At 38.3% G+C, this 72,089-nt stretch overlaps 1 protein-coding gene across 3 annotated transcripts; it reads right to left on the bottom strand.

Annotated features, from left to right (window-relative positions):
• Positions 1-41,815: 41,815 nt before the first annotated feature.
• LOC145052637 (uncharacterized) lies at positions 41,816-60,472 on the bottom strand. Of its 3 annotated transcripts, none has more exons than XM_079000488.1 (11): positions 60,125-60,472; positions 58,234-59,170; positions 54,907-54,954; positions 46,888-47,898; positions 45,202-46,131; positions 44,948-45,091; positions 44,184-44,290; positions 42,941-43,307; positions 42,637-42,843; positions 42,430-42,539; positions 41,816-42,344 (listed from the first exon to the last, which is right to left on the bottom strand). In XM_079000488.1, exons 2-11 carry the CDS (start codon positions 59,155-59,157, stop codon positions 41,930-41,932), a joined length of 4,263 nt encoding a protein of 1,420 aa, XP_078856614.1. In that variant the 5' UTR covers positions 59,158-59,170; positions 60,125-60,472; the 3' UTR covers positions 41,816-41,929. The 3 variants fall into 3 exon arrangements, with proteins under 3 accessions (XP_078856614.1, XP_078856616.1, XP_078856615.1); XM_079000490.1 differs by having other exon boundaries at positions 41,816-42,338; XM_079000489.1 differs by having other exon boundaries at positions 44,951-45,091.
• Between the last annotated feature and the right edge of the window lie 11,617 nt (positions 60,473-72,089).

Below are 72,089 nucleotides of genomic sequence, written 5' to 3'. Positions count from 1 at the left end.
AATGGAATATTAAGGCTAAGACCCAACACAATATTTCACAATTTGGAAGAGGGATATTGCAATCCAATTGTAAAATATTTGAAGGTAGGTAAATGACGATTTACCAATTTCCACCATGAAAAAAGAAATTGATTATTAAGTTTTAAATGAATTGAAATTCCTAGATTCTTTTGAGATTCATTGAACTTTTCAATGGCATGTTTAAATCTCGATTATGCCCTTCAAGTGTGTGACTGGGATACCGAGGATCACAAACAAGGTGTGAATAACCATGCAAATGTGCTTGGTACACTCGATGTCATTTACCACCTAATGAATGTGCTAGTTAGCCACACATGCTCCATTGATCTATGACAAACATCAAGCTACCCTTTGCCACCCTTATTAGTCCAAGTTAGTGTGTCGATTAACCGCACACGCTCCACTAACGACTTGGAAAGGTGCAAAGTGCAATTTAATGGAATAACATTATATTCACATTTTTCCTAAAGTAAATTAAATTGAGAATTTATAAAACATTTAGTTACTTTATAATTATCATTATACTTTTAACGATAATTAATTTCCTAACCTACCCGTTCGACTAACGACCCTCCACCAATCAAGGAATCGGTGGGTGAAAGTGGACACCCATTAAACCACCATTTTATAGGCAGTAACCTTATACCCCCCCCCCCCCCTTATAGATTGGCTTCGTGAATGAGGCCTACTAACGGTAAGACTGACCTGTCTTATATATATATATATATATATATATATATATATATAACTTTACATATTATAATAGTATAAGGGTTGAATTTTAACTTTTAAAATTCTAGGGTTTGGAATTAAATGTTTCATAAGTGAGACTAATTCCAAAACTTGAGGGCAAGTTTTGAAATTCTTCAAAACTTTTGGTTTCCATAACTTAGGAGTTTAATGCATTTTATGGATGACACTTTTCATTTTCGATAACTTGAGGACAAGTTATGGAATTCTTTAAAAGCATTTAGATCAATTTTTTACTAATAAAAATTATCATATAATTTATCTTTGATCTATTTTAACTCATAAGGCAAGATAATATTAAACCAACAATTTGCAAATAAATTAGCTTATCATATAAACTAACACTAATCTTCAAATATTGACAATTATTTTATTTGGATGAGGATAATTATTTTCATAACATAAAAATCAAATTGTTTTATCAAGAAAACAATTTATAGTAATTATCCAAATCCAAATTAAGCCAAGAAATCCGAAGTCTCCCATCAGATGCATCACCACGTCGTGGTGATCATGTAAAATCGAAATTGATAGATTTTCCAACTTTGAAAATAATATAATGCAACAATATAAGAGAAAACTACATTAGGCTCTGATACCACAAAAAGGTTTTGAGCACTATAACAACCTTAAAGGGCATATACAACCCTAATGCTTTGGATCTAAGTTTTCTCTAGTTATACATGCAAAATTGCTTTCCAAAGCATGAAACCTAAACTAGCATACAAAATTTGATAATTGAATCATCAAACCGGTTAGATAGTTTACCTCTTCCTTGTAGCTTGTTGTCTTTGGCCTTTAAGAACGTAGCACCTCAAATGTGATGCCTCTAATAAGTCACAAACACCACCAACAATTGGAGGACTTGGGAGAGAGGTTTCTAGGCACTAAAATCGGCTATAGTATCTCTAAGATGACTAGTGTGTCCAATTTTAGGAATCCAAGAGTCATGGGTAAACCCTAATCCATACGCTTTGGTTATGATCCATATCTCATGTGAGCTAACTCTTCATGGACACTTACATAAACCTAGCCCATCATGGATCAATAGCCCAAACCATACATATATATATATATATATATATATATATATATATATATATATATATATATATATATATATATATATATATATATATATCACAAATTTTCATAATCAGTCTCCATAAATTTAATTAGTCTCCTTTGATCATTAAATTAATTCCAAATTAATTATTGATCAATACTAATTAAATAATATGATTTCATATTAATATATTATACTTATAATATATTAACAAATCACAAGTAACCTCTTTCTCAAATATCCATCCTATCAGATTGTTCTGATAAAGGCAACCCAAATGGACCACGCTACTCTCGGGTCAAGTACATACCAATTATAGTTATGGGATTAGACACCTAATCCAACAATTACCTATTCATTCTACCCATATCTACAGTTGAAAAACACTTTCATTTGTTCATCTTTACGAACTGTCACCAGATCTTGTTAAAACGGCCACTGACACCGAATCTCATTACACTGGCCACCGCCACATGATCTTGTTTCAATGGCCATAACATCTTGTTTCACTGGATCTGAAGTAGAAGCAATCAAATTTCATCGCATCTCTTATTCTGACCTTTTACAGCTACATAAATCAAGAATGAGATCTACACTTCGTTTCTTCCTTCACCCTTGTGATGGCGGTCCGATGTTGGTCTTCCAATAATGAAGCTCTGATGATGGTGATGGCCAACTGAAGATGACGATGTCGATGATCATCGGGTTAGTGAACCAACCATTAGTGGATTTTGATGAGGTATATATAAAAAATTTCACCTTCAATAGATAATTAGCGTCTGTATGTCTACTGTGTGTGTACGAGTGTAAGCGGAACTTTAATTTTGTTTGAATTTATTCATTAGTTTATTTGTATTTACACTTTATGCACCTCGATTGGGAAGATGGATTAATTTCTTACTGTTAACTTTATTCGTATATCCCAACAAATTAAAGTTCCCCTCTTAATCATGTTTGGAAATTCAAATTTGGATGCACATAGATAATGAAAACCAAACTTTAAAATATTATTGATTTAATTCCAATGTTTATAATTTTATAGCTTCTAATATGAAAATATTGATTGTTCAAGTAATAATTTACAACATATAAATATATAATTTATATTTGGAGTACAAGACTAGTCAAATTAGGAGGAGTGTGAAGATGTATAATGTGAAAACTTTTATGATAGCTCTTTTTTCTTATACTTTGTGAGTAGATTAAATACAAGGTAAAAATTATTTAATAAGAACGTGAAAACAAATTTTTTTTCCGCATAAATCATATGTGATTTAATAGATATAATTATATATGATTAAATAAATGAGACCAACTATTAAATAAGAAATGCAAAAATGAATCCTTTGTACATAAATCATATGTGATTAAATGTATATATGTAATTATATGTGATTAAATACATGAGATGGATTATTGAATAAAAAATGTGAAAACAAATATTGACCATATAATTCATATATGATTAAATACATATAATCACATGTGATTATATGTTTCTAATCACATATTATTTATGTGGTCAATATTTATTTTCATGTTGTCGATTCAATAATTGTTATTTCTCCACTTTAGTCTTATCTGATTAAATATATTTAATCATATATGATTATATATATGTAATAACATATGGTTTATGTGAAAAAAAATATTCTTTACATAAATCATATGTGATTAAATACATATAATCACATGTCATTATATACACAAGAACAGCCATTAAGTCAAGGACGCGAAAACAAATTTTGTTCACATAAATTATATATGATTAAATACATATAATCATATATGATTAAATATACGAGACCAATTATTGAAATGAAACCAAGAAAATAAATATTGTCCACATAAATTATATTGAGTAAATACATATAATCACATGTGATTATATGTATCCAATCACATAAGATTTATGTGGACAAGATTCATTATCCCTAACTCGATTCAATAATTGTTCTTTGTCAACTTTAATCATATGTGATTAAATACACCTAATCATATGTGATTATATATATCAAATTGTACATGATTTATATAGATGAAAAAGAATTTTTTATATATAAATCATATGTGATTAGATACAAATAATCACATGTGATTATATACAAGAGAACAAGCATTAAATCAAAACATGAAAACAAATCTTTATGAATATTAATCATATGTTATTAAATACATATAATCAAATATGATTAAATACATGAGAAAAATTATTGAACAGAAAACATGAAAATAAATCTTATATATAAATCATATACGATTATATGCATAAACTCACATGTGATTTTATGTATTTAGTCACATGTGAGTTATGTGATTAAATATATATAATCATGCATGATTTATCTGATTATATGCATTTAATCACATATGATGTTCGCGGTTGTAGGTAGTGGGTGGTGGTGGTGTGGTGGAGATGGGTGATGGTGGTCGGTGGTGGAGGCGGGTAGTGGTGGCATGTGGGGGAGGCAGGTGGTGGAGGTGGGTATTGGTGGTAGCGGATGGTGGTGGCAGGTGGTGGAGGCAGTGGTGATTGTGGGTGGTGGAGGTGGTGGTGATGGTGGGTGGTAGTGGTCGGTGATGATTGGTAGTAGGGGTGGTGGTGATGGTTGCGGGTGGTAGGTGGGGTGGTGGTGATGGTTGTGGGTGGTAGGTGGGGTGGTGGTGATGGGTTGTGGAAGGGTAGGGTTGGGTGGTGGTGGAAGTGGTGGGAGTGGTAGCGGCGGGAGGTAGTGGGTGGTGGTTTTGGTGGGGTGGTGGTGGTGATAGGTAGTGGAGATGAGTAGTGGTGCGTAGAGGTTGTGGTGGTGGGTAATAGTGATGGGTTATAGTGGTGAGTGGTGAGTGATGGGGTCGTGGGGTATAATTGGTTTTTGGTGGTTGTAAGTTGTGGTGGTGATAGGTGGTGGGTGGTGAAGGGTGGTGTTACACCCCCGGCAAAGGCGGAACATGCTGGGAGTGCGACAAATTCATGGATCACAAATAAACTTAATATATAGCCCAAGTACATCGATAAACAAAACAACATTTGTATTCCATCATTAAGTTTGAATACATGGTTCTTACAAATAATAATACTACATTAGTTGCCTTAAATAGATAAGCGAATAAAAAAACTAGATATATGGGTCATCCACAATCCACGACTAATCTTCTATCTGAAAGCATGTCTAATGATCTCCTAAGAATACATGTAAGTTTGAGGGTCTACACAAAGGTTAGTGAGAGTCATAGGTTTTCTGAAATGATAAAACTTTTAATATGATCTAAAAAGTATTGCCTTTATTTCAAGTAAAACCGTATTTGGAAATGTTTGATAAAGATAGAAATCTAAACTATGGTTTCTAGATAATGAAATCTAGTTAAATTATACAGTGACAAAGTATTACGGATAATGGTTAAACAGACATATGGATATACGGATAAAGTTATCTGCCAAGGTTGAACTTAACAACCACAGATATGGATAAATGGATAAATAACAAGTATATTTGAAATCCAGTTTGAAGGAGCTTTGGAGTTTGAAGGTGCCTAGCTTGGAAGGAAGGCCATAGATCCAGAATCTCACCACTTGTTGCAGTCTCCTTGAGTTATCAAGTTCAAACCTTGCTTTGTTGTTGATTAGATATTCTCTTATGGGGTTTTGTTATGATTTTTGGCTCATTGTTGGGATGTCTAAGGAGTTAAGTCATTTCATGGGTTTTCTTGTTATATCTGAGCATTTTGTGGCCTCCTTTGGCTAAAAGGTGCAAGCTTTCTAAGATTCTAGGTCCCATGCATACATTAAGTCCTTTATTAAGCCCTCCTTGACCTTTTAGGGCTTCTCCTTGTCATGCATGAACATAAAGTTGGCAAATTTACATGGTCTTCCATCTCTAAGGTGTCACATCCGCATTTTGGGCCCATGACTTTGAAGATTAAGTGCTTATTGGTTAAGCCCTCACTCTATTAAGCCTAGGGTTTCGGTTTTGGACCCATGTTGGTGGTTCTTAGGGGTAAAGTTGGAAACATCAGCCTTCTAGATATCATTTTAGTTGAGATCTAAGCTTTGGAGCTCGTAGATTCGATGAGGGCAGCTTAATGTATTAAGTTATTGGGGCTCGAGGAAACACGACATGTTTTCTAGGAAACACAATGTGTTGGATGGTATTTTCCCAATTGGATCGATAAAGGGAAACCACGACGTGTTTAAAGGGAAACACGACGTGTTGGGTCAACATGGGCTGTTAACCTTGACTTTTGACTTTTGTCTCTGACCAAGTTTGACCTATAGGGGTGTTGAGGTGTTTCGAGTTGTATCTAAGGATTCATTTTTGTTTAGGTTCGGGTAGAGCTGATATTAGCCGAGATATTTTTAGATATCGTTCAGATTTCAAGGTGAGTTTTCCTCACTCGGTTTAGCGGGTCGAAGGCACCAATGTCGGCCCATGTTTATTCTATGCTAGTATGCTAGCTATCTGCGTGACTCTTGCATGTGTTATGTGTTTATATGCTTACTGATCTAGGGCTCGATGACCATTTGTACGCATTGTATCTTTGTGATTATTTCATGTGTATGTGATTAATTGATATATTTTATATGTATGTTGGGCGAGGCCCAATCTATTACCGAGCGGGGCTCGATGTCGAGCGAGGCCCGATGCCAGACGGGGTCTGATGCTGGGCGGGGTTCGAAGACAGGGCGGGGCCCAATATACGTTTATTGTATGCATGATATGTGGTACTTTGAGGAACTCACTAAGCTTTATGCTTATAGTTTTTAGTTTGTGTTTCATGTACTTCTGGTTCCAAGGGGAAGAGTTCGGGTTGACTACATCGCACACACCATATGTCTTCTGTTTTTGTGACAACCCGAATATTTCATATATAATTTCTATAGTCAAGCACTTCATTTGAAAGTCAAGCTCATTTCCGCCATCTTTTAGCAAATTTAAAATTCGTTTTAGTTTCCCGAGCTTTTCACACTTAACGATCAAGCCTTAGAAAATAACCCCTAATGCCCTAACACCGAAAATCATGCCATAAACCTCATAAGATGGAGTTCTCGGGCGGTAAACTCCGGGGTAGTAAACTCACCCTATATAAGGGTGAGAGAACCTCATTTACACCCTTTCCACTCTCTCTCTCTACAATGTCGGCCCATGTTTATTCTATGCTAGTATGCTAGCTATCTGCGTGACTCTTGCATGTGTTGCGTGTTTATATGCTTACTGATCTAGGGCTCGATGACCATTTGTACGCATTGTATCTTTGTGATTATTTCATGTGTATGTGATTAATTGATATATTTTATATGTATGTTGGGCGGGGCCCAATCTATTACCGAGCGGGGCTTGATGTCGGGCGAGGCCCGATGCCAGACGGGGTCTGATGCTGGGCGGGGTTCGAAGACAGGGTGGGGCCCAATATACGTTTATTGTATGCATGATATGTGGTACTTTGAGGAATTCACTAAGCTTTGTGCTTATAGTTTTTAGTTTGTGTTTCATGTACTTCTGGTTCCAAGGGGAAGAGTTTGGGTTGACTACATCGCACACACCATATGTCTTCTGTTTTTGTGACAACCCGAATATTTCATATATAATTTCTACAGTCAAGCACTTCATTTGAAAGTCAAGCTCATTTCCGCCATCTTTTAGCAAATTTAAAATCCGTTTTAGTTTCCCGAGCTTTTCACACTTAACGATCAAGCCTTAGAAAATAACCCCTAAAGCCCTAACACCGAAAATCATGCCATAAACCTCATAAGATGGAGTTCTCGGGTGGTAAACTCGGGCGGTAAACTCCGGGGCAATAAACTCACCCTATATAAGGGTGAGAGAACCTCTTTTACACCCTTTCCACTCTCTCTCTCTACAAGTTGTTTTTGATCCAAAAATGCCCCTTTCGAGCTCCATAATCGTAAGTAATCTATCCTAGCTTGTTGTTTATCTTGTTATACATGCAAATTCGTGTTTAAATCATCCAAAAGCCTCAAAGTTATGTGTTTACAGCCATAGAACAACCCCAAACCGCAAACGCTCATAAATGGGGTTTTGAAGCCCCAAAACCCTTCCAAATCACTTCTAGTGCTTAGCTTTGACTTAGGGACTTGCATGTATGAGCTTAGAACACCAAAATCTTGTCATTTGGGGAGTAAACATGAGTTTATGGCCCAAGAACATTCTTGGACCGTAAACCCCTCTTCATAGGCCGTAAACACCATTTAAGGTGTTAAATTGCCCCTTAAACACCTCCTATGGCTTGGGTTATTGTCTAGAATCAACCACCATCGAAGTAGGGACCTTAAACATCAAATAAACCATGACCTTAAGAGATTACAGCCGTAAACACCCCATGTATTGGTCCCTTGGCCGTAAACTCCGTTAAGGAGGTCAAATGGTGCCCTAACTTCCCCCTATGGCTTGGATTAATGCATAGAACCTTGTATTCTTTCATTTGAGACCCTAAATCATGTAAGAAAGGGGCCAAGTAAGAGTTTACGGCCGTAAACTCTATGTTTACAGCCGTGAACTCCCATAAATGGTCCATTTGATGACTTAGTCACTTCCTATGCCCTTGTGAAACGACCCAAAAATACGACCCAAAAATTTCGTTTTTAATACCATCAAAACTATAATCAGAGTATCGTATAGATAAACCATGCGTGATATGTCCCAAAAGATAATAAAGTACTGTGCGGAAAATGTAACATGCTATATCCAAAACAACAACTAAATCAATCCAAACTAAAGCTGAAACGGTGGTGTGTGCGATGCCGTCATCCAGAGCTCTTCCCTTTGCTTGCGGAGGTACCTGAAACCAAAACTGAAACTGTAAGCATGAAGCTTAGTGAGCTCCCCCAACTTACCACATACCGTACAACAACATATAAACACATATTGGGCGTTGCCCACTGCATCGGGTCGGGACCCGGAAAACTGCATCGGACCGAAGTCCGGAACTGACTGGGACCTTGTCCCCTGCATCGGACCGAAGTCCGGAACTAACTGCATCGGACCGAAGTCCGGAACTGACTGCATCGGACCGAAGTCCGGAACTAACTGCATCGGACCGAAGTCCGGAACTAACTGGGACCGTGTCCCCTGCATCGGACCGAGGTCCGGGACTGACTGCACATAGTATAGCATATCATAATAATTTATACTGCATACTGCATCGGGCCGTGGCCCGGAACATAACACATACACATAGCACATAAACATGTCTGAACCACGAAGGCATCAACATACTAACTACTACATCGGACCGAAGTCCGGAAACTACTATTAACTGGACGGGCCGGCATTGTGGCCTTAGACCCGCCCCTACGGGAAGGAAACTCACCTCGTAAGCTAGCGGATGAGAGTGCGGCTCGGAAAGCTAACGGCTGCTGCTGCTGAATCTCCTCGGCTACAAATCCATAAACACACTCAATCAATCACTAGCACTACACTCAGGGTAAAATGACTCTTTTACCCTTGGTCAAAGTTGACTTACTCAGGGCTGACTCGCCGAGTCGGGATACCCGACTCGCCGAGTCCTAGACTCTCCACTCAACTCTCACCAGCTGTCACTCGTCGAGTGTGGCATCGACTCGACGAGTATCCTCTGGATCCAAAAACTCAGATGATCTTCATCCGACTCGCCGAGTCAGATGAACAAACTCGACGAGTTGTTCTTAATCCTCAAGGAGATTGCCTTGGACTCGCCGAGTTGTATGAACAACTCGCCGAGTCCCTCCATTACTGAGTCTACTCTTAACTCGCTGAGTCCACTCCCTAACTCACCTCGGACACTCGACACTGAAGAAACTGAAGAATTCGGGACTCGCGACCTGACTCGTCGAGTCGTTCCTCCGACTCGCCGAGTCGCCGCCATGCAACATATTTTTACTCGATTTCTCTTGAATCCAACACATGCAAATGATAGATCTAGGTCCATTAAGCTGTTTTACCACGTAAAGTTTCCAACTTTACGTGCACAACCACATGAATGAGGGAAATAAGACTAAAATATGCACAATAAGGGTAGATCCATGGCTAATAAGCAATGTAACTCCAAAAAGACAGTGGATCTGGACTCTTCAACACCCCAACACTCAGATCCAAAGGTATAACGGCTCAATAACACAATCAAGCAAGCATAAAGCTTGGAACAAGCATCAAATAGCCCTTAAAAGAGCTCTAATGGAAGTTTAAGCATGAAACCAGAAGAGAACTCCGAAAATACCTCAATAAGTTCACACTTGGTCTTGGATCTTGGCACTAGAACTCGTTTCCTTGCTTCCTTCTTCTTCTCCTTCTTCACCCCTTCACAAAATGGAACAAGATCACTTATAAGCTCACAAGAGGAAGGTTTAGGGTTTCTCACAGTGCTCTCAGGGGGAAAGTGACGAGATGGAGGCTATAATGGGGTTTAAATAGTGAGCAAACCCGGGGAGTTAGGGTTTCACCCAGACGGACGGACTCGCCGAGTCCAGGATATGGACTCGCCGAGTCGCCGGCTCCCGCGTGCACAAGATGCGCGTCCCGACTCGGCGAGTCAGGCTAGAACTCGCCGAGTCCCTCTTGAAAACTTAGCCCAAATCAAATTAATTAACATACCGGAAACGGGTCGTTACAATTCTCCCCCACTTGTTTCAGACTTCGTCCTCGAAGTCTGCTACGGCTGGACCTGCGAATAACTCCGGGTAGTGCGTTCTCATTTCTTCTTCAGCCTCCCATGTCCATTCAGACCCCTTCCGATGCTGCCACCGCACCTTTACCAGCTGAATTACCTTGTTCCTCAAGGTCTTGGTCTTCCGTTCCAAAATTGCTATCGGCTTCTCGATATAATTCAAGCCGCTATCGACCTGGATATCCTCCAAGGGAACGACCGCTGTCTCGTCCACTAGACACTTCCTCAACTGTGACACGTGAAAGGTGTTGTGTATCAAACTGAGCTCCGCAGGAAGATCTAACCGGTAAGCAACCCGACCCACCCGGGCCAAAACCCTGAAAGGACCAATAAATCTGGGGCCCAATTTGCCCCTCTTCCGGAACCTGATGACACCTTTCCAAGGTGAGACTTTCAGAAGAACCATGTCTCCTACCTGGAACTCCAAGTCTGAACGCCTCTTGTCGGCGTAGCTCTTCTGCCGACTCTGCGCAGTATGCAGTCTACTACGGACCTGCTGGATCAGTTCTGTCGTCTTGAGCACCACTTCAGTGCTCCCCATAACTCGCTGACCGACCTCGCCCCAACAAATCGGGGTCCTGCACTTCCTGCCATATAACATCTCAAAAGGAGGTCGATCAATGCTCGCATGATAGCTGTTGTTATACGAGAATTCCGCTAAAGGAAGATACGTATCCCAACAGCCCCCAAAATCCAGGACGCATGCCCTAAGCATGTCCTCGAGAGTCTGAATCGTCCTCTCGCTCTGCCCGTCAGTCTGAGGATGAAAAGCGGTGCTGAAATGGAGACGAGTACCCATCTCGTCGTGAAACCGCTTCCAGAATCTGGACGTGAAGCGAACATCTCGGTCCGACACTACCGATACCGGCACTCCATGACGTGCCACAATCTCTCGCACATAGATATCGGCTAACCTTTCCGCCCGATATACTCTCCTGGATCGGAATAAAATGGGCACTCTTCGTCAGCCGATCCACCACTACCCATATCGAATCTACTCCACGTGCGGTCCTGGGAAGTTTGGTGATAAAATCCATGGTGATGTCCTCCCATTTCCACACGGGAATATCCAACGGCTGCATCTTGCCGTGAGGTCTCTGGTGCTCCGCCTTGACCTTCCGGCAGGTCAAGCACCTCTCAACGTACCAAGCGACGTCCCGCTTCATGCAGGGCCACCAATAATCAGGTCGAAGATCTCGATACATCTTCGTCGCCCCTGGATGGATAGAAAATCGAGACTTATGAGCCTCGTCCATCAATACCTGCCGTACCCCACCCCAGTACGGTACCTACACCCTACCATGAAGCGTCATCAAACCCCGACTGTCGTAGTCGAACGAAGCTACTCGACCCACTATCCTCTCGCACTTCTGCCTCTCCTCCTTGAGACCCTCCATCTGAGCCTCCTTGATCCGCTCTAACAAAGGAGTGATTACCGTCATCCTCATACACAAATCCCTGATAGGGGCCGCCGACACCTTGCGGCTCAGGGCATCGGCCACCACGTTGGCCTTCCCTGGATGATACAGGATCTCACAGTCATAGTCCTTCAGCACGTCCAACCATCTCCTCTGTCTCATATTCAAACTCGGCTGATCCATAAGGTATCGTAAACTCTTGTGGTCCGTGTAGATAGTACAGCGGACCCCATACAGGTAATGCCTCCAAATCTTGAGGGCAAATACAACTGCCCCCAGCTCCAAGTCGTGGGTAGGATAATTAGCCTCGTGAGGCTTCAACTGTCTCGAAGCATAAGCCACCACATGGCCTCGCTGCATCAACACTGCTCCCATACCCGTGATCGAAGCATCACAATAGACCACGAAATCCTCAACACCCTCTGGCAAGGTAAGGATCGGAGCCTCGCACAATCTCTGCCTGAGAGTCTCGAACGCCGCCTGCTGCTCAGGCCCCCAACGAAAAACTACCGACTTCTTGGTTAGTCGGGTGAGCGGCACTGCTATCTTGGAGAAATCCTGAATAAACCTCCGGTAATACCCTGCCAATCCTAGGAAGCTCCGAATCTCAGATGGAGACCTCGGGACCTCCCACTGCATCACGGCCTCAATCTTGGCCGGGTCAACCAAAATACCCTTCTGATTAACGAGATGCCCAAGAAACTGCACCTCGCGTAACCAGAACTCGCACTTGGAGAACTTAGCGAACAGTCTCTCCCTCCTCAAAGTCTCCAACACCTCCCGCAGGTGCTCCTCGTGCTGACCCTGCGTCTTGGAATACACCAAGATGTCATCGATGAACACTATCACTGACCGATCCAGCATCGGCCTACACACGCGGTTCATGAGATCCATGAACGCGGCTGGGGCATTGGTGAGCCCAAATGGCATCACCACAAACTCATAATGACCATACCGGGTCCTGAAAGCAGTCTTCTGTACATCCTCATCCCTGACCCTCATCTGGTGGTAACCGGAGCGTAGGTCGATCTTGGAGAACCAAGACGCTCCCTGGAGCTGATCAAACAAGTCATCTATCCTCGGAAGTGGGTAACGGTTCTTCACCGTTACCTTGTTCAACTCCCGGTAATCAATACACATCCGATGCGACCCGTCTTTCTTCCTCACAAATAAGATCGGAGCTCCCCAAGGCGAACTGCTCGGTCGAATGAAACCCTTGTCTAACAGCTCCTGAAGCTGTGTAGACAACTCCTGCATCTCAGGGGGAGCAAGTCGATATGGTGCTTTGGCTATCGGAGCCGCACCAGGAACCAGGTCGATTCTGAACTCAACCTGCCTCTCAGGAGGTATCCCCGGCAAATCCTCGGGAAACACATCCGGGTAATCTCGAACAATAGGAACATCATCGATCGTCGACTTGCCCTTATCCCGGGCATCCAAGACGTAGGCTACGTAACCGGCGCAACCCTGCTGAACGTAGCGTCTCGCCCTAGCGGCAGAGCAGAAGGTCAACCCTCGCTGGGGCCTTTCGCCCTGAACCACTATCTCTCCCCCACTGGGAGTGCGAACCCTCACTAGCTGAAGCTCACAATCAATCACCGCCCCATTGGGGCTTAGCCAATCCATTCCCACAATAACTTTATTCCCGCGCAGGGGAATCGGAACCAAATCCACTGAAAACTGCTCCTCAAATATCTGAAGGGAACACCCTCTATATACTCTGTCGACCCTCACGGTCCTATTATCTGCTATCTCCACCTCTAACGGACAATCCAGTTCCCCCGGGGCTCTGCTAAATCTCTTGCTAAGCGCAAGCGATACAAATGATCGGGTGGCCCCCGAGTCAAACAATACCAAAACAGGGATGCCGTTCACCGAGAACGACCCTAAATAAAGCGTACCATCAAATAATATTCAAACGATATATTAATTATTAAGAGATGAAAGAAATATACATACCCGTCACCACATCAGGAGTCGCTCGCGCCTCCTCTGCTGTCATCTGAAATGCCCTGCTCTTCGCCACCGGCGCATCCGCTCGGCCCTGACGGCCATCCGTGATCCTCAAAGTAGCAGGGGCGGGTGCATGCACCTTCCCTGCTGCAGCTAAACTGGGACACTGGGACCTTTTGTGTCCCCTCTGATTGCACTGAAAGCAAATCAGATCCGATGCTGTAACCGTAGTGGCAGGGGCCGTACAATCCCTACTCATATGCCCGATCCGTCCGCACTTGTAGCAGCCGGAACTCCCTGCCTTGCACGCCCCCTCGTGCAACCTCCCACACTTGCCACATCGACCGTGGCTCTGCTGACCCCTGGACCTGTGATCTGAAACCTTGGGCTTTTTGCCCACACTGCCTGCACCCGAAACCGCCTCCGGTTTCCTCTTCCTCTCCATCTCGAGATCAATCTCCCTCTCTCTGGCTCTAGCAATCATGTCGTCCAGTGTTTTGCAACTGGACCGGCTCACAAACATACGAATGTCGCTCCGCAACATCTCGTGATAACGGGCCTTCTTCATCTCCTCGTCTGCTGCATACTGAGGAACAAGAAGGGCCCGCTCCCTGAACTTGGCGGTGATCTCCGCCACTGTCTCGGTAGTCTGGGTAAGATCCTGGAACTCCCTGGCTAACTGTTGCACCTCAATGACCGGTGCGAACTTCGCTCTGAACCTGGTAGAAAAATCAGCCCAGGTCATGGCATCCAATGCCGCATCATCCCCGATGGTATGTCCTACCTCCTCCCACCAGTCACGTGCCCTGTCCTTCAGGAGACAGGACGCCAATCTGACCTTGTCCCCCTCGGGACATCTGCTAGTGCGGAATGCGTTGGCCACATCCGCCAACCACCTGGTACTCGCTATGGGGCCCCGTGCCCCGAGGTAGTCAGGAGCCCCGCACGCCCTGAACTCCCTGAAAGTGAGTGTGCGCGACCCCATCACGGCCGCCATCTCAGTACGGAAGGTACTCAGTCTCTCATCCATCATCTCCAAAATGCCCTCCTTGATCGAACCGAAGATCACAGGAGTCTGCTCAAGTATGATGCGAGTAATCTCAGAAGAAAGGAACTCTCTGGTCTGCTCATCCATCTGTCCGACCTCCGGGTCGGATCCCGATCCTGATCCTCCTCCGGCATCTGAACTGCCGGCTGCTGGCCTCGGACGCAAAACTACCATTCTGAAACATATCATAACAACATCAGAACATTGAAATATTTCAAGGGATCATAATACGACTACTAGCTTCCTGGTCTAATCTTGGCCTTCCTTGATTCGAGTACGGATCCTCTGTTTCCAGTAGTATGGGCCCCTACTACCTTCCACATCTATCCGTACTTTCCTCAAGAACTGCCTCGACTTCCCCAAGTCACTTCTACCGCTGCTATTTTCTGCTACTCTCACCCTAGGCTTGCCCTAGAGAAAACTCGAGCTTAATACGACTGGTCCTCAGCTGCTGTAGGTCTCCTTGCACTGCCAGTTAGCCATCACCTGAACACCATCACATGTGATGAGGGTCGGATAATCCTTCAAGTAAAAGATCCGTCCCTACAACGGTTGGACTCAAACAAGAGCTGCGCAGTAGGGCCAGTTCCAGCACTCTGGGATTATTCAAACCTGATTACATGTGGTGTGACGTGTCCACCTAATGGCTAACTCCCATTACTCGGAATCCCACTAAGCACAAAGCAAGCAGCATTCGGACAAGGGAAACAGACTCACGCAAGCTATTCTTATAACAAGAAATTGCACTAGCATAGGATGCTAAGCTCACACTATCAGGCATAACCTAAACAGGCTATCCTACTGCTGTCTACTCAATTCTAGCATGCAATATTCATAGAGCTGTAACACATAAGCAGGCACATAAGGCATTCTCCTACACCCTTAGCCCTATTCTAGCATGCTGTTCTACTAAATTGAAATTGAACAAATAACTTGTATGGGTAATTTGGGAGTACTTACTTGAGCTCGGTTGACCGCATGCACACACCTCTATCTTAAAACAATTCTTTTCCTTCCAAGTGTTTTCAAAATTCTTTTGTAAAAACATTTTATTGAAAATCTTTTATTTCCCCTTAGTTTGAGTTCAGATACACCCGAGAGTGTATCCGAATCCCTCAAACCAGGGCTCTGATACCAACTTGAAACGACCCAAAAATACGACCCAAAAATTTCGTTTTTAATACCATCAAAACTATAATCAGAGTATCGTATAGATAAACCATGCGTGATATGTCCCAAAAGATAATAAAGTACTGTGCGGAAAATGTAACATGCTATATCCAAAACAACAACTAAATCAATCCAAACTAAAGCTGAAACGGTGGTGTGTGCGATGCCGTCATCCAGAGCTCTTCCCTTTGCTTGCGGAGGTACCTGAAACCAAAACTGAAACTGTAAGCATGAAGCTTAGTGACCTCCCCCAACTTACCACATACCGTACAACAACATATAAACACATATTGGGCCTTGCCCACTGCATCGGGTCGGGACCCGGAAAACTGCATCGGACCGAAGTCCGGAACTGACTGGGACCTTGTCCCCTGCATCGGACCGAAGTCCGGAACTAACTGCATCGGACCGCAGTCCGGAACTGACTGCATCGGACCGAAGTCCGGAACTAACTGGGACCGTGTCCCCTGCATCGGACCGAGGTCCGGGACTGACTGCACATAGTATAGCATATCATAACAATTTATACTGCATACTGCATCGGGCCGTGGCCCGGAACATAACACATACACATAGCACATAAACATGTCTGAACCACGAAGGCATCAACATACTAACTACTACATCGGACCGAAGTCCGGAAACTACTATTAACTGGACGGGCCGGCATTGTGGCCTTAGACCCGCCCCTACGGGAAGGAAACTCACCTCGTAAGCTAGCGGATGAGAGTGCGGCTCGGAAAGCTAACGGCTGCTGCTGCTGAATCTCCTCGGCTACAAATCCATAAACACACTCAATCAATCACTAGCACTACACTCAGGGTAAAATGACTCTTTTACCCTTGGTCAAAGTTGACTTACTCAGGGCTGACTCGCCGAGTCGGGATACCCGACTCGCCGAGTCCTAGACTCTCCACTCAACTCTCACCAGCTGTCACTCGTCGAGTGTGGCATCGACTCGACGAGTATCCTCTGGATCCAAAAACTCAGATGATCTTCATCCGACTCGCCGAGTCAGATGAACAGACTCGACGAGTTGTTCTTAATCCTCAAGGAGATTGCCTTGGACTCGCCGAGTTGTATGAACAACTCGCCGAGTCCCTCCATTACTGAGTCTACTCTTAACTCGCTGAGTCCACTCCCTAACTCACCTCGGACACTCGACACTGAAGAAACTGAAGAATTCGGGACTAGCGACCTGACTCGTCGAGTCGTTCCTCCGACTCGCCGAGTCGCCGCCATGCAACATATTTTTACTCGATTTCTCTTGAATCCAACACATGCAAATGATAGATCTAGGTCCATTAAGCTGTTTTACCACGTAAAGTTTCCAACTTTACGTGCACAACCACATGAATGAGGGAAATAAGACTAAAATATGCACAATAAGGGTAGATCCATGGCTAATAAGCAATGTAACTCCAAAAAGACAGTGGATCTGGACTCTTCAACACCCCAACACTCAGATCCAAAGGTATAACGGCTCAATAACACAATCAAGCAAGCATAAAGCTTGGAACAAGCATCAAATAGCCCTTAAAAGAGCTCTAATGGAAGTTTAAGCATGAAACCAGAAGAGAACTCCGAAAATACCTCTATAAGTTCACACTTGGTCTTGGATCTTGGCACTAGAACTCGTTTCCTTGCTTCCTTCTTCTTCTCCTTCTTCACCCCTTCACAAAATGGAACAAGATCACTTATAAGCTCACAAGAGGAAGGTTTAGGGTTTCTCACAGTGCTCTCAGGGGGAAAGTGACGAGATGGAGGCTATAATGGGGTTTAAATAGTGAGCAAACCCGGGGAGTTAGGGTTTCACCCAGACGGACGGACTCGCCGAGTCCAGGATATGGACTCGCCGAGTCGCCGGCTCCCGCGTGCACAAGATGCGCGTCCCGACTCGGCGAGTCAGGCTAGAACTCGCCGAGTCCCTCTTGAAAACTTAGCCCAAATCAAATTAATTAACATACCGGAAACGGGTCGTTACACCTTGAATCAACCCTAGAACCTTCCCTTGTGCAATATAAGACCCTTGAGCAACCAAAAGCACTCCACCCATGAGTTTACGACCGTAAACTCATGGGGATATGGTCTTTGGGCCGAAATCTCCCCTAAATGGTTTACTCTTGAAAAGAAAACTCCTTATCTAAGCCATACACTCCTTTATTGCAATCCAATAGCCTCCTAGCACTTGACCAAAATGTTTTCCGCACATTAGGATGTTTATACGTGTTTGATTAGTGTTATAATCACTAATTATATGTAAACATGTGTCTTTATATGATACTAGGGTCATTAAGTGTGTACAAGTCTTCACTTGACACCAAGCACTCAACCAACACCTCCATCCGATCCACTCGCTACAGGTGAGTTCATACCCCTGAGTTAACCTTTTAAATGTTTTTAAATGCTTTTATGGGGGGAATACAAGTTGAAACATGCTAGTTATCATATAAACCATATGTGATTAATAACCCGCATGCAAAAGGATTTACTACACTTTCATATGTTTTAGCAAGTATATTACCTCAGATGGTTTTTCCAAAACATTGTTACTTGTTTAGATCTTTCTCAAGCTATCTTTTGTGTTGTATGTTTTCCTTCCAAACCTATTTGAACAGTTTTTCAAAAAGAGGTTTTCTTCACTTAAACTGTTTTATCAAATCATTTTCAAAGCTTGTTTATGAAAGGTTTTTCAAAGGTTTCCAAAGGTTTTAAAAGCTTGTTTTACAAAATGACATCAAGTCGTAAATTCTTATTTGTAAAGATTTTCCAAAGGTTTTACCAAAGTTTTCTTCTATGTTTTTATTTCGTTAAATGCATGCCTATATTTTTATAGTTATATAAATAATGTTTAAAGGACTTAGAACGGCTAGTTCGCCCGATTTCCTTTTCCTCGTTGGGATGTGGTCTGGTGGGTATCGGTTATCCGTCCGAAGGTTGTTTAAATATTAGTTATATGTCATGTATACATGTATAGACATAAAGGTTTCCATTGACCAATTCATTTCCCTTAGGTAGAAAGGGCATCCTTCCATTCACCAATCATATACCTGAAACATTAGTAACTATTATAGGAATAGTTAGGAGATTCTATTTACTCTTTCCAGTACGGAGAATTCCAAAGGAGTCAGTTCAATCGTGAGTCTACATCATTATTCCAATACTTATAATAGCATTCGAAATACGAGATACATCCTCAGGACACGGATTTCACCGTTGTCATGTTGGTAACCAAAGTCTCCTGGAAGGAGAGCGGGCATTGTGTGTACAGATCTATACGGGACAGACACTCCCACACCCTGACTGCTAGCTACAGTCCCGGCCGACCAAGCCAAGGGGTGACAAATGTCACATTCATTCCGACGCCAGCAGGTCGTCAAGTATTCGATTGTCAATCAGTATGGTTACGAGTATCTTTATGTTTACCTTATAATTCATGGCTTTAAGATAACAAGAATTATCACGGTATTTTTGAAACCATCTTAACCTATTTTCCTAGTTATATACTAGGTCACATTATAAACCTTTAAACCAACCCACTTAGGATTACCGGATACTTTAGACTGAGTCGGGCGTATTCTTCATTTGATACTGTCTGGAGTCTGTATTTCCTTGTTTTAGAATTTGCTAGTTGTATCGTTCATTTGATACTGTCTGGAGTCTGTGCTTCCTTGTGTTAGACTGAGCCAGATGTATCATTCATTCGATACTCTCCTAGAGTCTATGTTTTCATTTGCTTTAGTCAGCAGTATTACTCCTGAGGTACTTGTTATTTTCCCTTAGTATTTTTCCTTGTGATTTCCTCATAGTTTCCTTCAAAGTCAAAACTGTATTTTGTTAATGATAGTATTTTGGGGAAAATTACTCCTTAAAACATAAATCTGTCGGGTCTTGGTAGAAGACTGCTTTTATTTAGAAAATATAGGATTTTCTGGAAAGAATTCTAATACTCTGTAGATTCTAAACTACCATTTTCATGAGGTTATTTTGAATATCAATGTGTATTTATACTAACGTCATTAAATACTTATGAACTCACCAGCATTATAAAAATGTTGATACTCGCTTTCAAAATAACTTGTATTCTCAGGTCATCGATAGACAGGTACATCCCGGGAGCTTTTGTGAAGTCAGCCTAGTACCAAGCTGCATCTATATTATTCTCTGTATTACTTTGATGTTGCTATGAAATGTAACCTATGTAAAATTATTACTATTAATGCAATCGTTGTTGTACTTTTATTACTATACTGCATATGTTGTGATACTTGACATGATGTCATCCACCCCAGAACGTTTCCGCCGTTCCGGTTTTAGGGTGTGACAATTTTTGGTAAATACTCTGCTTTTGATGATGTTTGACATATTTATTCTATTGGGATGTATGAACAAGGTTTTGAAATACTGCTTTTACTTAAATCAAAAATGAAGTTTTTGGGTCATAATTTTTGGATGTTTCAAGTTGGTATCAGAGCCTTGGTTTGAGGGATTCGGGTACACTCTCGGATGTGTCTGAACTCAAACTGATGATTTTTTTAAGTCTTCTAAAGAAATATATTTGAAGAAAACGTTATCTAAAATAAGAAAGGGTGTGGTGCATGCAATCAGTCGAGCTCAAGTAAGTTATCCCAAAACACTCATACATGTTTATAATATGTTCGAGCTGTGAATTGTGATCGCATGCTAATTTAGGGCTAAGGATCTAGGAGAGATGCCTTTGTATGCTTGTTGTATGAGCTTATAGATTTGCATGGTAGTACTGATCAGTCAGTAATAGGAGGGCCTGATTAGGTTATGTGTGGTTCTGATTACTCGATTCTCGAATGTTGTTGGCTTTGTGCATCTAGGAGTTTTAACTAGCTTCAGCTAACTAGTGAATGGATATGCTAAGATACATGTTATGGAAACTAAATAATTTTAGAGGGTTAGGTTTTAGCTCTATTGTGCAGGTCTTGTTTGACTCCAACCATTGTAGTGTGAGACCTCTCATTGGAAGAATTATCTAGTTTTTGTAATATGTAATTGTATTCGTGAGCTAGTTTGAGGAAGTTAGCGGGAATTCCTTCTACAGATGATGGTGGAGAGTGGTGTGGAGTGTGCCTTAGGAAAACCTAGGATGAGATTTAGTGTTGGGAGCCTTATTTGTGAGGGAATTTTTGGATATAGAGTAACTTGGCTGAGTTAAGGCACTTCTTTAGGAAAAGTATGGATAGATGTGGAACGTAGTATGGGCCTGTACTATTGGAAGCAGGGGATCCGCACTCAAGTGAAGGATGGTTGCAATGAAGCCAGAGAGCTTGTGGAGTTGTGATTTCCCCGATGTGTATATTCGATGCGTATTTTGATGCTTTTTATGGTCTATTTTCAGTATAGTTGTAACATCCTGTTATTGAATAAATAAGTAGATAAAGATTTATATTGAATAATAGTCCTAAAGTGAATGATATTTAACGGGGTGTTGGTGTTGGGGAACCAATTGATATAATTTTGGATTTTGGGGGTTAAAAGAGTAAGTTCTGGACTTGATTTGAAAGAGATTCCAGAAGGCAGGGTATAAATGGTAAATTGTGTACCTATATTGAAAGGAATTTGTCATGAAAGGGCTTTATGGTAACTTATGGATCTGTTTTGAAAAGATCTTGTGGTGGAGGGGCTAATATTGTAAAAATGATCAAATGTTTGAATGAAGGCATGGGATTTAGACTCGGCACTCCTTCCTCACGTGCATCTAGTATCAACCCTATCCCTAATGTTAAAACCGTCATAGGTGATGTTTAGAGGCCACCGCCTCCCCTCCGTTCACTATTCCGATCAGGGCGCTTGCTGCCTCGCTGTTGAGCACCGCCGACCGCTACACTAACGTTGAGGTTCGCCATCACGACATGTGCCACTGTAAGCGTCGGGGGCCGCTGGAGAATCGTCGAGGATGGAAAAGAAACTGTTGTGTCATCGTTGTATAGGTCATGAGCCACCAAAACTACTTGGTAAGTTCAACCGCAAACCCACCTCTCTGATTTTCCTTGTTAATGGTTGTGAATGTGTGCCGAAGACGCCATGGCTGCTTCCACTTATACTCTGGTCGCTTTCTGTCGCATCTCGCCACCACCAGCCACCGTGGGATGTGGTTTTGGGTGTGTGTATGGGTTTGTTTTTAGTATATTTGCTTCCTTTGGTAATCATGTGGTTATACATATGATTGTGCGGCTAGAAAACCCACCACCACCATTGGAAATGGTGGCTACCACCATTTCTATCACCCTTTGCCGCCACCAGCTACCATAGGAGGTGGCTGTGTGTGTGTGTGTGTGTTTATTATATGTGAAGTATTATGTGTGATTTTTGGGAAGGAACCAACACCACCACCATTAGAAATGGTGGTTGTCGCCGCCTGCCGCCATGTGCCGACGTCGATCACCACCGCTCAAGGTGGCAGTGGGTGATGCCCGACCTATTGGAACCCTAATGGACATAGACTGTTAACCTTGGACTGGGCTGGTTCGTTATTGGCCTAGAAACCCTAATTAGGGTTTAGAAAAACCTAATTTTGGGTTTGTTAGTTTGGATTTTACAGGGACCCGCAGTTGGACTGTTAAATTGATATTGTGAATTATGTCCGACTTTATTGTATGAATGGAGTAGTGGAGTGATGGACTTAATGGGTTAAGTCCTTAATGGTTTAAGTGAGAAACACTTAACCCTAATCATCATTTATGTGAAAACCCTAATTTTGCTTGGGCCTTGAGTTGGTCCTTTCTATTGGGCTTTGGTGATTGGGCTATTGATGGGCCATCCAGGAACAATCATGTGGATTAGAATATTTAGATGGGCTTTAGGGTAAGGCCCATCTGAGGTTTGGGCCCAATTTGGAAAATTGGGTCATAGTTGGGTCATTAGTGGACTTTTGTGGACCCATTTGGTATTGGGCCTTAGTGGGTCCGTTGGGCTTGGGTTATTTATGGATCGGATTAGTGGACCATATTTAGACCTAATAAGTGAAGGTTTACTCTTAGATCCTAATGGGGTTAATTGTGGGTTTGGCTCAGTGTTAGAAGCCGGAGTACAGCAACAGCATTTATAGGATATGCTCGCCATCCGAGGCGAGTCTTCTCACTATACTTACCTGTGTGGTGATTTGTGTGTGACCGGAGGGTCTTATTCGTGTTATTGACCGGAGGGTCTTATTTACACTATTGACCGGAGGGTCTTAGTACATTATTGACTAGAGGGTCTCAATACATATAGACCGGAGGTTCTTAGTACATTATTGACCGGAGGGCCTTATCTGTTTATACTGTGATGTGTGTTATTGTGCATACTGTCTTTGTGACTTATGCTGTTATAGTATTCTGCGTATATGTTGATCTTATGGGCTTATACTGAGATATGTGATATCATACATTATGTCTTGTGATTTATGATGTATATTATCATGTTCATTATTGAGCTAGGATTAGAGGGTGCAACCCGAGCCATGGGATCGGAGGGTCTCCACTGAGATATATGACCAGAAGGTGCTTATCGAGATATAGCCATGAGAGGCTAATTATTGTGTGTGGTATTTTGGGGAACTCACTAAGCTTCGTGCTTATCGTGTTATGTGTTATGTGTTTCAAGTATTTCTCAGGATCACGGGAAGGCGTCAAATTGATTGTATACACGAGATGGAGTTGTGTTCGAGGATCCTGTATTTTATTCAAATAACTATGAACACTGTTTTTGATAATTGATATATTGAGATTTTGTGAGATGTGTTAATGATATTTATGTGATTTTAAAAATGAAAAACTTGTGTGAAAATTTACGGTGTTACAAGTTGGTATCAGAGCCTTGGTTTGAGGGATTCGGATGTGCTCTCGGGTATGTCTGGACTCAAACTGAGTATTTGAGAAAATTTTCTAAAAAGAAATAATTTTTGTAAAATGAGTAAGAGTTTTAAAGAGAAAACGAGATGGAGTAGTGTGTTCAATCAGCCAGAGCCCGAACAGTGATTTCCCAAAATACCATTAATTGTTTATATTATGAGATATTTATGAGGTATTAGAGCTGCATGCTAGCGGATAGGCTAGGTATTTCAGAAATCAGGGCTAGAGTTGCCTGATTCATGATGCCTTAGCCTAAGGGATACTACTGATTGATATTATCTGCTATTTTCTCTATATGTACTAAGTAGAAGTACCTATAAGGAATCTTTTAGAGGGAGTCTTGAGTCAAGGAGTAATCTAGGAGAGATACCTAGACGAGCATTTGAGGAATCTACAGAGCGAGTAGTTAGAGATCCACGAGAGGTAGGATTGCCTGAGTTCAGTGATGCCTTTTGAGTTATGAAAAGAGCCGGTGGAGTAGTATGCTAGAATGGTTTCATGTGTTGGTTATTCGATGCCCGAATGCTACTTGCTTTATGCTTTGTGGAAATCTTGAATGATGGGAGTCAGCTACTAAGTGAATATGACGATATTCAGGAGGTAGATGGCTGACATCAAGAGGAGTTTCTCAGCAGCTGATGGTAGAGAAGTGTGAGAACCTAGGGAGTAGTTCTAGTCTAAGGAGTACGTTCTTTAGAGGTGAGTATTTGCTAGAGAGCAAACATGTGTAATGGTAATGGTGATCGATAAGGTTAAGCAGCTACTTACAAAATCTAGGACGATCCGTGTGGAAAGTATGGGTAGATGTGGCAGGTAGTATGAGCTCGTACTACTGAAAGCAGAGGACCCATACTCGAAACAAGGAGAATTTTGGAGGTTCTATGTAGCAGGATGAGGAGAAATAACATGGTTTGGATACCATGATTCGTAGCAGAGTGTGCTTTCGCCTTTAACAGTTATCCAGTTGTGATAATTCAGACTGGGAGTGGACATGGGAGATTGTTGAGCCAGAGGGCCATGTCGGTTGAGCTTAAATGGAGTATACCTGGGTGGGAAAATCAGAGTTTAGATCTCAAGGTTTTTGACTGGTGAGGCACCAGTTGGAGTCGCAAGACTCAAATAGGGGTGGAGATGCTGCATCGTGGAGGATTGCAGTCTGATTTAAGTGGTCGGGCAATGGCTTGTGATGTCAAAGCTCTATATTGAGGATTATATTGTTCCTATTTCCCATTTGGATAGGATGGGTGAGTGAGTTTCTGATGTCATGAATTAGAAGAAGACCTTGTGGGGTACTAGGGACTTCTGATATTAGCACCAAGAGTATTTTGTTGTATGAGAACATTGAGTTACATTCTTATGTTGGGAAGGGTCATCAGTGAGTATTGTGACCAACGAGGGCTCGAGTATGCCTTGTTGAGTTTGGTAAGTCGTATACCAACAACTATTTTAGGAAAACGAGAGGAGTATATCGAGATGAAGGTTTTTGCATTTATGCAGTGGATCGACTGTGAGAGTGAGGTCTCCCGTGCTATGTCGATTCTTGCAGTGGGGTGATGACCTAGGATTCAAAGAATGAAGTGGGTGATGGTCCATTATTTCCAAAAAAGGAGGAAGTGTTATTCTAGGACCGTCGGAATAATTGCATGTGCAGCCGGATGAGGTTATGGGTGACTGGAGACAGTCACATTGGGAAGTTCTGAGGATTTTATCTGAGATTCGGGATATATGGAGTTGCTTGGCCTGTCTTTGGAAGATCATCAAGTGTTACGTAGTACGTTCCAGGAGTCAAGTGTGGTGTATCTGGTGAAACAGTTTGTGGAGTAGACTGTTGATATGTCAATTGTTGATGGTTGAACCCTGAGTGGGGAAAAACTGGGTATTCTGTGGAGAGGATCAACCATCTGTTCAAGTTACGGTTAAAAGATTTGGTTATGGGGATATGTGGTACGAACATATGAGACTTGGGTTTATTGGTGGACAAGGCAAGGTGCAGAGCGAGATGATGCATATTGTACGTATTCAGGAAAGAACGAGTGTATCCACGGCGAGTAGCCGTGGGTCAGGGATCTTATGGTGGTTAAGGACTCTTTGGAGTTGCAATGGTTGGGTTTGAGGTGATTGGTTCGTTGAGGTCCAGTTTCAATTGTTGGGATTTGCTAATTCAATGTATAGATTGTTATTTATACTCCGGGAGGAGCAACAATTGATTTTTCAATTAGTTTCAGAGTTTGTATGAGTAGCTTCACATGGTTTTGATCAGTAAGAGGATGGGGTTTCAGATGGTCGTCAACGTGTTCTCAGTCATTCACGATTTCTTCGTGTTTCAATTTGTGAGTGGAGTATTTCGAGGTTATGAGTGGTGCGAGAAGAAGATTAATGGTGGTGCCCAGCCTAGTGGAACCCTATTGGACCTAGACACTTAACCTTGGACTGGGCTAGTTGGGCCATTAGTGGACTTTTGTGGACCCATTTGGTATTGGGCCTTGGTGGGCCTATTGGGCTTGGGTTATTTATGGACCGGATTGGTGGACCATATTTAGACATAATATGTGAAGGTTTGGTCTTAGATCCTAATGGGGTTAATTGTGGGTTTGGCTCAGTGTTAGAAGTCAGAGTACAACAACATTTATAGGATTTGTTTGCCATCCGAGGTGACTCTTCTCACTATACTTACCTGTGTGGTGATTTGTGTGTGACCGGAGGGTCTTATTCGTGTTATTGACCGGAGGGTCTTATTTACACTATTGATTGGAGGATCTTAGTATATTATTGACCGGAGGGTCTCGTTACATATAGATCAAAGGGTCTTAGTACATTATTGACCGGAGGGTCTTATCTATATATACTGTGATGTCTGTTATTATGCATACTGTCTTTGTGACTTATGTTGTTATAGTATTCTACGTATATGTTGATCTTATATGCTTATATTGAGATATGTGATATCATACATTTTGTCTGGTGATTTATGATATATATTATCATGTGCATTGTTGAGATAGGATCAGAGGGTCCAACCTGAGCCGTAGGACAAGAGGGTCTCCACTGAGATACATGACCATAGAGTCCTTATCGAGATATAGCCATGAGAGGCTAATTATTGTGTCTGGTATTTCGGGGAACTCACTAAGCTTTGTGCTTACCATGATATGTGTTACGTGTTTCAGGTACTTCTCAGGATCACAGGAAGGCGTCAACTTGATTATACACACGAGATGGAGTTGTGTTCGAGGAACCTGGGTTTTATTCAGATAACTATGAACACGTGTTTTTCATAATTGATATACTGAGATTTTGTGAGATGTGTTTATGATATTTATGTGATTTTAAAAATGAAAAATTTGTGTGAAAATTTATGGTGTTACAATGGTGGTATTGCCAGGCAGACCAGTAGACAGTTCCAGAGTTAGGGAGGGAATGGGTGTAGGTTCTGGAGTCGGGCAGTTTGATGACTATATGAGGGAGTTCATCTCATCTGAGATTACGTGTAGTATCCTTGAGCAGACTCATGTGATCTTTGGCTCGGTCAAGGAGGATATTCTGGAGATCCTTGACGAGCGATTGAGCGCCTTTCGCGCTGAGATTGTGGGTTTGGTCGGGAAGCGCTCTCTGACTTTCATGGAGTTTTAGGCATGTGGAGTGCCAAATTTTCATGGGTCGAGGGACCCCATTGCAAGCAGTAGGTGGTTAGCAGATGTTGCTAACTCCTTCCATACCAGTCGTTGTCCCAAGGGGGACACGATCAGACTAGCTTCATGCCTCTTGAAGGATACGGCGTGTGATTAGAGGGAGAAGGTTGGGCGTGCTATTGGAGATGATGTTGCTATTGATTCGATGACCTGGAGTGATTTCTCGACCAGGTTCTAAGCTTAGTTTGCACGGGTGGTTGAGGTGCAGCAGTTGGTGCGAGAGTTCCAGGATCTCTGTCAAACTACTAAGACAGTGGCTGAGATCACCACTATGTTCAGGAAGAGGGCACTTCTGGCTTCGAAGTATGTGGTAGATGAGGAGATGAAGAAGGCCCGGTACCATGAGATGCTAAGGAGTGATATTTGGCAGTTTGTTAGCCAATCCAGCTACAAGACGTTGGAAGACATGATAGTGAGGGCTAGAGAGAGGGAGATTGACTTGGAGATGGAGAAGAAGAGGAAGCCAGATTTTGTGTCGAGTGTTGAGGGTTACGGAAAGAGGACCAAGGTATCTAATTCTAGATCGAGAGGCCAGCATGGTCGTAGCCGTTGTGGAAAGTGCGGCAAGGTGCACGAAGGGGTGTGCAAAGTGAGTGGTTCTGGCTACTTCAAGTGCGAGCTGACTAGTCATATCAATAAGGATTGTACTGTTGTCACCACCACTACTCAGGTATCTGATCTGATTTGCTTGCAGTGCAATTAGAGGGGCCACAAGAAGGCGATTGTCCAAGTTTGGCTTCAGCAGGACCGGTGTCAGCACCAGCTCTTGTGACTCTTTGGATTATTGACGGCCACCTGGGCCGGGAAGATGTGCATGTGGCAAAGAGTAGGGCTTTCCAGCTGACGTCAGAGGAGGCGCATGCAGCTCCTGATGTTGTGACGAGTATGTATCTTCACCTAATCTCTTTATTTATTTTGAATTGTTTTCTTATGTTTATGTGTTTTATTTATAGGACCATTCCTTGTGAACAATATCTCTGCTTTGGTATTATTTGATTCCAAGGCTACCCGATCGTTTGTATCACTTGCGCTTAGCAAGAGATTTGCTAGATCTCTGGGGGAGCTAGATTGTCCTCTAGATGTGGAGATTGTTGATAAGATGCGTTGTGTATGAACCAACTTGGCATGTTGGTGAAGGGAACTCAGCAAGTTGGACGCTGATTGAGAAATCCTATTTTTAGGATGTTGCACCCTATTTAAAGGCCTTAAGTTCTTTGGCTGGCCTTCTTGCCAGCTTCCTCTGTCCAGAAACCCTAAAATCGAGCCTTATCTTCCATTGTTGAGTTTAAGAGCTTTGGGAGAGACTTGGGAGTTCATTTTTTTGGTTCTTGTTGAAGGAGCTAAGGAATTAGGAGTTACTTGGCTTGAAGAAGAAGTCTTGGATACAGAATCTCTGTCTCATTTGCCATGTTTTTGAGGTATCAAGTGTTAAATTAGGTATCTAAGCCCATAACTATTTTGGTATGTACTTGACTCGATTATTAGCATGGTCCTTTTGGGTTGCCTTCACCATAGCAACTGATAGGATGAATTAAGGAGAAAGAGGATTAATTATGATTTATTAATATATTATGTGAATAATATATTAAAAGAGAAATCATATTGTTTAAGTAATACTTATCAAGAATTAATTTAGAATTTATTTTGTGGTCCAAAGAGATTAATTAAGTTAATGGGATTGCTACTGTAATTATAAGATAGTAACAAAGTTGGGGTTAAGATCCATAAGGAAGCAATGGACGAATTCTATATGGGAGTCCATATAGAAATCGTCCAAGGGGCCTTCTGGAAGGATCTTTGGGCTGCTTAAGGACTAAGCAAATGGATTAGGGTTTCCAACACTACTAGAAAAACAACCTTTTACAACGCGCAATGCGTGTCGTAAAACGCTCAGACGACACACAAATGTGTGTCAAGGAAGGCCCTGTCATAACGAGAGATGACACGCTTTTGTGTGTCGTCTATAGACGATGGGCATTTACAACACACATTTATGACACGCATTTACGATGTGTGTTTTACGACGCACAATGCGTATCAAGGAAGACCCTGTCATAAAGGAAGACGACAGACATCTGCGTGTCGTAAGCTAACGATGAACGTTTAGGACATGCATTGTGTATCATTAAAGCCTCTGTCATAATTGAAGATGACACGCATTTGCGTGTTATTAAAGCCCATGTCATAAATGAAGATGACACGCATTGTGTATCATTAAAGCCCCTATTTTCTAGTAACTTGCAAGTTGAAAACCCTAGTAGCCTCAACTATATATGGACCCCTAAGGCTCCTAAAAACGTGGCTAAATATTCCTAAGAGGATCTTGGACGTTTTGGTGCCTCCTCCTCCCTCTCCTAAGTCATCTTGTTGCTAGTGGTGTTTGTGACTCCATTAGAGGTGCAACATTTGAGGCACTAGGCTTTCAGAACTCAAGATCAAGGAGGTTTGTGATTGTTATTACTACATAACAATCAAGGTAAACTTTCTAACCCTAATCATATGTGATTTTCAGATTTGTATGCTAGTCAATTAGGGTTTGTTGCTTTGGTATTCAATATTGTATGTTTACTTAGAAAAACCTAGATCAAAGCAATTAGGGTTGCATGAACACCATAAGAATGATGTTATGCTCATAACCCATCAGTGTTATCAAAGCCTAGGTTGTTTTTTACAGTTGAATAGATGCAAAAGTGAACTGCCAAAGGATCAAAAAGTCGAATTTTTGCTGTCTGTGCAGCTGACTCGGCGAGTCCATTAGTGGACTTGGCAAGTATCATGAACTCGGCGAATCCATCAGTGGACTCGGCGAGTCTAGGGTGCAGTTGCCGGGATTTTCGATTTTTTAACCAGATTTTGTTGAGGATTACTTCCAAAACTCGTTTTTCTTGCCTAAAATCGATTTTTTTATGTTTGGAATGGTTATCATTATCAAAATTGATGGATTTGGTTAAATTTGGATAATATAGGATTATCATAATTCAAATATTTGACCTAGTAAGTTTGAAAAGTTTCAATTTACACCCTTTAGGTTTTATAATTTAAATTTGAATTTAAAAATTTTAGTTTTTGAAATTTAAATAGTTAAACCCTAATATTTTGAAAGGTTTCAAAATTTCTCCTTAAGGTTTGGAAATTAAAATTTCTTAATTTTGAAATATTAAATTCTAAAACCTTAGTATTTACTTATGGTTTTATTAAAGTACTTAAGTGTGTAATTAAAAGAGAGTTAATAAATCCATAATGTAATGGTTTATATTTAATTATATTAAAGGTATAAATTATTAGATTAAACCACCTAGTAGTTTAAAAGTGTAAAATACACTCTTATATTATATAAAATTAAAAGTCTGATATTATATATGTATGAGTAAAGAGTCAGTCTTACCATTAGTAGGCCTCATTCATAAAGTTGGTCTAAAAAGGGTGTTTAAGGAAGCGGCCTGTAAAATGACTGCCATTGGATATCCACTCTTACCCACCGCACTATTGACTCGTGGAGGGTCGTTAGTAGAACGGATAGGATAGGACACAACCTTCCATTATAAGTATAATGAAATACAAAGTAACTAAACACTTTTATAAATTCCCAAATCTTAGTTACTTTAGGAAAAATGTGGAATAGGTGCTAATCCATGAAATTGCACATTGCACCTTGTTGGTCATTAGTGGAGCGTGTGTGGTTAACCGACACACTAACATGGGACCAATAAAGGATGGAAATGGGTAGCTCGTAGACTATCATAGATCAATGGAGCGTTTGTGGTTAACCAGCACATTGATTAGGTGATAGACGTCTTCAAGAGTACCAAGCTAATTTGCATGGTTATGCACACCTTGTTTGTGATCCTCGACATCCCAGTCTGTCACAACTGGAAATTTTGTGTCATGTAATCTATACACTCAAGTTAATGTGAATCAAAAACTTAAGAACATGATTGACACCTACTATTATGACATCAAAAACTTCAATCAAATACATCATGCAAGTACTACAAATAGTCATCAAACAATTGGAGACCCTAGAAGTCCTTGTTTAAGTCCATTTTGGACTAGGACTTCCTTATTGGATCCAAATGGACCAATAAGCTTCCAATTAGACTATCATGGGCTTAGAACCCTAATTGGGCTCTAATTGGACCCACACTAATTTATTTCAACATTTTGGGCCATGTTGGGCTTAGAATGAAATAAATTAATAACTATGAACCATAAGTAACCTAAATTGGCCCTAACAAGCCATAAAAATCACCTTTATATTTATTTGGACCAAAAATCACTCAATGTAACCATGAAAATTGGGCTTAAGCATTTAAGGCCCAAACAATTTCTTTTCCCCCACCATTCTCGGCCCAAGGCCCAAATCCAAGAGGATAAGAGGAGAAGTTGACTTTGGATGCCACCTCATTTTTATTCATTGGATATCCATGCATTATATCCCATTCTTCCATGAAACATCACTTCAAAATCACTTCTATCCTCTCCTCTCTCTCACTCTCGGCCACATCTCAAACACACACACATTTCACAAACTCTCTCAAAGAACATTCAAGAAAACTCTCTCCTTTCCTCCCCATAAATTTCGAGATTCTAAGAAGCTTTCAAGAGGATCTTTCAAGCTAATCACCATCTTAGGTAAGTATTTACTTATATACATGATCTAGCTATTTCATTCCATCAAAAACCTCTTCTAAATCTGTTCCAACTTGTGATCATACACCTTAGAAGTCACCAAACTCGAGATCTACCAATGAAAGGTGCTAAGGCCGAAAATCACTCCATTTTTCTTCCATTTTCTCTTCAAAACCGAAACCACACCCAAGGTGAGCTTCATACCCCCTATTTTATGTTTTTATGAGTTTTGTGGGGGGGGGGAATACAAGTGAAAGTGTAGATCTATATGTGTTTTGTATGCCTTGTATGATTTCCATGCTTATATGTATGCTTTTGTGTGTTATAAGGTTGAATCTAGCCATAAAACCCCTCAAAACCGAGATATACCTTATGTTAAATGATTTTAGCATCAAATATATTTCTACATACAAAGTATTTCTAGAAAAATGGCTAAATGGTTTAGTAACAATTTCTTTGGGCTAAAAACACAAATTTTTGGACCTAAAATGTGAAAAATACAAAATTAAGGGCCCAAATTGACATATCACGAATTCTGATGGATGAGGTGTGTCAAAACAGTTTCAATAAAACAATTTCTGGAAATATACTCATTTAGAGGATTAAAAACATAAACTTCAAGCTTAATGGGCTAAAAATGACATTTTCGGCCCAATGAGGCCCATTATGCGAGATTTTCTGTTTTGGAGGGCCAAAACTGTGTTTTTCTGTAAAACAGTGGACTATAAGTGTTCCAAGTCCTTTTCAAAGGTTTAAAATGCTTTTTAAATTTAAAAAGGACCAAAGTTGCAAAAATTTTACAATTTGGGCCAAAATTGTCAAAGTTGCGAAAAGAAGGGTTCTAACCGAGAAAACTGAAACTTCAGGGACTTAAACTGTTTTCATTGAAAAATATGCTGAAAAATATCAATTGCAATAATTTTTGGTGTTAAAATGTCAAGAAAATTGATTTAAGGACCAAACCGGAAAGTATTTAATTAAAGAGTCGAAAAAGTAAATTTTACAAACAATGAGGGGCTGAAAACAGAAAACTTTCAAGGCTAATTCAATACATACAATTTGATCAAATAATGGCACCGCGACTATCGACGAAATACAATACATTACAATACCAAAAGTCGTTGTTAAACGAATTGGTTCGGTCTCGAACCAATAAAAATCCGAAACTACTAACACGACGACACTACGACACTACGATTCATACAAGTAACGTTTGGGAATTCAATATACATGCGAGTGTGCACATACGTCTACGCACCATCTTTGGGCCCCAAAAGTGTAAAATCTTGTTCGTTGAGTCTAGCTAGCCCAATGACCTGATCTTAAGGCCCGAAGACCTCTATCTTACGAAGTGTTGGGTTTTACCGATCTAACACGACGTAAAAGGACTTTCAATGGCTTATATACTACTGGTCCCCAAGGGTCCTTTGGTATTGCTAGTAAAGTCTACATTTAATGCGAGGCGGGTCTGGGACCCCTCGTACATTTTTATCCCCAACCGGTCAATGGAGTCATCGAGGTCTTCGTGTCCTCTTTCTCTTCGGATGTGGGACTACACATAGTCAGGGCGATTGGATAACGTGATTAGTATGGACGACGCCTACGGGATCGTTAGTATAGCTATAAACTGGTCGTTTGTGTAATGCGTGTTTGTAGCAAATAATCATGCTCAAAAATAATCCAACGTCGCCTGGGACTGACACTACGCTCTATGCAATGGTTTCAATGTAACTTCATGGAATTCAAGGAATTAGGAAAACATCGGGTTTTCCTAGGGTTTTCAATACATAAAGATTCAAAATGCATACAACTTCAATGAACAAATTTTTACAAGTATAGAAACAAACAAGCATACCTATGGATCTTCACAAACGTTTTCAAAAGCTTTACTTTTCAGAAAATATCGGATTTTCTGGTGATTTTCAAACAATACGAAATATTTTTTTTTCTTCAAATACTACTTATGAACTCACCAACATTTCATATGTTGACGTTTTTCAAAATACTTGTATTCTCAGGGAACCAGTGAATCAAAGGAAATCATATTCAGTGATGGCTTGCAGTTTATTTATGTACGAATCGAACAATTTATTTTTGGGAATGTAATATTTAAACAATGTATTTCATGTAAACTTTACTAGTTGTACTATATTGATGCATGGTGACGAATGTTGTTACGTTTCATATATATATTCAATGTTATGGTATTCAATTGAGTCACAACAGCCCCCGGACGTTTCCGCCGTCTGGTTCGGGGGTGTGACACAGTCACAAACTTGAAGGGAATAATCGAGATTAAACATGCCATTGAAAAGTTCAATGAATCTCAAAAGATATAAGAGTTTCAAAACATTTAAAACCTAATTTTCTTTTCATTTTTCGTGGTGGAAATTGGTAAATCATCATTTACCTGCCTTCAAATATTCTGTAGTTGGATACCACATCCATCTTCCGAGTTGTAGAATATTGTGTTGGATCCTAGCCTTACAATCTTATTTGGGTGTTTTATTAAGGACTCAATCAACTAACTTGAATTTTCTCCCGTCTTGTAGATGTCTAGGTATGACAACTATGGTCTTCCTAAATCCTTTGGAAAAAGTTTTCCTCATAAAAGTGGAAGTCCACATACCGATCAAGGTGAAAGATCAATCCCTTATTTATGGTTAAGTGGAACTTCACTTCCTCCACCTCCTCCAATTATTCTCCCTGACCCACAAGTTTGAAGACTTGAAAAGTTTAAGATCACTCAAGCCCTATTGGCAAGTAAACACGAAAATAGAAAGTGTGTGTGTGCACACGTCTTGGAGATGAAGTCACACATTGACAAGTTGGGAATGTTAGGTGTAATTGTCTCAAAGAAGTTGGCTGTTGACTTGGTTCTTCAATCAATTCCCGAATCATATAGTGAGTTCACTAGAGAGTACTATATGATGGACCATGACGTGACCCCCATTGATCTTACCTATTTGCTTATTTCTGCTGAATCAGCAATGATTTGGCGCACTGATCAATCAAATTTGTCTAGTAAATCAACCTCCCATACATCTATGGACAATGGCAACGTTGGAAGTTCATATAACGTTTCTCTACGCAAGAGAAAGACTAAGTTTGAAATTGTCCCATGTACCATTCCGAAGGAATCCATTTGTTTCTACTGCCAAGAGAATAGGCATTGGTTGCAAAGCTGTCGTACCTACCTGAAGGATCAAGAGGATGGGAGAGTCAAGATGTATGACTCTGCTTCAGGTAAATCCACTATCTAACTCTATTAAGTTCCTATTTGGAGATTCTTAATACATGATGTGATCAGATTATATTTTGATGTGTTGTAGGATCGAAGAAAAGAAAGGAAGCTTAAAGGAAGAAGTGAGATGAGTCTGATCGCGAAGAAATGGATTTTGATCGCATGATTCGATGATTGGATTTTTGAGTTGCTGCTTAGATTTATGATAGATTTCTTAGGAATATGTAATAACATAGTTTTCATTTGAATTTGTGTTGTAAGGATAAGTTTTCCGCACCTTTTTATAAATAAAATAAAATTTGATTTTTGTCTTATTTATATCTCCTTACAATGTTATTTGTGAAAATTGATGCTTGAGTGTTTCTATTATAAGCAATAATAAGTGGATGTGATTCTTAGTTATGTTATTTATGGTAGTGTCGTAAATTTCTAAGTAAGGAAAGATTCTCATCGCTCAAGTTTCAATTGGACAGAAGCTTGGAATCATATGATTTGAGTCATGTGATGTATGGAACTCTTGGTACTTAGGAAATTAAAACTAATTACTTGTTCACATAAGTATGTGAGTCAAGACTAGGAGATCCGGTACGCAATGTTGTGCATTAGTCAAGTCCACCACAAATAACAATAAGATTATTCATCATGATTTACTAAAATTCTAGTAAATTTGGTTATGCTTACAATATTAAGTGTAATTCTGAATCATTGAAAAGTTTCGATGAATGGCAGAGCGAATAAGAAGAATCAATTGGGCAGAAAGATAAAAGTTTCTCCAATCTAAAAAGAAGGGAGAGTACTTTAAGTATCATGTTTTATGATCATCTCATTTATTATGAAACCATATCACAATTGATCCTCTAAGTAAATCTCAGTGCACTAGTATGGCCAAGAAGAGGAATCAGGAATTGTTGAAGTGGTTAAATCAGAAGGTGAATCATATGTTAATCAATTATGTTGTTGCTAATGGGTATAAACTGTGGTATGAAAAAAATGATTCAACTAGATTATTAGTCAAATGTTGCAAAGGTGAAGAAAATTCTAAATGCCCTTTTAGATTGTAGGCAACTTGGATGAGTAAAGAAAGATCATTTCAGATTTAAGTCATTAATCTTTGAACACAACTGTTGTAGGGCCTTCAGTTTAGGTGCAATGGTAACATATAGTTGGATTGGAAAACACTTAATGAAAAACATAATAGATAATCAAAGAACCAGTTACAAGAAAATGACAGCAGCAGTGCTTAGAGATTTTAATCTACAAGTTAGTGTTGGTCAGTGTAGAAATGCCAAAAAAAAATGCATTGTATGAGATAGAAGGGAGTTTGGTGGCACATTATGAAAAGCTTAGGAGTTATGGTTTGGAGCTACTGAGGGCTAATCCAGGTTCAGCAGTGCAATTAGATGTGGATATCATGTCTGATCTACAATCCATTATTCAAAGATGTAAATTCTGCTGTTAGTTGTTGGTAAGGATGCTAATAACCAAATATATCCTCTATCATATATATATATATATATATATATATATATATATATATATATATATATATATATATATATATATATATATATATATATATATATATATATATAGTGAGTAATTATATACATTTGTACTTTCTTCAAGTCTTCAATCTTCCTTCTAATTGAGTGACAAATCTCTAAGTCGCACTTCGGTCCATTCTTTTTTTTAGTAAACATCCTTTCCATTACTTACACCCTAATATCTTCCAACATTTTTATTATGGGTTTTTTTCTAGCTTCCACAATTGTTCCATTAAAGGATTTTGATATACCTAATTTAATGACATCACTACTACTATCTTCCTTAAAAAATGCCCTAAACCATGTGTTTGGTTTTTTTCCATCCCATATTCAATTAACTTGATTTCCTTCATTATACCTTCAAAGAATTAATAGAAAGTACATACATTGAAGTGTAATTGTTCAATAGTTGAATAAGAGGCATTCTAGAACCCTCCTTGAGGCTATGGACAGTTTTAAGGAGCCATTAGAGTTTCTAGAATCATTCTTGGTAATTAGGAAGCTGGATAATTACCCAGTTCAAGATAATATTATTATATTGGGTTTGGGCTTATCTAGGGTTTCGTGACTACATTATATAAAGGCCCATAGGGCTATGATTTTCGGCCACTCATACCTTAGAGAGTATAGGCCGAAATTCTGATCTTCTCACCCCTCTTTCCTCAATATCCTTCTTGCTTGTGTTTGTTGTGAACCACTACAGACATGACGCTTGTGGTGCTTGCTTCCAAAAGATCAACAAAAAGGGTTTCTTGATTGTTTTCTTACACAATCAATAAGGTATGTATTCCATCTTATGAATTCAGATTTCGACAAGAAATTTTATAGTTTCGATAGTTCATAGTTTGTTGCCTTTACGTGAAAGACATAGATCCTTCGTAGGTTGCATGTGCCCTAATCATTTAATTGTTAAATGTTTTCAACTTAGTGCATAAAATTTTTGTAACCTACATTTTCCATCAATATCTTCTCTGGATTTACTCTAATCCCTCTTTCGATATTACATTCCCTAGGAACTTCCCTTCTTCTGCCCCCAAAAAGTCACTTCTTTGGGCTCAACTTCATGTGAACGAGTCTCAGTCTTGCAAAGTTTTCTTATATGTCCTTTAAGAATAACTCATCGGTTCAACTTTTTATAACCATGTCGTCCACGTATACTTCCATTTTCCTACCAATCTGTGGCTCGAAAACCTTGTATGCCTACGTTTGGTATGTTGCTCATGCATTTCTTAACCCGAATGGCATTTTAGTGTAACACAAAGTTCCTCCATCCGTATGAAAAGAAGTTTTTCTTCGTCTCCACTATGCATGTGTATTTGGTGATATCCTTTATACGCATCTTGGAAACTTTTCCACTTGTGTCCGTGCAAAGACTCTATCTCTCGTCTATGGACGGTAGCAAGTAATAGTCTTTTGGGCATGGTTTGTTTAAATTTGTGAAGTTGACGCACGTTCTCCATTGATTATCTTCTTTCTTTACTAAAACAGGGTTTTCCACCCAGGTCAGGAATACTGATTCACATACTATCCCTTCCTCCACCAATTTGTCCACTTCACCATTTATTACTTTGTTCCTTTCCTTCGATTGACCTTCGATTGACCTTTTTTTGTCTGATTGGTTTTGCACTCGACTTATCATTTACCTTGTGTTCTATTAGTTCTATTGGTACACCGATCATGTCGGTTGGCTACCATGCAAAGACGTCGGTGTATGTTCTCAACGGTTTGGTCAAATCTTCCCTCAAAGTTTTTTGTAACGTTGCACCTATTCATATTGCTTGGTCAAGGTAGGCATCGTTTGTGATAGTTTTAATTGTTCCTTCGAATGGGAACTTGGTTTCTCTGGATGGTTGGATTATATTTTCCGCCACTAATATCTCTGCACATATGTTCAATGGTTTGTTGTAAATCATTCCATAGCCCTTATTTGTTTAGAATCGTATTAGGTCATGAATTTTTGATGCGATAACTTTAAATTTCTTCATTGCACTTCTTCCACTATCGCAATAAATCCAATGTATTCCTATATATTGTACGTAACCATGTATCAAAATCGGTTCATCACCTTGTATGTTAGACTTTCGGTTCCTCTGTGTATCGAACATCCCATGTAAATATGGTGCAATTTCATTTTTGTTATCTGTGGCTGGGATATTCTTGGTACGAGTGTTATTGCTTATTATTGTGTTGTTAGATACTATTCAATACGGATGGTGCCGATGTTTCTACATGGCCTTCCGCCTACATGGTGGAGATCGAATGTCTCATTTCCTCCTAATGAGTAGTCCAAAAGGTACATTGCATGAATGAACAACGGCTAGGTTAGAAAGTCATACCGAGGGTTGGACCCCGATATTGCTCTCTGATGCCTAAGTTAGATGTTGTATGAGGTCTATCCCAAATTGCATAGAGTTTTAAGGTTCAATGAAAGCTTACCTCCTTCTTTGATATGGAAGGGTTTTTATAGGTTTCCCCTTATCCTCAGGTACGAGGTTATAACTGGTCAATTGATAATGCCTGGGTAAAGACATCATATAGATCCTTGTACAACTTGTTATTTTATAAGCAAAGACCATGCCTTTTCCCGGAATGTGGGATATGCCTTGTGTGTTGCTTTTTATATGTTGTGCCATAGGATTGTCTCTTGGGTTTATTTTTGACGGTTGTTGGTTATTCTTTTATCGACCGGGTTGGATATAACCGGTTCTATGTGGTCATTTCTCCTTATTAGGCCTTTTATTGTTGTTTTCGTTTTTACCCGATCAATGGTCGATATCCCCTCTTTATTTAATAACCGACATGGGTACACCATTATTTAACTATAAATACTGTCTTTTATACTCCTTCAGAAGTGATGTCTTTTATTCAATACTTATCTATTCACCTACTTTGTATACATATAGGTCTTTCATATATATATATATATATATATATATATATATATATATATATATATATATATATATATATGTTCATGAATAATTACCATCATTTAGAATTTTACCATGGTATATAAGACCCAAAACTATCAAATGTAAAAGAGTATAAATGAATGAAAGTATGATTTTATTATATACCTCTGATTATACAAAATATCCTTCAACTAACTCTAGGAAAATACTATGTTATAGCATATAACACACAAATAGATTAAATACACATTATATACCAGATAAGCAAGTTTTTTGAACGAAAAAGCATCTGATCTGGTCCAAAGAGTGGCCCGAATATAGTTCGGGTTAGTATAAAAACAAAACCTATGTATAGCCCGATTAAGGCCTGAGCACACGTAAAAAAATGAGTTTGTATGAAGCCCACATGCATGGCTTGATGGACCTATTAACTAGTCAAAGCCCTGCCATACCCACCTGCATGCGGGGGTTGTCTCGCCTCTCTTATGCGCATATACTACACAAACACAAGTTTTAAACTTATTCTAGTTAAAAAAAAAACTGATTTTTTTAGAATCGTTTACAGAAAACTGGTTTTGCTCATAATGGGTTCGATTTATTGGAAGGTGAAATTTGTTGTTTTTTTTTTCTAGTTTTTTAACCGGTTCTATTTGTTTTGTTTGTTTTGTGTAAATCGGGTAAAACCCAGTTCCAAACGGACGGTTCAGTTCTAACAAGTTCGGTTATTTCAAAACCGGTTCTGGTTTTCTCCATTTGGTTGTCAAAAAACCACTTTGTATTGTGCACTCTACTTGGAACTTGGGAGTTGGGACTATCTTGGGAGCAGATGGGCTCCTCATTACTGGGCTCGCGGGCTGCCGAGTACAAAAGTATTCCAAGAGCCCAAAATACGTGGAGGAATACAACAGATAGGAGGCCGATTATGAAGTCAAGAGATATTGGGAGGGCCGGAGTGTTAGACTGCCATAGGGGCACATCTGCGGCAGAGGCACCTCCTACAGGATTGACGGGAATGTGATTGGACTTAAATCTTAGCCCCATCAAGCTCTATATTAATCACGGAATTGATAAAAATTTAATGCGGAAGTGGGTGCAGATACGACCAAAAGAAAGATTAGGGTCATCAGAATCGATCGAGCAAAGGGAATGAGAAATTTACCAAATTACCCAACAATTATGGGAAAGAACAAGGAAGACAAAGAATGGGAAGCCAGGTAGCTTTTTCATTATAAATGAAGTCTCTTTTCCATGGGAATAATCAACAGAACCACTTGGACCAAACTTCTATCTCTTCACAGTCAAAATCTTTTGCACCATTTTCATTACTAAATTCCAAGTAGCTATACAATCCAGCATTGTTTAAAACCTTTCTTTTTTAATAATGTCTTGAAGAGAGAGAGAGAGAGAGAGAGAGAGAGAGAGGATCTTTTGAAAATGAATGACCTTACCTGTGAAAGATCGATATCAATTGTATACAAGTGGGTTGAAAGTTATGGCTAACACTCATCCGTTTGTCTGCATCTGGGTTCTAATTAAGAGCGCGAACCTGCTTTTGGAGTGGTTGATGAAGGGTTTGTTCATGGTATATGAAAATCGTTGGTATGGTTGTTTTGCTTCCTCCAGCTAAGATGATCATCATGTATGTCCACTTGAGGATTACATTACTTCTACTGGTATGTTTTCTGGTTATTAATAGTATTGCACCCCTGTAACTTTTGATGCCATATAAACAAAAAAAACAAATGCTATAGCTCTTGTGTGTATTTTCTTTTACTTTGTAATTTTCCCTCTTATAAAAAGAAGTTTATCTTGTCTTGTATAGACATGCAACTAGCTATGCGCTGCATAGTATTGAGGAACTATCTTCTATTGAGCCTTTATTAAGTTAATATAAAAGCACAAAAGATGTAATAACAGATTACCATACACTTAGAAGAACATGTATAAATGTTACTTAATATACACTTATGCTATAGGACGGAACTCAATGCCATACACAATAAGACCAGACATATTTTCTTCATAACATGTCAGTTTCAAATCCATAGGAACAAACTCATCATTATGCGTGCTATCAACGTTAAATTCCCACACTTCAACCTCCATCCATCCATCTTCTCTCTGTTCTGGAATCCATTTGATTTTGTCTAAATTCACTGTGTTTGGGTACCTGAAAGAAATGATTTTGGTTCTTTCCTTTCTATGAGGTACTAGATCACGTGCTTTCACTGGGCACTTGAGCCCACGATATTTTTTTGAAAGTTTGAACACAAGGAAACAAGCATAGGTTGTATCTGATGAGAGCATTTTGGTCTCAATGTCACATTTGATACGAAAATCCTGGTGAGATAGAATCTCAACAACCTCTTCAAATCTGCACCTACATTAATTAAGTCTTATAAATTTAAGTGATTCCATGAAATCTGCTAAAGTAAACCTAAGATGAAAGGAGTAATAAAGTAAACCTGGATTCGGTTGGAGGGTTGCACAACTTTATACTTGAAGAGTTGTATATAATTGCTTTTGCAGGTAGCATATGACATCTCTTCCCGTTGACTTCACTTAGGGAGAATAACTGTTCATCATAGAGTTACACGCTTATCATTATGATACCACAAGAATATGTAATTAATTTTTCAAATTTTGTGTTAAGAAAAAGAAAAACATCAGACCTTTTCACCATTGTCAATTAGAACTCCTTTGAAAAGAAGTAAGCACAGCTCTACATTGGAGGCATTTTGGACATTGTTTCCAGACCTCTTAATAATTTCTTTATTATCGGCTATCATTTGTTCTGCTGAGTCCATCTCCAACTTTGTTTTCAAGACTCCTCCCATGTTTGTTCCATCCTTCAATTTTTTATTTTTTTCTAAGTCCACCTATAGACAATTAGATGACCACGTTATGATATTTTTGTACAAATTTCCCCAAAATAAATACAAAAAAGAAGAGAGGTACACTAACTATTTGATTTACCATTGGAATGGCGTTAAACTCTATGCCTTCAACAAATATTCCCCCTATGCCACAATAATACTTTGAAAAGCTTTCTAGTAGAAATTCAAAATCAGTACTTCTGTGATCACTCTGAAACCGAAATAATTCAACTCTCAACCACTGACTTCCACCTTCTTTCCACTCTGCAAAATATGCATTTAAGGTTTCACCCGCCTTTTTATATTTAAGGTTTATGTATATCGGCCTGTTGGAAACCTTTCTTCGATCATAAAACTTGAAAACTAGGTAAGCTCCATACATCGTCTCTGGAGTTAAGAACTCAGCATTTATCTGAACTCCAATATTAAGATTTGAGATGTCCAAGATCTTTGCGACCTTTGGAAATCTGCACAAACATATTACGATTCAGAAAATCGTATGCTATCCAACATATTGATAGATTGTAAAAAGGAGCAAGTGTTGGTAGTTTCTCATAATTTACATGTTAGACTATGATTCTAATAAATATATGTTTCTGTGGGTTTAATTTGTGGCTTACAAATTGGTCAAAAGGTCCAAATAAAGTCAAAAGATCTTTAGTGAATAAGGGTACTTTTGTCTTTTTCAAGCGTTTGTTTTTGTTTGGCTGCAGCTTAATAATGTGTATCAGGTTAGTTACGGAGAGTTTTTGAGATTTGCCATTTCCATTATTCTCCTCTTTTCTTTGTTCCCCCACAAGTAAAATGAGAAGCAAATTTTGGTTCTTCATTTTCTTGTTTCTTTTCTAATTATTCCTTTTGTAAACACTAAACACATATACACATCATCATAGCACAGCAGTTTCATTTTCCACATCTCAAAAGACCACCAAATTATGTGCCCATAAGATGAGAAAAACTACAAAACAAGCCCCCATATTTTGAAATTTGTTGTTAAAACTCGTTGGCTCAAGTCAAAAATGTGAATTCTACTTCAACATAGATTTGACAAAACTAAGGGAATTTCTATCACTTCATTAGAAGTTTAGATCCCAAGCCCAACATGTTTTCCACCATATCTTAGTACAGTCACTTATAAAACTTGTGGTTCCCGAAGCAAGCTCATGCACTCTAGCTAGGTTTTAACCTCATGGATTTGATGCAAACGTTCCACTTCATAAAAGAAGTAGAAATTTTTATGCTAGAGTTCACTCCAAACAGAATGATTTTAAGTTAAGTGACATGTATCACTTGACTTAAAAAGTTAATAGAAAGTGGTGGTAATCACATAAAGTAGACAGAACCTTGATTTTTGAATGGATCTCCACTTCAGAGAAGAAACATCATTGTATGAAAATCTTTTGGCCGGTATCATTTCATTTCTTGATCCATCCATGCTTATTGAAAACCACTGTTGCCATAAAAGATGAGCAAAAATTGAAATTAAAAATGAGTCGGAGAGCATTAATTATATTATGAAAAGGCATGGAATGTTGAGAGAAGATGTCGAGAGGATTAGAAGACAGTGAGAATGATAAGTTATTTATCTAAATGGTTACTTTCTGTCCTGATATATATTATATCTTGCATGGAATGATTAGTTTGTTTCTTGTATAATATTGATGGCTGGTTATTTATCAATATTGTTGCTTGTTTGGAGTTTGGATCTCATGTTTCTACCTCTGATGAGCCTTGAGTTGTTTTTCAATCACCTTTACCTTCTTTGAGATTAGATTATATTAGATATCATTTATCAGTGCTGCATTGAGCTTGCAAGATCATCTAGAAAAAAAAAAAAACATTCCTTTCATTTGAAGAAAACATAATACCCACAGTGGTTTTTCCTTGATATGTAAATAAAAGCCTATGTTGTGTAAATGATTCCTAGATGCAAAATTTTGATTATAGTGCTATTATATTATCTTCTTTTTCTGGCAGGCATGTATGCTATATATGGTAGTGAAGAGATATTCCAAGGAAAACCAACACATGGAATTATTGACTATAGTCTATCGATGTATATTTCGAATGAGGAAAACATATATAATGGTAAAAGAGATTGAGTCACCACTTTTTCGTTGTTAAGGAGGATTCCTGAAGAAAATAGGGAATGGAGATCCTTCTTTGAGATAGTGGAGGGCACCGGATATTTTGACATTTGGATTATTTTCTTATAATCTGTTGGCAGATTTTGCTCCCATTCCCACTCATCCTGTGTATGTGTGAAAGATGAAAACATTATAACTGCATGCAAAGCAGTTTGCTGAATCTTGCTATTAAAAGAAGGCTCATTAGTTTCTCTACTCGTCAAGGTGAACTTACCTGGCAATTGAAGGCTTTTTCAAGTTCCTCTACAACTTTAGCCATTGTTGGTCGATCCTCATGTTGTTCCATCAAGCATTGATAGGCAATGGTTGAAAATATCTCCAACGATTGTGGTTCAATTTGTTGTTTTATAGCATGAAAGATAATATCTTGTATTTTTTGGGTTTTGAAGCTTTTTGCTGCCAACTGTGCAAGAAACACCACTCGCTCGTCTTCAACTGTCGGTCTTGCACTTTTCAGTTGAGCCTCATCATTTGGGAGTTCACGAAGCTGTTGTTTCTGATCAGTTTTGATCCTTTCAACTGCCGATCTCCCAGATAAGATCTCAAATAAAATAACCCCAAAAGAATACACGTCTGATTTCTGTGTTATGGAGCCTGTAGTCATATAGAGTGGATCAAGATAGCCTAAACTGCCTGCACCTTTGAATATGATGAAGTCAGAAATCGCAGCTTTCCAATCGTCCCTAAGAAGAATGCTACTGCTTTTCATGTCACCATGAATCAACTGTTGATCGATTTCAGTATGACTATGAATGTAAGCTAACCCATGTGCAGCATCAACACATATCTTGAGCCGTTGTTTCCATGTTAGACTATTATTGGTCAGATGCTGTTTTACACTTCCTTTAACCATGTGCTCAAAAACAACGATCCTCTCACCCTTCTCTTCACAAAATCCTATAACTGGAACAACATTCTCATGGTTATACCTACAAAGGCTAGCAATCACCTTACAAAATTCTTCTCCATATGAATCCACCGAACGATGGAGCCGCTTTATGGTTACCGTGTTATGTCCACTGAAGTGAGAAAGTTCCCCATAGTACACCTCCCCCAGTGGTCCTTGGTCTTTTATATCATGGAAATTGTTTGTAGCAGACATAACATCATCTAGTGTCGTTCTAAGGGATTCCACTCCCTTCACCTGCATAAATTACGAAAAGATAACTGTAAGCCTTGTAATATTATGTATCCATTCTTGTTTCCGATTTAAGGGGTGTTTGAGATTACTTATTTAAAGTGCTTATTGACTCATTGTGGTTTGACACCTAAGCTATTTTAAATGTTTAGATAGAATAATATTAGAAAAACATATTGACTTAATAAGAATTTTTTGACAAGTTACTTCCTCCTTATTTATTGAATTAAATAAAGGAGTAAATTACACGAATGGTCCCTATGGTTTTGGGTAATTTGCACGCTTGGTCCCTAACTTATTTTTTTAACTCGGAAGGTCCCTACTGTTTGTTTTTGTTACACGTTTGGTCCCTACAATTTGTTTTTGTTACGCGTTTGGTCCCTATCTTACCTAAAAAGACTATTATTTAAATAGAGAAAAATGATGAGGTAGGTAAGGTAAGGTGAGGGGGTGGGGTTGGGGGTGTGTTTATTTAAAGAAATTAAAAAATTAATGACAAAATAGTCCTTTTAGGTAAGAAAGGGACCAAGCGCGTAACAAAAACAAACAGTAGGGACCTTCCGAGTTCAAAAATTAAGTTAGGGACTAAGCGTGCAAATTACCCTAAACCATAGGGACCATTCGTGTAATTTACTCTAAATAAAGAGTTTTTGATAAATTACTTCCACAACAGATTTAACTATAGGTATAATCAGAATTTGCCAAACACTAATATTAGCTTTTTACCAGAAATCTATGTTACCAACAAAATGAATGACTTACATGAGACTTGAATGCTCTCTCAAGTTCTTTCACGACATCAGCCATTGTGGGCCGGTCCACTCGCTTTCCTTGGCAGCATTTATATGCAATTGTTGCAAATATCATTACGGAATCTGGGCAGGTTTCATCATCTATAATGGAAGAGCCAAGTTTCTCAAATTCTTTCTTGAACTTCAAATCGATAATCGTGTTCACTTTTTTCTGCTGGAAGCAACGTTTAGCCATCTGAGGTAGAAGTTCTGGGTAATCTTTGGACAATTGGAATCGAGCCAGTCTTCCAGTCAATGCTTCGAACAAAACCACTCCAAACGAATAAACATCAGACTCCTTTGTCAGCGTACTTGTCAAGACATACTCTGGATCAATATACGCGAGTGTGCCAGCAGCTTGAGTCATGAGAAAGGTCGCTTGCAGATTTGCGGGGCTAATTCTTGACAACCCAAAGTCACTAATCATGCCTATGTAGTTTCTCCCTAATAGAATGTTGGAACTTTTTATATCTCGATGTATTATCCTATGATGTTCTCCAACACCATTATGGAGAAAGTCGAGCCCATAGGCAGCATCCAGGCAAATCTGAAGACGTGTTGTCCATGTATGAATATCATTATTTTCAATATGACTATCAAGACTCCCATTCGAGGCATACTCATACACAAGAATACGTTCATGATCTTCATCACAAAATCCAACAAGTGTGACAAGGTTTTTGTGTGTAAAGTAAGGGAGCACAGAGATTTCTTGCAAGAATTCCCCAGTTCCTTGCCCTGAATTCCTATCTAACCGCTTAATAGCAACAGTGCTTTGTGTTCTTTGGTAGCTTGAGAGTTCCACCGTAGAAACTGTCTTATATCCACCTTGTTTAACATATTTTCTAAAATCGAAATGGAAGAGTTTTGCTTTGTAAACTTTCCCAAATCCACCAATTCCAATTTTATAATCATCGTGAAAATTATAAGTTGCTGACTTTATATCTTCTAGTGGGATTTTCATATGATCCATGTTTTTCACCTGCAACATTGAGTGTCGGTGTAGTGGAAAATAAAAGTTAAATTTCCCGCTTATTATAATATTACTACACACATGAGGATCACATATAACTCAAAGATATTTTTTTTATCATTTCAGAAAACTCAAAAGATCCATAGAAACTAGCTAGTTGTCTTGCAAATTTTTGCTTTATCTTAAATTTCCTCATGCCTTATGCTGTTTTACTTCAATTCCTATGATCAAAAATATACTACTAGTTATAAATGCATGCACAGTCTATTTGATGAATCCCTACTTCGTTACAAAATGTGCTTTCTAGTTTCCCGTTCATTTTTTTTTTTTGTACATTTTCTCTCTCGTTTTCTTTTTCTTTTTTTAAATTTAGAACTAGTGTTCAATTTTATAATTATATATTTCCATTAGCTAAGATAACGTAGCTCCTCCAAAGTGTAACTTCGCCTCCATTTTGACATATCATATATATTTAATATTTGTCTCATTTTAGAATTATCGACTATAACCTTCTGTAATGGTGTAAATTATTTTATATTTTAAGTATATTTCTAATAAATTAAACTATTTAAAATAAACAATATTGATAAAAAATAAAAAAATAAAAAAAAAAAATAATAAAATAAAAAAAAAAAACCTGAAACTAAAGGATATTGTAAATTATAAACAAGATCAAGAGGAATATATATATATATATATATATATATATATATATATATATATATATATATATATATATATATAATTTCTTTGTGAGATCTGGTATGTGTTTGGAATCACTCTATGACCATAAACCGGTCCATCCATGTATGAAAAATAATAGATAACATGTTAAGTCTTAATTAGCATTAAGGAACTTTTACAAAAATACGATAGTGAATGCCCTTAAGAACATATCAGTTTTAAACCTCACAGTCACAGATAGACGGTGAGTGCGACGTAATAATAAACAATTTTTAGCCACCCAAATCACAAGAAAATTTGATACGTTGCCTATTGATGATGGTCTCACCGATGACAATGGTTTTGAGACTAGTTTAGATCATAATAGTGTAATACTAGTCTTGTCTATCATTCGAATCTCATCTTTGATGTAGGTATCGTCTACAAATCAGATATTGTTTACGACACATATTTTGCCCATATCTTAGATCTATATATGATTCCCAGAGTAAAGACCAAAATTTCCAAGAAAAATAGGGTGATGGGAATCAAACATCACCGACAAATGATAAAGAAACAGATGTTGATAATGTCTACGAAAGGAATGTTTAAAAGGTTGATCTTATGGGATCTAATGTTTATCCATCATATCTAGCTAGTTGGTTGTATGGTGTCTAAGTTATAAATGATTTGTTTAGTCATGTTGGCATGATCCATTCTAAATAATTCGTTCCTATATGCATATCAAGCAGAAACCCTGAAAACTAGCCACCAATAATCAGCAAAGGTATCTCATTTTTCTCAGTTTATCCTGAGTGCAACAAGTCAATTGGCAACATTTGTGACAATAAGGATAAACGAAACTCAATAACAAGTCTTTTGCAATAAGGGAATGATGCAAAGCATTCTGACGGATAAAAAGAGGTCGAGAAAGATCAAACATGTTGGTTCAACAACGTAGTCGGACAAATTGATTAGCCCACCATAAGGTCTGGATTGGGTCCTTTGGTGAACCAATCTAGAGAAGAATCGTGACGGTCTAGTCCGACAATCCATACAAGCGTAGGAGAAAAAAGCTAATCACTTTTTTACCATAATTTCATTAAATGCGATCAGATACTCCTGTAATTTCATTAAATGCAATAAGAGGCGACAAGACGGACCAAACCTTTCAGGTTCGGGATAAGATCCATAATGGGGTTTCTTGGGTACTTCTAGCCAGTGAGAGCACCCACAATTTCATAGCAAGGAAGGCAGTGGAACAGCTAGGTGTGCCAATCCAACACCAACCCGGGCTCCGAGATGCATTACTTGACGGTGGTCGAATGACTAGTAGTGGAATTAGCAAGGACTTTTCAGTAGAAGTACAGGGGTTTGAATTCAGTGCACCTATGTTTGCCATCCCCTTGGAAGGGTTTGATATAGTCTTGGGGATCCGGTGGCTACAACAACTCGGAAAGATATTATGAGATTTTATGGTCCGGGAAATGGAGTTCACGGTTAAAAGGAAGAATATTAAATGGTTTGGCGAGTCCTCCGACGCAACAAGCTTGGCAGTGCTCACCTAGAACGATAGCCTAGAACAAAATTTAGACGAACTTTTGGATGAATTTGAAAATATTTTTAAAACGCCACAAGGGATGCCTCCCTCTCGGTCCTATGCCCACCGTATCCGTCTCAAAGCCGACACCAAACCGGTAGCTGTCCGTCCTTACCAGTACCCTCATCTTCTCAAGGACAAAATAGAAAAGCAATGCACAGAGATGTTGAGAAGTGGAACTATCAGACCTAGACAATCACTGTTTTCCTCACCCATACTACTAGCCAAAAAAACATGAAAAAATGTAGCGTTTCTGCATGGATTACAGGGAGCTCAACTCAAAAACAGTGAAAGATAAATTCCTGATACCTATGGTTGAAGAGCTCCTCGATGAGTTGCATGGTGTTTCAGTCTTCACCAAGTTGGATCTAACACTGGGATACCATCTGGTACTCATGTTCCAGCCTGATATTGAGAAAACTGCATTTCGCACTCACCATGGACATTTTGAATTTCTGGTAATGCCCTTCTAGTTATCCAATGCCCCCTCCACATTCCAAATCTTGATAAACGAAGTATTTCATGCGTATCTACATAAGTGTGTTCTCATTTTTTTTTTGATGATATTTTAGTGAATAGCCCCTCTATGTCTTCGAATCGTTTTTGAGCTATTGCAGGCACAATTTATATTTGAAGCAAACGAAATGTACTTTTGGAAGCCGAGAAGTAGCTTATTTGGGGCACATTGTTCATGAAAACGGGGTGGCAGTCGATCAAATAAAGATTGAAGCCATTTGTGATTGGCCAAAACCACACAACATTCGAACGTTGTACGGGTTAACGGGGTACTATTGTAAGTTTATCAAGGACCACAGGGTTATCGCGATTCCGTTGACGGGTATGTTATGTCGTAAGAGTTTTGCGTTTAGTCTCGAGTCCAAACTCGCCTTTAATCAGTTGAACGAAGCGCTCTCCAATTCCCCAGTTCTTGCGTTTCCAGATTTCATAGCAGCTTTTATCCTTGAGTGTGATGTATCACTTAGTGGAATTGGTGTCATATTGCAGAAGGCTTTCTTCAGTCGTAAATTGGTTGATCGTCATCAAAAACTTCCAACCTATGAACATAAGCTAATTGGGTTGGCCAAAGCGGTGGCTCATTGGCTGCCCTGCCTATGGGCTCGACACTTTTTGATCAAAATCGACCACTATAGCCTCCGGTTCTTGCTTGACCAATGGCTAACCACCTCTCCACAACAACATTGCATCAACAAATTACTTGGGTTTGACTTTACTATCGAATATAGAGCAGGGTCGTTAAACTGAGCCACCGATGCACTATCAAGGAAAAGAGGAACAAAATGAGACTGGAGAACTCTTTTTGATGTTAGATTTGCAACCAAAAATATTCTACACTCTAATGCGTTGAAATTGAAACAGATGATGAACTCCGGGAGTTGCGAAGAAGGATAATTGACGGAAATGAGGACAACAAGTAGGTTGTTAAAGACTGGTTGATCATTCATGACGGGTAGGTATATTTAAAATCCAGCTCTCCACTAGTAGATGAAGTGGTTTCAATGGTTCATAATGCCACTCATGAAGGGGTACATAAGGCGATGGAACAGATACGTAGTGATTTTTATTGGAAGGGTTGGATTGGAAGGCTACCATCCATGTTTTTATCCGAGAATGTGTCGTGTGTCAACGAAATAAGTGGGAAACCCTCCAATCAGCTGGACTTCTTCATCCCTTACCTAATCTCCGAAGGAAAGCCGAAGGACAACCTACCTCCATTCTATGAACACTAAGCTTGATTGATTTTTGGGCTTCCTGGAAAACATATTCTGTTACATTTTTAGGTTTTTTTGTTTCCTTTTCAAAAGGTGTAACACCCTGTTTTCATTTTAAATATTTTATAAGAAGAAGCTTTAGTCTATAAAATATAAAGTAAAAATGTATTGTGCTTTAGTGAAATTGCTCAACATGAAAGTTGTAGTAGACAGAATTACAAACCCATGGAGATAAAGAACATCAAAGACGGAACTCGTATGAGAAAGTTACAATTATCTAGAGTTAGTGAGAAAATGGCAGAAACCTGACGACAATGAGGGCAGTTGGCGACATTAAATGCCACTAGCCAACCAACCACCACCAATTAAAAAATGACAGGCCTGCAACAAGTGCACTGCACATCCCTTCTAGGGTGTGGCGCGTCCAATGATTTCCATCCCTATAAATAAAGGACCACCCTCACTCCTTCCTTGCACCTTTTCACTTTCAAGAATCTCTCTCCCTCTCGAGATCTTGGTTCGTCATGATTCGATTTCTTATTATGTAATCTCATTAGCGAAGCTCTAGAAGTTTTGGAGGGATACTTATAAGGAAAGGAAGCATTGAAGTTACACACATAGTCGTCCAGATTACGTCAAGTAATAACTGATTATATTTGTAGCCATTATGAACCTATAGATACTAGATTAGTCATTAATTCCAGTTAAAATTATTGATGGGTCTACTTACGGGAGATGTGTCTATTATAGACACGTTTCTTGGTTGTTGGATTTCAGCAAGGCTATATTTCAAAATGGTCCAGTCTCCCAACTCTTTTGACCGGCCAATCTTATTTGATAGTCATGAAAGTATATTCAGATGAGTTTTTATCATTGTACCATATATTACAGTATGTGTCACATGTATGTTAGGATGTAGATATACTATAGTATGTTGTTAGGTAAGCAGAAAAATTTAGTCTTTTGCTTATTGTTGTTGGATTGTTTATTGTTTTCCTATTATATGTCAACATATTATAAGTTTAAAAGTTGAGGCCGGTCCAATTTTTGTGTTGAGGCCAAAATACTCAGGACGGACCAACTTTATCCTGAAGACCAAATGACGGTCCAGCTTTGTGATGAACGCCATTATTTTTATGCATTGTATGTATATTGTTATATGTGGTATTTTGGGAAACTCACTAAATTTTGGTTTATAGCTGTAAAATTAATGTTATTCAGTTGATTCCTCTTAATTCCTCTGATCGCGGAAAGGCTCCAATGTGATTGTACTCGTATTGAGGAAGCAATTATGTTTTAAGATTTCCATTAAACTCTTTATTATATTGTAACGATGTTTTAAATGAATGTATGACCATGATCTTTTAAGGAAAAACAGGTTTTTGAGTTGTTCTATTATGGTTTAAAAATGAAAATTCTGATTTGAAAAGTGGGATGACATAGAAAGTTTCTTTATTTTTTCACAACTTCAGGTTTCAATATAAATAGGATATGTTGTTATTTATTTCACACAAAGCTAAAGTTGAGTTGGGTGTAATCAATAAATTTCTTTAATTCTTTAATAATTCTTTTACCAAATAGACCACGTTTCCATTTTAATCATTCAAACATCTCATCATCTTAAAAGAATTCTAATCATTTTAAATTCTCTTTTATTTTGACAAATTATGTGATATTTTACTTTTATTTTATTTTATTATTCTTATTATTCCTATTCTTATTTAATTTTTTGTATTGTAATAAATAATGAAATCAATCAAAATCTATCAACGTTCATCCATAAATCACACACGCACACATGTAGAAAATGTTATTGTTGTGGATTTTCGAACATTTGTTTGCCTCAGTCATAGTGAAGAATATTCGGATTTACGACGACTTAGTAGCACACCCTAAAGAGTATGAAGTGATTTATGGTGACATTTAAAACAATACAAATCACTAATTGAAATTTTCTTAATCTAGTTTTATGAAATTTGTGACCAAGTAGATACGACAATAACTTGTGTAAATCCGACTGAAATTGACGCCAATAATTTTCACCATGATCAAAGGAAACAACTATTACTTGGAATCCACAATTTTCATCTCCTACCATATTTTCTATAACTGTAACATATGAAAGAAATTCATTTGGAATTTTATTCATAAGTGGATATGAATTTTGTCTTGCTTGTTCTTGGTTGAAGTATAAGTTATACATTGATTCATCTTGGTAGTAGTAGGAGCCATGAGTTGTTTTTCTCCTTGTTAAAAATGACTTGCACATTCAAGGCTTCCAAAACAAATACTTTTTGTGTCCGTTTGATTCTTAGTTTAAATGAAACAAATTAAACCCCATATAATATGATGTATACACATAAAAAAATGTCTATAAGGATCTTGATTTGTACTCTTGAATTGCATAATTGAAGGTTTACTTTGACTATTTTGTGTTCAATCATAGACATCCACGTGAATGTTTTATTTTGAAAAATAGAAACAAAAAAAATTAATATAAAGAAAGTTAATTAAAATGAACATCGATAGATATTGATTTGATTTTTTATTATTTTATTATATAAAAATAAAACAAAATAAAAGAAAAAAAATCATATAATTTATCAAATTAGAAAATTAATAAAATTAAATGATTAGAATTTAAAACAATGGGATGTTTTGAGTAACTATTATTTTGAATGCAACTTTTTACTTTGTATTAGAGTATTATTATATTATATTATAAGATTTTGTACTTTTACTAAGATTTTAACTAATTAGTAATGATTAATTAGCTGTTAAATATCTCATTAAAATTTAAGAAGTATTAAACTAATTTTCTACAATAAAAACTACACTTGTTTTGCTACTAATGAATTTCCCATGGGTACCCTCGAAACCTCACAACACAACTACCCCCAAGTTCAATGAAATATGGTTGGTTTTGGACCCAATACCTCACTTTGAGAATTCGACTTATAGTATTTTTGAAGGAAAGAAGAAAAAGGGTTATGATAATTATGTTTAAGTTTTGAATTTCAGTACCTTGAAGTCCTCTTCACCTTCTCGATTGTCTTTCAAATTATCTGCAACCTAATATTTATAAAAAGAAAGTTAGTACATAAATATTTTTTCTAATTCACATTATATATATATATATATATATATATATATATATATATATATATATATATATATATATATACACCCTGTTTTCACTTGGAGCTAACCTAAATACCATATACTCCCAAAATCTTGAAACAAAAACCTACTTTATGAAATCAAGCTTGAAATAGAAACATAAGCAAACGCCATTTTGGTTTTATAAACCGTTTTGGTGTTTTGGTGTCATAAATTATTTTTGTGATTTTGAGCAATGATGAAATAGAAATCATTCGAATTCTTTTTAAATGGCTTAGTTTGAATTTTGCTAGAGTTTTGAGTCTGATCTTATGTATTGATATTTATGAATTTATTAAAATTAAAATAATAATCAGGGTAAATATAATAATTTAATAGTTTATGATGATATTTATAGTATTTCAAACATAGATTTATATAGAGGGTATTGTAGTTAACGATAAAAATAATATTTTAAAATGATTATAATATTTTAAAAATGTTAAAAAAAACGATTTGGGAAAATATGATATTTTGAAAGTTTATGAAGAATAAATATGATACTTACAAATTAAGTTGAGCATATATATGATATTTTGATGCTTAAAATGCCATATACAAAATTTCCCTTTTTATAATTACTCTCATTGTAGTGTCTATATTCATTCATATACGATCTCTCTTGATACGTTAAGAAACATTTTATAACTAAAAAAATTATTTTCTTTATTTATAGTTAATTAATTTTTAATACAATATTAACATGAATACAATAGATTATAATTTAATTATTATATAATTATTAAAATATATAGCATTTAAATAATAATAAGTATTTAATTTAATGCATTAAACGTACAAATTCAATAATTTGAATTCGAATATATATATATATATATATATATATATATATATATATATATATATATATATATATATATATATATACTAATAATATGTTTTTATAAATTGTGGTCCCTATAGAAGATAGATATATAGATTGGCATGGGAAATTTTACAACGACGATAATGAGATGACAAGTTTGAAAGTGGTTTGCAAGGTGTTTGATAGTATGTTGTGGGCCTCATGCCTAACTGCCTGCTTTTGCTTTTACTTTTGATTGATTTTTTTGTATTGTTTTTGTAAACGAGGGTGTTGAGGGTGCAAAGTGGGCAAATGTAAAGGCCCAACTTTTTATGTTATATATATATATATATATATATATATATATATATATATATATATATATATATATATATATATATATATATATATATATATATATATATATATATATATATATATAGGGTTAGGTTCATTTGAGATCACCTATAAATTGTGAGACCGTGAGACGCATTTTTTTATTTATTTTTTATTTTTTTTAGTTAATTCATGTTCCCAAAATAATATTTAAAAAAAGAATTTTTTGATTTTTCCATTTATTTTGCATTTTAAAATTATTTTTAGAATATGTACAGTGTAATATTCTATTTAGAATATTTGACGTATTTTTCAAAAAAAATAGAATTTTTTTTTATTTTTTTTATTTTTTTTAGTTAATTCAAGTTCCGAAAATAATATTTAAAAAAAGAATTTTTGGATTTTTCCATTTATTTTGCATTTTAAAATTATTTTTAGATTTGATCTCACGGTCTCACAAAATTAGAATGGTCTCAAATGAACCTGAACCTATATATATATATATATATATATATATATATATATATATATATATAGTGGTAAGAGCTTTTTTCTGGTTCGTTCTGCGCATTTAAACATATTTAAATCCCCAGGACCGATCCTATTTTTGTATATCAAAATTTTGTCAAAGGTTTCATCATCCTATAAAAAAACAAATATGCGAACTTCTCAACACTTAATTTGATTGGGTAAAAACTTAAATAATTTAAACTTTAAGAGTAAATTGCAAAAATAGTCTTATTATATGTGTTCTTTTTTTACATTAGATCTCTAAAAGATTTTTAATGAAAACACTAGGGTTTCTTGGGGCCAATTCAAAGAAAATTGCATACAACATTTAACATTTACGGAGTAATTACTCTTGTCCTATAAAATAAATACAAATGTTTAAGGTTCACAAATACTTAGAGGTGTGGATGTAGGAAAATTTTAAACCCTAACCAATTTTCAGCATATATAAGTACAGAGATTAAGGTAATTTATCCATACTATTAAGTTTGTGTTTAGTGTATGAGCTGACAATATAGCTTTTAGCAAAAAAAAAAAAATTAGTGTCTAATAAACAAGATGTCGCTAATTAACTAAGTAATAAAGTAATAAAGAAAAAATTAGATAATAAGTTAGATGAAAAATATAACATAACATAAATGATATTTGGATATATTATTAAAATTTAAAGTAATTGGGTATGAAACCTTATTCAAATAAATGTGATTATTCTTGATTACAATGTTTTTTTAATGAGATTTAAAATTTGTTTTGAAGTATAATTTTTAAAATAATAAATAAATAATTATGGTCCTTTTAGTAAAATTTATTTGGAATGTTAATTACTCTAAAATTTAGAAAGAACGAAAAAAAAAAAAAAAAAAAAAAAAAAAAAAAAAAAAAAGTTAAAGTCAAACTATAATATGCGTTATTTTGATCTCTTATTATATTTCTATTTGGTAAGGGTGTTAAAAAAAAAAATTTGAAATGAACACCATCATAACGAAAAGTTTTGGTCTCTCCTAAAATAAAAACTATAATATATATTTATATGTATATTTTTAGCGAAAAATGAGCATTTAAGATGTATTTGCAAACTTGTGGGAAAAAATGTAATAAAATTATTAAGAAGTTATCTTAAATATTTATTTAAAAGAAAACTTTATAACCTACTTCAATAGTCTTATTCAACACCAAATTACATTAAATAATAAACTACTTATGCCCACTCAACACAATCTAAGTGTTTAGTTGTACTTTCTCTATTCTTCACATTTTTAAGTCATATGATTTTGTGTAGTTTGTTAAGGTTTACATGGTAGTTCAAATTTTACACTGTTTGAATTGTGTGACTGCCTCCAAAAATTAAATACAAAGAATAAATTTAATTTGTTGCCGCAAGTATAAGAGTTGAAATGCGGGTAGTAATTAAATTTACAACTCCCCAACACCCCATTATAAAATTTTGCACGTGATCATTTATATAGTGCATATAGATGTTTAAATGAACTATTGATGAAATAACGATCGAAAATGAGTAGTCAATGTATATAGCAACTTACTTGTTGATGTGCTAACGCCTCCTCAAATTTATGTTGAAGCTCCAAAACCTGCTCAAGCTTTTCCACAACCTCAATGATCGACGGGCGTTCCTTGCGTTCTCTTTTAAGGCATTGATATGCAATAGCAGAAAAAAGATCCAAGGAATCTGCGCTCATTTGTTTTCTTAGAATTGGATCTATGATTTCCATAAGTTTTCCTTCTTTATAATACTGGTGTACCATAGCACCAAGAAGCGGTTTCCCCTTTTCATTTACTAGTCTTCCACAAAGAACTTCCATTAATACCATCCCAAAAGAGTATATGTCCGACTCTTTTGTTAGAACACCAGTTTCAATGTATTGAGGATCCACATAGCCAAATGTACCAATGGGATTGGTAACAAATTCACTGAGTTGCGGATCAATTGTAGATAAGCCAAAATCAGCTATCTTTGCATGCCAACTTTTGTCTAAAAGAATATTTGCGCTATTCAAGTCACCATGAATAATTCTCAGCTGGGTTTCTGTAGGATTATGAAGATAACTTAAGCCACGAGCTGCACCAAGGCAAATTTGGAGGCGCTTCAACCAAGTGAGGTTAGCACTATGTAAATGTAGGTCGAGGCTTCCATTTTTTGCAAACTCGTAGACAAGGATCATCTCGTTCCCCTCATCACAGAAGCCAACAAAGTTTATGATATTTTCATGTCTACATTCAGAAAGAACCATAATCTCTTCCCAGAACTCTGATGATCCTTGGCCAAATGCTCTACGAAGCCGCTTGAATACGACAGTGACAGAGCCTGCAGCCCCAATGAGCACTCCTTTGTAGATTTGTCCAGAACCACCACGCCTAATCATATATTCATCAGCGAAGTTGTTTGTTGCTTGTAATATATCTTCCAGAGGAATTCCTAAGTGAGCAAACTTTTCTAGGGACCACATGATTCGTTTGTTTCTGACAAAAGTTTTCAAGAAAACAGATTGTAACAACTGAAAAGGCACAAAGGGTGATGAGGTTCACTGATGATATATAAAGCCAAACACATTAACTAACCAGGAATTTTCGTCAGGGACAGCACAAAAAAAAAGATCCGGATAAAATGTAAAGAGTAATACCAAATTAACCACAAAAAACAACTTAACATAGAAAGTCAGGGAAAGGAAGATTTTTACTGTGGTTTTCCCATGTGATCTTAATGACAGAGTTCAAAACATCAATATTTCAAAAGGATTGGAACTTTGGAAACCCAAACCCCCAAACCTACAACTAATTCCAATGGGATTGGTACTTTGGAAACCCAAAATTCAGAATGGTCAAACACTTGATTGATGATTAGGCATAACTGCATCAAAATGAAATTAAAAGGTTTATAATGAAAAGTTGCAGTTTATAACAAAAACCAGCAGAAATCTTGAACAAGATGAAAATCAAAATCATCAACCAAAATCGATTTTGTTCCCAAAATTATAAATCAAAATCATTAACAGCTAAAATATATTGAAAACAAAGAACCAACAAGTTGGGAAGGTACAAGATGACAGATACAACACAATCACGTGGAAAAACTAAGCAATATTAGGCCAAAGATATCAAATCACTAACCTAAGTAGCTAACAAACTAAGCATAGAGATTAGCCACAAACAAAACGTCCCCAACACCATTGACCATCACACATTTGTTTTGGGTTTTAATTTGAAATTTCTAATCCCATTACTAACAAATATACCATTGACAATCCCAATTTATCAAAGATACATTGCAGATTGTTTGGTCAAAATAGATGTTAAGCTTGAAATTGAACTCAAAATTTATAATTGCAGTTCACCAATTGAGATGCGAAAAAATTGATGAACCACAACATGTTCGGAAATTTCGATATGTAAAATTACAGGGAAAGAGATGCTAACCTTGCAATATCTTTTTTTGATGAGTACTAGGAACTCGAATAGAAATTAGTACCAGGAAATCGAATAAAGCCTAATGCTTTATAAAAGAATTATTCACTGCTGATTTGCGAACATATTTAGTTGTAATTTCGATGTTGTGGTAGCTGAGTCCTGCGTTTAGATGAAATCGATAGACTGGTCAATGGTTCATAAATCGAAGATTCCGCTACCGAACGCCGCCTAAGGATCGATTTTGTGAAGATGGTGAGGATGACCAAATCGAATCCCAGTCCCTTCGTCAACAACCAGTGAAGTCCCTTCGTCAACAACCAGTGAAGCAAGAAGACGAAGCAATAAGTGCCTCTACAATATAATTTATCTAATCATGCAAATCTGACGGGGGAATTTTATCCGCACTTAAAAAGTTGATGATTACAGACATGACTTTTTGACTATTTTATATTATTTTGATTTCTTTTTGTGATTATGAACAGTTTTTAATTTATATTTACCATTTCTTTTTAGTTTATTATATATTTATAGTTTCCACCACTTTTAGTTTATTGTAACTGCTTTTGGTCTAAGATATTGTTAGATGTTACTTGAAGAAGGTTATATTGGTGTGAACTTTGTATAGACCATGCAATATGTTAGTTCTTTTATTAGCGATAAATCATAGTTATTTATTGTATTTATCTAGTCTCTATATTTTAGCATATTTTGTTATGTTATCTTTGTATTCTCTGTATTATATATAGTATTGAATACAAGGAAATCTTTTAAGGTGAACTTTATACGCCTTATATGGTATCATATTAGGTCTCTTTTTCCTCTCACTATGATTGACGGCAACCAATCTTCTGATTCTTCTTCTCTTTCTCTTAACACCATTCTCCACATGATCACTGTCAAACTATCCCCCACAAATTATTTACTATGGCGTAATCAACTTCTCACCGTTCTCGCATATCAAAAACTATCGGGCCACATCGATGGCACCATAGTTGCCCCTTCAAAAACTTCAGCCCCTAATGCTACTGGTGTTTCTGCCCCAAACCCTGCGTACGCCTTATGGCTCGAAGCAGATCAAAAAGCTTTTCTCATCATTCAAGCTTCTCTCACTGAAGTTGTAATGGCCAAAACCCTAGGTCTTACCACAACTCACGAAGTATGGAATGCTCTTCAAGTTGTTTATCGACAAGATTCTAAAAAACGTATGGACATTCTTCGTGATAGCCTGCGTTAACTTCAAAAAGGATCATCTTTTGTTTCAAAGTTTGGTGCAAAATTCAAATCCATATGTGATCAGCTAGTCGCTATCGGTAGCCCTGTTGATGATACAAATAAAAACCATTGGTTTTTATGTGGCCTTGGAGCTTCGTTTGAAACCTTATCCCTTACTTATTGTGCCCTCAAACCAGCTCCAAGCTTTTGTACCCTCGTATCCCAAGATAAATCTCATGAACTATTTCTAAAATCGATCCATGGAACTACTGTTCCCACTGTTGCTTTCAACGCCACTCGCCAGTCCTCATCCTCTATTGCTTTCTCTCGTGGTAACTCACCTGGTGGCAAATATTCAGGACGAGGAAATTGTGCTTGTTATCCCTAATATAACCAAGAATCTCCTAAGCATTAGCAAGCTGAATCATGATGCTCCTCTTGATGTTTTATTTTCTAATCTATTTTCTGTAATTCAGAATCGGGTAACAAAGGAAATACTGGCAAGGGGCAAATGTGAGAACGGATTATATGTGCTGAAGCAAGGACATCAAGTTTTTCTTTCTACTTTAAAATCTTCCAAAATAAGTGCATCATATGAATTGTGGCACAATCGCTTAGGGCATCTTTCATTTGACATTATTTCATTACTTAATAAATCGGGTGTAACGTCCCAAAATTCAGGTGCATCTCTTAAACCCTTCTTTTTTTTCCAAGTTGCCAAATTTAACCCTTAACAGAAAGTTATGGCAAATGAGTACGTTGGGCGTACCCAGGGTTACGCTAGGCGTAGCGGGCCCAGATGCAAACCCTAATTGTGGCTTGTGGACTATAAAAGGAATGTGTTGGTCTTGTCCCCAACCACCATTCCTAAGAGAAAAACCCTAGGAGAGCATATTATCGTTCCAAGCTAGTGTGTGAGTGTTCTTAAGCTAAAAAGTGCCTTTGTGTGTTAGTGAAGAAGAAGATGAGGTTCTTGTGGAGGCTAGAAGTTGGAGTGCAAGCTTGGATCTTTGTTCTACAGAGGGAGGAGCTTCACTTAGAGATAAAAAGCTCAGAGAATTCCTTTTTATTGTTGATTTGTGTTTCATGGACCAATTTTTAGGGTTTTTGGTCCCAAGGTGGAGACTTTATGAGCAAAAGGTCTCCATAAGTTTAGATCTACTGTATTTCAGAGTATTATGAGTTGTGGGTTCATAAAAATCCAATCTTGGACGTTAATATTAAGCCATGCATGAGATCTAGGCTTTATAAGGAAAGAGGTAAGGTGTTAGAGTGATTAGTGACCTTTACAACCATGCAAAGGCTTAAAGGTTCCGACTTTATGGATTAAATGGCCATAGGGAAGTCAGATCTGAAGTATGAGTATATGTCTTAACCGTTTAAGACCCAAAATCAAAGGAGTATGAAATTGGGATTTATGCGAGGCGTAATCCTAGTACGCGCAATGTAAGGGGTCGCGTTCCCTATTTCTGTGATGTCTTTGGGTACACCCAGCGTATAGATCTGGTACGCGCAGCGTAACCCAGAGGGTTGACTTTTATTGACTTTTAGGGTTTAGTCAATGATTGGATCTTTGAGCCATAAGAGGGGTAAAATGGTCTTTTACCCTTCTGAGAGAACTTAGAGAGGGATTAGTCTAGCCTTTGAGAGTTGTATTGATTAGAGTAGTTATTCCATGTGATTAGGCAGAGGCTAGACCAGTATTACCGAGTTCGAGATTTACCGAGTTGCCCGAGGTGAGTCTTCTCACTATACTTTACCTAAAATGGTAATTAGAGTTATGTGACAGAGTATCTTGTATGCTTTTGTATGGTGTGATTTCTATGTGATTTGTGCTATGTATGATTCAGAGTTCACAGAGTTAGGACTAAAAGGTCCATAGAGATAGGACCATAAGGTCCACAAAGTTGTGGGACTAGAGGGTCCCACTAAGACACATTGACCAGAGGGTCATATAAAGTTATAGCCTCGAGTGGCTAATATGTGTTGTATGTGGTATTTTGGGAACTCACTAAGCATTTATGCTTACCGTGTTATGTGTTATGTGTTTCAGGTACTAGTGAGGATCGCGGGAAGGCGCCGGCATGATTCGTACACACTCATGGAGTTTATGTTTTGAGATTCTGGGATATGTTTTGTTATGATAACATTGGATACATTATGTTTTGATATTATTTTATGAATAAATGTATGTTTTTAAAAGTGAAAAATTGTTTTGAAAATTCACGTCCTTACAAGTTGGTATCAGAGCCTTGGTTTGAGGGATTCGGATGCACCTTCGGGCGTATCTGAACTCAGACTGAGGATTTGAGAGATTTGAGAATTTTTCATAAATCAAACAATTTTTCTAAAAGAGTAAAAGGTTTTGAAACGAGCATAGCAGAGCAGTGTGTACGATCAGCCAGCACCCGAACGGTGATTTCCTAAAATACCCTTACATGAGGTGTTATAAGATTCGATATGATATGTTATGCATGATAGTGTGGGATAGATACTCATATTAGGACTAGAGTGGCCTGATTTGTGATGCCTTAGCCTAGGAGATTACTGCTACTAGGAGATGTTTAAGAGTGAATAGGTAGCAGCGAGGAGCTTGCGAGAGGTTTGCTAGAGAGTAGCTTATGCATAGCAAGATTAGAGTACTTGTGAGCTGGGATCCTAGGAGGAGGACTTGGGGTGAATATTGATGCGGTGTGGATGGTAGTATAGGGCCCGTACTATTAAACACACCGGATCAGTGCGCAGTCCAAGTAAGAATCCTTAGGGTACTAGGGTACAAGTAGGGTTGAGTTATCGAGTGTGTGTGCATTCTAGCGAGTCTTTGATATTTTTATGTTGTATTTTAGATACATCATGGAGAGTACGCGCCACACACCAGAGAGCAGCAATGTCAGCGATGAGGAGATTCACAGGATGATTCATGAGGAGGTGGTTGCGGCCATACGAGCTAAGATACCGGAGATGTTTGGGTATATCAAGACCACGTTGATCGAGACTTTTGATGAGTGGTATGCTGCTCTTACTGATGTTGTTGTTGTTGCGGCCACCGCAGCCATCGCTGCTACCAGGCCACAGGGAGGTGACTTGTTGGTGTACCGAAAGTTCAGCAACACGAAGCCACCAGAGTTTGATGGGACACAGGATCCGATAGCCGCGATGAGGTGGATTTTTGACATTGAGGGGTGCTTCTACACGTTTCATGTCCAGAGCATCTTAGGGTACGGTTCACGCTGGACCAGCTTCGCTTGGGAGCGAAGGACTGGTGGAAGTTCGTGACAGCGCACTCCATTTCCGCTTGGATAAGTCTATAACTACAATTACAAGTATAACTTCTAAATTAAACAGCAAAGTATGCTTTCCAAAGCAACCACCAGACCCTGATCTGATCAGACATCAACCCTAAGTTAAGTGATCAAAGATTCCTCCATTCTTCAAGATATTTTATGGACATGAGACATGGATTACAATAAATCTCTTGTCTAAAATTTTGTTTCTTGATTTCCCGATTTGTGATGACCTCATCAGACTACTAATTGAACACATCAATTCAGTCTGAGTCCAACACTATAATGTCAACTTTTGATAATATCACATTACTGATGCGTTTTCGTAATACCAATGCACAATCGACTTGTAAATTTCAACTTATATATCTTCGTTTTAAGAATAAAAGATATTATCGTATCAGAATCACTCGTGATATAATCCATGGAAGTAATTCTCTGAGATTAAGTTTATCAAAATATCAATTTTCTAATTACTCATGAACATTGTAGCAAATCTTATTTCAATGTCTAACTCCTATAGATAACCTACAATTTAATCTATGACGGTCTTGATTCACTACTTACTTCCAAAAGTATGAATGACAGTGGAATTTTAAACAATCAAATCATCAAGGAAGTAAAACATGCAAAGCAAAACAAAAGAATAAACAATTGAAAAAGGTAGTAACCATACTCATAAATAATCTCTATTATTTAATCACCAAAATCAATTACATTTATTTTGTTACAAGTTTCAAACTATCAACTAAATACTAAAACTAATACCATCTCTCAATCATATGCTCTTAGCATGTTGGTTATGCTTAACCCTACTTCGAACCTTTGTGAAAGGATCTGTAGGATTATCTTTTGAGGATACTCTCTTCACCAGGAAATGGCTTTCTTCAACCTTATTTCTGATGTAATGGTACTTTATGTCAATATGCTTGGATCTTCCATGGTCCTTGGGTTCTTTGGTCAAAGAAGCTACAGCTTCGTTATAACAAAAAAGTTCAACTGGCTCTTGAATGGTCGGGACTATTCCGACATCACCGATAAAGTTCTTCAACCAAACCGCTTCCTTTAATGCCTCACTCACTGCGATGTACTCTAATTCACAAGTAGAATCAGCCACCATTTCCTATTTGGAACTCTTTTAAGTAACTGCACCACCATTTAACAAAAACACCCAGCCCAATTGAGAACAAAAGTTTTCTTATCCTATTTGAAAGCTGACATCACTATATCCGCTCACTCTCAAAGTATCACCACCACCAAGGAATAGAAACATTTCCTTTATCTTTCGCAAATGCTTAAGGATGTTTTTCACTGCAGTCCAATGAGATCTACTAGGATTTCCTTGAAAACATTTGACCATGCTCAAAGCATAAGACACATCAGGGCGAGTAAACATCATTGCATACATGACTAAACCTACAGTCGAAGCATATGAAACTTGACTCATGTCAGCTATCTATTCATTGGTACTGAGGTTTTGAGTCTTACTCAACCTAACAATACTATGAATGGGTAGTTCCCTTTTCTTGGAATTTTCAACACTAAACCGTTTCAGTACCTTGTCCAAGTATGTACTTTGACTAAGACCAATAAGTCTTTTCTTTCTATCCCTTAGAATCCTTATCCAAAGATTATAGGTTGTTTCCCCTAGATCCTTCATGGTGAAACACGTCCCAAGACAAGATTTCACTTCTTGCAAGGTCGGAATGTCATTTCCCATACGGAGTATGTCATCAACATACAATACTAGGAAAGTTACTATACCCTCACTAGCTTTGGAATACACACAGGACTCTTCCTCACTCCTAGAGAAACCAAATTCTTCGACTTTCTCATGGAAACAAAGATTCCAACTGTGAGATGCTTATTTCAATCCATAAATAAATTTCTCAAGCTTACATATTCTATTAGGAAACTGAGTGTAAAAAACCCTCTGGCTAACTCATGTAAACATCCCCAGCCAACTTCTTATTTAGGAAAGAGGTTTTGACATCCATCTGTCATATCTCATAATCATGAAAGGCAGCTATGGCAACCATTATCCTGATAGACTTTATCTTAGCCACTGGTGAAAAGGTCTCATCATAGTCAATCCCTTGGGTTTGAGTAAATCCCTTAGCAATTAGTCATACCTTAAAAATGTGTACCTTTCCATCCATGTCGGTCTTCTACTTGAACATCTATTTGCACCCAACTGTCTTTCGACCTGGTACATAATCAACCAAATTCCAAACTTGGTTATCATAAATAGATTGTGTAACGTCCCTGTAATACCTCGTTTATTTATTTAATAAATAAATAAAGTAATAAATACAATTTTCGGATTAATTTATAAAGGATTTTGAAGTCAGGGGCTAAAAGTAAATTCTAAACTTAAAATGCAACTTTTGGATTCAGTTTGTAAAGATTTCTGAAGGCAGGGTTAAAAGTGTAAAATATGAACTTATTTTGAAAGAAAAGAAGGAAGGAGTGGTTGATTATGTCATTATGGAAAGAAGTTTAGGGGGCCACCGGGTATATAATGCTGACGGGAACCCTAACCCTAAAGAGGGAGTTCAGCCGCCATGTGTGGAGTCAGCCGCCCCCTCTATTCGTTCATTGTTCCGATCAATGAGGATAGTTGTTGTTGCCGCTCCTCCATCGTCCAAACACCACAATAATGCCACTCTCGTACACCATTCGAAGTTGTGAGCCACCAGAAGTGTTCCGTATCGAGTGTCGGCGAATCTGAGACATGTTGAGACCGACGCTGCTCTTGGGAAGGACCGATCGAAGGGTTGTGGTTGGATCTCGGTGTTGTATCCACCACCATGCGACCGTTTCATCAAGGGTGTCACCGCTCTACTGCCGATGTCAAGCTAAGGACCACTGTACACTCAATCCACTGAAGATGGGGGCTGTTTCTGGACATCGGGGCTATAAGGGAGTGCGATGGATTGTTGCTGCCGTTCGTCAGTCGGGATACCAAGCCCTAGCCGTCATCCCTGTTGTTGGGGGGTTTCTATTCCGTTCAATGAGCACCACCAGGTGGGTGGCTGCCTCCGGATCTCGAGAATGGTGTGTATGTGCGGTCGTTATCTCGCTGCCACCACTATTTTATGCCGCTTCGCCGTTGTGGCTGTCATTTCTACTTATTCTGCCGCCGCTAGCCACCGTGAGAGGTGGCCGTGGATGTATTTATGGGTGTGTGTTCATGTGTTATTACTAATTCCGATTGTTATGAGATTGTATGTGTGCTCTGTTTAGCCGAGGTTCCCGGAAAAGCCACCGCCACCATACACCGCCATGTATGTGTGTGTGTGTGTTAGTGGGTGTGTGCATTTTTTTAGTTGATATTTACCATTGTAAAGTGTACTACAAATTGGAATAATGAAAAGAAAACCGAAAATCACCACCGTAGGGTGGTGGCTGCCGCCACCGGCCGCGCCGTGTCGGGTGGTGGTGTGCTTTGCCTCTTGTGATAGATTTGTTTGGGGTGCTAGAAACCCTAATGGGCTCAAAGGAGCTCTAATGGGCCTAATGAAGCTTAATGGACTCTAAGGGACCCAATTAAATCCATATGGGCTTAATAAGATTTTAGTGGGCTTATTAGGCCCAATAAAGCCCTAATTGTCATAAAAGGCCAACAAATTGATAAATGGGCTAATATTTGGATTGGAACACCATAATACCAATAAAACCCTAATTTGTGGAAATTGCTTGGGACATACACGAGAATTAATTATTAAATCTTAAATAATAATTAATAATCATTGGCAAACTAGCATAAGGCATAATGGACTTAATGGATTAAGTCCTTAATGGGTTAAGAAAGAAACACCGAACCTTAATCATCATTTCATGTGAAAACTCTAATTTGGGATTCTGGGCTTGGACTTTTCGAGACCCACATTTGGGCCATTAGAATAGAATTGTGTGATTAAGCCCAATCACATCATATGACTTATTTAGAAGAATGATGGACTTAATGGATTAAGTCCTTAGAGGAATAATTCCTTAATGGGTTAAGTAGGAAACTTAACCCTAATTGATATTTTATGTGAAACCCTAACTTCACTTGGGTTTATTGTTGGGCCTTTCTATTGGGCCTTGATGATTGGATTATTAATGGGCCATCCAAGAATAATTATATGGACTAAAATAATTTAATGGGCCTAGGGTAAGTCCCATGTAAGGGGTTGGGCCCAATTTGGAAAATTGGGCCATAGATGGACCATAGTTAGGCCTTAAGGATTGTATAATAAGACCACATATAGGCCCGAGCCCAATTTCGAAAATTAGGCCATATGTTTGATTCCTAGTTTGCTTTGGGCCTGTGGATTGGGCCTTGGGCTTATATAAGCCAAGCTTGGGGTAATGAAGTAATTATCCAAGTATGTATTATGGTTATGTGTTGGGACCCAATTATTAATTGGTTGTTGTTTTGGTGTTGACAGTTCGGGAATCTATCATCCAACAGCTGGGGTTGAGTCTGCAGGACTTCAGCAAGTGTGGGATTATGTTTATGGGACTTCAGTAGTGCGAGGTGAGTTACCTTCCAGTAGCGGTGGGTCTAAGGCCGCAATGCCGGCCCACCAGTAGGAGACGTATGATAGATGATTGTCTTTGTGATATCATCTAGGTTTGCTACTACCTGATATGTTATATGCTAGCATGATATGTTGTATGTGATAGTAGTAGAGTTCGATTGTTAGGATCGAAGGGTAGTCAGACACCTCAGGTACGTCTGCTAGTATGTGATGATATGTTTGCATGCTGCCTTGTTATGTTATATGCAATAGAGGTAGTACTAGGAGACCAGTCCCCGAGTTCAGTTGTTAGGACCGAAGGGTAGTTCAAGCACCCCAGATATGTCTGATAATATGTTTATGTTATGTTATATGTGATAGTAGTAGTAGGGGGTGAAATAGCCCCGAGGTTCGGTTGTTAGGACCGAAGGGTAGTCAGCACCCCAGAATGGCTCGACATGGGTAGGTCAGCACCCCAGAATGGCTTGACACGGGAAGGACGGCACCCCAAAATGGTCGCATGGGTAGGTCGGCACCTTAGAATGGCCGTACCGGGTAGGTCGGGCACCCCAGATATGCCTGGCAATATGTGTGTGATATGATTGTATGGTATGTGGTATGATGGGGGAACTCACTAAGCTTTGTGCTTACGGTTTTCAGTTTTTGTTTCAGGTACTTCGTTTTCAAAGGAAAGGAGCTGACTCGATCGCAGCGCATAACACTATGTTTTCCGCACATGAGATCCTTGGGGATTACGCTCTGATATGGTTTTATGATACTATGTTTTTGATTACTGTCACTTGGGTCTTGACATGAGACTTTATTATGAATGTTTTTATATTGATGGTTTTGTTTAATAACATAAATAAAAATGAAATTTTTGGCCTGTATTTTTGGGATGTTACAAGTTGGTATCAGAGCCTTGGTTTGAGGGAATCGAGCATGCTCTCGGGTGTGTCTAAACTCAAACTAAGGACTTGGTATGGAGATTTTCAAAAAGTAAAATCATTTTATAAAAAGAAGTTTGAAAAGAGAACAGAACTTTGAAAAGAACTAGGTGTGTGATGCGTGCAATCAGTCGAGATCAAGTAAGTTTTCCCCAAGATACCCACACATGTTATGATATGTTATGCTCTGATATGATTATGAGAACTACATGCTAGATTAGGTATAAGGATCTAGGAGGATGCCTTATATGCCTATTATATGTCCTTGTAGACTTGCATGCTAGTACTGATCAGTTAGTGATAGGATAGCCTGTTTAGGTTATGCCTGATTGTATGAGCCTTTGAATTGCATGTACAGATTCCTGATTAGAGGATAGAATGATTTTATTGGAATATGATGGTTAGATTTTCCATTTTCTGAATGATGCTTGCTTTGTGCTTTGTAGGAATCTTAGTAATGTGAGTTATCTATTAAGTTAATATGCTAAGTCACATGTGGCACAGGCTGGATAATCTCAGAGTGACAAATTTGACCCTATTGCGCAACTCTCGTTTGAGTCTAACCGTTATACGGATGAGTCTGTTACTTGAAGGATTATCTGATCTCTATTGCATGTGGCTATATTCATGAGGTAGCTAGTTGACATTACTGAGAATCTTTCATCAGCTGAGGACTGGGTGAGTTCGGAAACCTAGGGAAGCCTAGGATATACTTTAGTGAGTTAGTAGTGAGGCTCAGTTAGACTTGGGTGTACCAGTTGAGGAAGTGACTTGGAGGATCCGGGAGGATTGCTGAGGAAAGTATGGATAGGTGTGGAAGGTAGTATTGGGCCCGTACTACTGAAAGCACAGGATTCATACTCGAATCGGTGAGAGTCTTGGAGAATCTAAGAAGATTCAGGGAAGAGTTTGTGACCCAGTTTGGGGATAGAGGATGTTCCAGTTGTTGTAGCTTAGCCATTGGTAAGAGAGCTAGTGAGCGTGACAGGGTGTCAGACCCTGAAGGATATGATTTCCAAGAGTTGCAAATGCGGGATCGATTTGGGAGCACCCTGAAAAGAGAGTTGTGTCCCAGGTGCGTATAGTAGGGGTATCGGGAAGAGACCCATGATTTCTGATCATCAGGTGAAGAGCCAGCAGGGCCAGAGTCAGTGCAGCACGTACAGGACAGTGTACAAGAGAGTTTGTCGCTACAGGGGTTTAGGCTACTACAGGGTAGCGGGGTTGGTCATGTCAACAGAAGGTGATTAGTATTCCACCAGATGTTGCAGGTATGTCATCTTCTATTGCTATTAGATGTATGTTGGGGATACGTATCGCGTTGGAGTTATGAGTAAGTTTGGATAAGTTAGATCTCGTGTCGGTTTCCTGCTAGTGTTTGGGTTATCAGGGATCAAATACGTCATCTTGCAGGCCGAAAAGTCATTGATGAACCCACAAGGGATGCATCTTGCGGAGCGGGATCCGCATGTACCGTTATCACTCCGGATCTTTGTTGAGATCTGTGCAAGAGTATTGTTTGGGAAGATCCTCGGTCAAGGTTAGAGTAATAGTTATATAGTGAAGTCAACGTTCAGGGGTTCTATCATTGTTCAGGTATGGTCGGTAATTGTCAATGGATGAACTTTTGGAGTTCAAGGCACTACCATTGCTAGGACAGAACTGGTGACATGAAAAGGGTAGTGTCAATCGCGGGTGTTAGATGCATGAGTGGTTGGTCATCGCATGATCAGGATAATTGTGTTTTCGCAGGGGCTGTGTTCGGTTAGAGTTTAGTGGTACTGCAAGATTGGAAATGAGAACGAGGATTTGTCATCTAGAGTGAAGATTGAGACCTTCAATAGATGGATCGAGGTGTCAGACTGGATCAAATGTAAAGAGTACTCATCGAGAATTCCGAGGATGTGAGATCTCAAGGTTTAATTGGTGATTAATCGCAAGCATTAGTAAGCACAGGTTATCATCAGTGGGATACTAGAAAGTGAGAAGGATTGGGAATCCTTCAATTCTTGTGTGTTGTGAA

This window comes from Lactuca serriola, chromosome 5, assembly GCF_051521515.1.
Source record: "Lactuca serriola cultivar US96UC23 chromosome 5, Lser_US96UC23_V15, whole genome shotgun sequence".
NCBI classification, from domain to species: Eukaryota; Viridiplantae; Streptophyta; class Magnoliopsida; order Asterales; family Asteraceae; genus Lactuca; species Lactuca serriola.
Note: the sequence above shows the minus strand (reverse complement) of the source record. Positions and strands in the feature narration are given on the sequence as shown.

Excerpts from the sequence above, each read along its gene's own strand:
- LOC145052637 (XM_079000488.1), bottom strand. The coding sequence starts at position 59,157 with ATGTGGTCCCTAGAAAAGTTTGCTCACTTAGGAATTCCTCTGGAAGAT. Across the intron at positions 47,899-54,906 it reads AAGGTGAAGAGGACTTCAAG|GTGAAAAACATGGATCATAT; the intron begins GTACTGAAATTC and ends TCAATGTTGCAG. Across the intron at positions 46,132-46,887 it reads AGAGAGCATTCAAGTCTCAT|GTGAAGGGAGTGGAATCCCT; the intron begins GTAAGTCATTCA and ends TAATTTATGCAG.